Source organism: Pelophylax lessonae (assembly GCF_965119305.1).
Source record: "Pelophylax lessonae genome assembly, chromosome: 1".
NCBI classification, from domain to species: Eukaryota; Metazoa; Chordata; class Amphibia; order Anura; family Ranidae; genus Pelophylax; species Pelophylax lessonae.
In genome coordinates, this window is record NC_138768.1 from 202,464,417 (window position 1) to 202,533,650 (window position 69,234).

A 69,234-nucleotide genomic window follows, 5' to 3' on the forward strand; every position below is an offset into this window, starting at 1 on the left:
CATGGCACAGGTGATGGAATAGGCATGGCACAGATGGTATAGGCATGGCACAGGTGATAGAATAGGCATGGCACAGATGATGGTATAGGCATGGCACAGGTGATGGAATAGGCATGGCACAGATGATACAGGCATGGCACAGGTGATGGTATAGGCAGTACACAGATGGTACAGGCATGGCACAGGTGATGGAATAGGCATGGCACAGGTGGTATAGGCATGGCACAGGTGATGGAATAGGCATGGCACAGATGGTACAGGCATGGCACAGGTGATGGAATAGGCATGGCACAGGTGATGGTAAGGTCATGGCACAGGTGATGGAATAGGCATGGCACAGATGGTACAGGCATGGCACAGGTGATAGAATAGGCATGGCACAGATGATGGTATATGCATGGCACAGATGGTATAGGCATGGCGCAGGTGATGGAATAGGCATGGCGCAGATGATGGTATAGGCATGGCACAGGTGATGGAATAGGCATGGCACAGGTGATGGAATAGGCATGGCACAGGTGATGGAATAGGCATGGCACAGGTGATGGTATAGGCATGGCACAGGTGATGGAATAGGCATGGCACAAGTGATGGAATAGGCATTGCACAGGTGATGGTACAGGCATGGCACAGGTGATGGTATAGGCATGGCACAGATGGTATAGGCATGGCACAGGTGATAGAATAGGCATGGCACAGATGATGGTATATGCATGGCACAGGTGATGGAATAGGCATGGCACAGATGGTACAGGCATGGCACAGGTGATGGAATAGGCATGGCACAGATGGTACAGATACCCTGAAATCCAAGTTTTTGGAAAAAGGGTACAAGGAAGAGGACCTTGAGAGAGCTCTTGTGCAGGCAGATGACCGTAACAGGGAGGATCTGTTGCAACCGAGGGTGCGAGATGCGAATGAGGATTTTCAATATGCCTTTTTTTCCTCCTATTCTATCCAGCACTTCTCGGTCAAAAAGATCATCCGTAGGCATTGGCATGTCTTAAGGAATGACAGTATATTGGGATCTGTATTGCCGGAAGCCCCTAAGATCATTTTTAGGGGTGTTCCCCCTTTACGGTTACAGGTGGCTCCCAACATCATAGATCCGCCCAAAACTGTTTCATTCTTCCAGCAGAGAGGGGGGTTTTACCCCTGCAGACGTTGTGCCGTTTGCAAAATCAATGCCTGTAGGATAAGAAGGGTTGAGTCGTTCTTCTCCAATTCCACCCAATTAGATATTAAAATTGAGCCGTTCATAACTTGCACCACACGACATGTGGTCTACTTGTTGCGCTGCCCATGTGGCCGCGAATATGTGGGCCGTACGATTCGTATGCTGCATGTGCGCCTGCAGGAGCACGTGGCAAATATTATTAAGAAATTCCCAAAGCACAGTGTCTCGCGTCATTATGATCTTTGCCATGGGGGAGACCCTAAAGGCACTGTGTTTTTGGGAATTGACAAATTTTCTGGCAGTTGGAGGGGTGCCAATCGTACAAGAGGCGTTTCCCAGTTGGAAACCAGCTGGATTTATCGATTGAAAACGTATGCCCCCCATGGGTTAAACATCGATTGGGACATCAATGCGTTCATCAATAATGCATAGTTGATGTGTCCTCTCGATATCCCATGGTCAGATCGTTTGTCCTAACTTTAAGAATATTTAATAATTTGGGGTATATTTATTGTCTTAGTAAAAGATGCCTATAGGATTTTTATATTCTTCTTGTTGTTTTTATTGTTTATGTATTTTTATTGTACTTTTGATTTTTGTTTTTATTATTGGCACTGTATTTAGTGTGTAGCCTTTGGGGTCTGTTTCCGTGACCGGTTAATGGCACTGCGCACCCTGGTGGATCCATTATGGTGGCGCTGTTTTTGTGCGTTATAGCACTATTTGGCTACTAAGTATGGGGACCACTGGTATTTTGGAAGCCAAGAGTGAAGCATCTATTCCCATTAGTATCAATGTTGCCCAGAATTGGGGATTTGGCCATGTCGCGTTATCATGTGATTTTATGGCATCCCCATTATTATTAGATTGAGTGCATATATATATCGCAATCCGCAATCCACACATTCTGATCTGTGTTCGGAGTGTTATTAGATTGACATCTGGTATGGATTATTGAGGGTTGTATAACTTCCTGGTTCCGACTGCTGAAGCGCATGTTTCCAGGGAGCTGGAGTGCAAGCGCTGGGCGCCAGGATGTAGAGTTACAGTACTCTGACCCGAAAGTTCCGGTTGTTGGAGCGCATATACCCGACTTCCGGTTTCGGGTGGTTATGCAAAGTTCCGCCTCTTCCGTCCCGTCCGGCGTATAAAAGTGATTGGTTTACCGCAGGCCACACCCCCTGACGACGTCATCTATTGACGAAACGCGTAGGAGGAGCTTGCGGCACGCCACGCTGGGACACACGAGGGACGCGGCGGCCATTTTCTTGGTCGGGAACCGGACCCGAAAGGCGATATATGAGAGAGACATGCTATAATATCTGCTGCTAAATGTGAGTTGCCAATTTTATGCTAGTGCATCTAATAAACACACTTGTTACTGTACTTCACTATGGGAGTTGTCCCTTTTTCTTCACATATGCACCTATACCTGTGTCTGTAACCATTGGAGTTGATGTGGATGTCACTATGAGCCGGGCACTGTCTGATATGGTCATATAGACGTACGAATAGAGCTGGATCTGATCTCTGTAGTGGGGATCCATTCATTGCGGTAAGGGGCCATCTTTTCTCTTGGTGGTGGTCTCTCTGCACAGAATTGCTGGAGTGTGTATTGATTGGCTACACCTTTGGGAGCACGTCTTTCTGATATGGACTTTCCTTCCAATGATTGATATTTTTATATGGACTGTGGAGTTCATTTTAATTTATTTTTTAAGCGCTACACCATTTATTTCTACAATTTTTTATGATCTGTGTTTTCTAATTCATGATCAGGTGTTGGCAGCTTTCACTTAGAGAGGTTGAGCTTTTATTCATTGTTGAGTGTGTAAGCTTATTTAATCATGTTTTAGCGCAGTAATTCCCATATTTTTACAGATGGTACAGGCATGGCACAGGTGATGGAATAGGCATGGCACAGGTGACGAGTCAGCACTTCCCTGGCTGAGACACTTACCTGGCGACGGCTCGGCTCCCGGCGGCGGCTTCTCCCCCTCCTCGCGACTCCGACGTCCGTCCTCTTCTGCTCGGCTCCCGGCGGCGGCTTCTCCCCTCCTCGCGACTCCTCTTCTGCGGCGGCGGGAAGCTGACTGGGTGGTGACGGTGAGTGACTGATGCACGCACCGGCACCGCCCCCAACGAGGTCAGCATGGATGTCCTTAATCATGATTAATCCAGGCTGGAGTCTGGACCAATCATGATACAAGACATCACAAAAGGGGGGTGGTCTAGCGCAGTGCTCTGCGCTACAGTTACGCCCCAGAAGGCTGCCATTTGGCGCCTCTGCGGGTGGAAAACCCCACCCCCCATAGGCACCAATGAGGCGGGCGCCCCTTGTGGGCAAAAATTTTTTTTTTTTTTTTTTTTTTTTAATCTTTTTTTTTTCTTTTCGCCCCTGCCCCCCTATGGGCCGGCCGCCACTGCTACAGCGTCTGCAAGATCCTCCTGCTCAAGAAAGCACATGTACAGGCCCGTCTGAAGTTTGCTAATGAACATCTGAATGATTCAGAGGAGAACTGGGTGAAAGTGTTGTGGTCAGATGAGACCAAAATCAAGCTCTTTGTAATCAACCCAACTTGCCTTGTTTGGAGGAGGAGGAATGCTGCCTATGACCCCAAGAATACCATCCCCACCGTCAAACATGGAGGAGGAAACATTAGGCTTTGAACGTGTCTTTCTGCTAGGGGGACAGGACAACTTCACCGCATCAAAGGAACGATAGGCAGGGCCATGTACCATCAAATATTGGGTGAGAACCTCCTTCCCTCAGTCAGGGCATTGAAAATGGGTCATGGATGGGTATTTCAGCATGGCAATGACCCAAAACATGTGGCCAAGGCAACAAAGGAGTAGCTCAAGAAGAAGCTCATTAAGGTTTTGGAGTGGCCTAGCCAGTCTCCAGACCTTAATCCCATATAAAATATGTGGCGGGAGCTGAAGGTTCGAGTTATCAAACGTCAGCCTCAAAACCTTAATGACTTGGAGAGGATTTGCAAAGAGGAGTGGGACAAAATTCCTCCTGAGATGTGTTCAAACCGGGTGGCCAACTACCAGAAAAGTCTGACCTCTGTGATTGCCAACAAGAGTTTTGCCACCAAGTATTAAGTCATGTTTTGCAAAGGGGTCAAATACTTATTTCACGCATTAACATGCAAATCAATTTTTAACTTTTTTTAAATGCGTTTTTCTGTATTTTCTTGTTGTTATTCTGTCTCCCTCTGTTAAAATAAACCTACCATTAAAATTATAGAGTGATCCTTTCTTTGTCAGTGGGCAAATATACAAAATCAGCAGGGGATTAAATACTTTTTTCCCTCACTGTGTGCTTAGCCCATACCCCTAAGGTCTGGCAAATAGACATGACCACTACAGCAGGTTGCATAGCAAGGCCTCCTAGGAAAAACAAGGACTTGGAAAGAACTTCTAATTGCTTCTCAACCTGATCCTTAAAGCGGAATTCCGGCCTCAAAATCCACTTTGGGCCATCCGCTTGCTCAGTGTCACCTGTAAAAGAAATGGATAGTCCCGATTTTTTTTTTTTGTTTACTTACCTTGTTATTGAAGAAAATATACTTACCTTTCTTCCTCTTCCTCCCTCTGCGGCCGCGGCCCGCGCCGTCACTTCCTGCTTGCATTGATTCCTGGGAGCTGAAAGTCATCGCTCCCAGGAATCAATGCGCCTGCACCGGCCCCGCTCGTCAGTTCCGGTGCAGACACGTCATTTCCTGCTAAACAGCTTCTGGGCATGCCCAGACGCTGTGCAGGGATGACGCTCCTGCCCCAGAAGTGACGGCGGGGCCGGTGCAGTGCATTGTGGGACCAAAGAGGACACGGAAGAGGACGCAGAAGAGGACGCGCTGGCTTCAGCTGCCCACACCTGAGATGGCAGCGCTGGAGAAGAAATTTTCAAGGTAAGTATTTTTACTAAAAGGTAAGTGCAACCTGGGACAGTTCAGAGGCTATCCATTGTGGAATGCACTAGCCCTGACTGTCCCGGGGGTATTTTTAGTGAAAAATCATTTCCGAGGCCAGAACTCCACTTTAAACACTGAAAGATCCTTAACAGGAATAGTAAGTGTTTTGTTAGGCCAAGAAATGGCCAGATCCACAGAGGCCCTCAAATGCATATTGCTCAGCAAAGAATATGGGGGAGAGAACAGTTTGTCAGCAGTCGTCCAGTCTTCATACAGAATAGTTTCTAGGAGGAAAATATCTTCCTAAAAAATAATAAAGGTCTACAGTACTTACACCAGACAGGAAAGACATTCAACCTTTTAGGACACTAGCGAAAACCTGAAGCATGATAAGAGTGGGACAGGTAATAGTTGGTTAGCTAATGGCTTTATTGTTTGCCAGTGTCCATTTCCTTCTGAAGGTAGAAGTATAACCTAATTGTCTATGATTTACTTCTGATCTTTTGTCCCCCCGAACCTTTGTTCAACCTTTTGTTCAAGGACTGAAAAGGTTTGTCATTGATTCTCACTAACCCTCTCTATTGCAAGGTATCTACATTGGATTGCTGGTGAACATTAATGGTGTTCCTGTTACTGAGTGCAGAAGAATGTCAGCTATTTGCGGCTCACATTCCACATTAGAGAGCACTGCATGACTGTCTTTTAACTCAATACACGTCCTGTACTCAAGTATGTTCATTGTTTAATAGTAATACGCTACTATTAACCTATTGATTAGATAATGTATTGCGTTATATGGATTGTAATTACAGTACATTCTATGCCGTAGGTTTTGTCCGATAAATTATATGCATTTACATTCATTGGTAAAGATACGTATGTAAAAAGATTGCAATATTAAAAACATTGCCAGTGTAGCACCCTCCTAGGTAGGTGCTAGAAGAGAGTATAGTTTTTGGGTCTTATCATGAAAATTGCCAAGTAAATTTAGAGTGTTCTCTGCCTATTAGGGAGCAGGATCTATGGATAGGGTCTGCTCATGGTGCTCAGGTGCAGCTCAGCTTGTCTGAATGTTTCACGCTGGTCCAATAGGGAGGCATATTGGACAGTGGGGGGAAACCTGACAAGCGAGGGCACAGGCATTTTTACAGCCCTGGCAATTGGCAGAGGAAAGTGCCTCGTTGCATGCTCGGTGACTGTATAAATGTCTATAAATGCCATGTGCTTGGGGTCTTCGGCTGGAGAGCGAGGTCCTGGTGATTGGCAGAGGAAAGTGCCTTGTTGCATGCTGGGTGACTATATAAATGCCGGGGGCACATCTGCTTGGGGTCTTCAGCTGGAGAGCGGGGTCCCGGAGGGAGGGGGCAGCTGTCCCTCTGTAGAAGTTGCCATGTGGCCTTGGGTAGTAGACCTGAGGAAAGTCAGAGCAAAGCTGAACCCAGAGGTCCTGCAGAGCTGACTGGAAGGGAGACACCAGGAAGGATCTGATTCTGCCTACAGCGAGTACAGATCTGTCAGGGGGCCTGTCCTATGAGGGCCATTCCTTCAACTAAAAAAGTCAGTGGAGGGATGTCATTAAAGGGGATGCTAGAGAGTGTCCTGAAGATAAAGTCTGCTGCTAGCGAAAGGAAGATACTTAATTCTTCCATACAAGTGGCAGTATGGTAAAAGCAGTTTGTCTGCTTCCACAAGTAATCTGTTGTGGCCAAGTGAGAGTTGTCCTTATCTACTGTGAAAAGTTCAGTTGGAGTATCCCACTATTCCCTTCTCCCATCTAAGTTCCACAACAAATACAAAACCAAATACCCTGGACTGTTTATTGAGTAATGAGCAAACGGGAGTAAGGATGGATGTGTGAAATATCCCCCTAGTGACTGTCTGCAAGGTAACCAGAGGGAGGCTCAAGAGTCAAGAAGTCAACACACAGCAAGCCCTACGGGGACAGTGAAGAAGCATTGGAAAGCCTGGTAGCTGTCTATTTACTGCTGCGTAGGGCTCTGTTAGAGAGATTTCCCGTCACTTAACTGGTGCGACTTGTCATGCAATTTGACAGTTCCAAATCGCACGACAAGTCGCACCCCATTGCCGGCAACAGAACTGTTCATATTGCCAGGACTCATGTTGCAGTGATTATGAAAAAGGTTCTTGCACTACTTTTTACTGATTTCATTGCGACTTGCATAGATTTAGATGCCGTAGCAGTGTGAACGGGGGCTTACTGTCCACTCACAATGGTTTCACCAGAGAGGACGTATGGAAAAATCTGCAACAATGACACAGTTAGCAAAACAATTGCTTGCTTTCGGTAGAGTAGAGGAAGCCTAGAATCTCTGTCAGTTTTTATTGCTTCCTGTGTCCCTGTTGTAGATTTCCCTCACTAGCAATCTCTCTAGCAGAACTCTTGACAACAGTAAAAACATGACAAGGGTTCTAATCTTTTCCCATTCTGTCCAAAAATATAATAAAAAGTTTATTCCTAGACTTACACTTTAATAACTGGGCTTTTTCAGTAAGTAAAAAGAGAAATGCGCAAAATAATTTTATCTTACTGCAGTCAATGTTTTTATGTTGGTAGGTTAGGGAAGGGTCAGTCCCTCTGTCAGGCTTTTATTGCTGTCTGTGTTACCACTGGGGAGAGTAACCCCACTATTTGTACTAGTGACCATTGTTAACGAGAAGGAAAAATCGTGGAAAATCCAAACTTCTAGAGCTCTCCCCCGAACAAGTGGTAAAGGGGAATCTTCCAATGGGGGCTCCTGTTTCGGGAACAACTCTCTAAGATGAGTATTCCATGCACTTATGGAGATTTTTAACAAAGAACAATGGTACAAGGATCACAATTTTTCAAAATTCCATTTTTTTTTTAACGCAAAGTGTGCTGAAGATAAGCTTTGTGCTTTTCTATAATCTCTATGTTCTTGTATTGTTACACAGTTGTGCCAGAGCGCACTGTGCAGGAACTACCTATGTCACCAATAGGGCACCATTTGTTATATCCATATTGTGTACTTGTTAACCCCTTCACTGCCCCATTCCCTATTAGTGTAGTTGTTGCTAGGATTGGCTACATTGCTAAAGAATGGATAACTTATACTGTAAGTGTAGTTCCAGCATTTCTCAAACAATGACACATCAATGGGACCTTCATGAAATCATTTCTGAGCCCCTGCAGTACAGAACAATACATGGTTTGCGTCTTTTCCTGTCTGAGTGTTTGTTTTCCCAAATGATTTTGCTTTTGAAAAAAATTATTTCCTAGCATACCGCTGGCATGGCATTTATAAAGTAGCGAGTCTGACATTAAAGCCCAGCTCCATGCAACTAAAAAATGATCCCTTGCATTTGGGCTGTGCCCACGCCACAAGGGTTAATTGCTTGTTTAGGTCTATGGCTGGGGCCAAATGCGGCCCCTTGCTTGTCTTTGTCTGGCCCTTGGGGCAGTATTCCTCCCACTGACACCAACAATGGGGCAATCATTTCTGCACTGACACCAAAAATGGGGCACTATTCCTCCCACTTGCACCAATGCTGGGGCACTATTTCTCCTGCTGACACCAACGATGGGGCACTATTTCACTCACTGACACCAATGTTAGGGCACTATTCTTCTCACTGACATCAATGATGGGGCACTATTCTTCTCACTGACATCAAAGATGGGGCACTATTCCTTCCACTGACATCAATGTTAGGGCACTATTCCTTCCACTGACATCAAAGATGGGGCACTATTCTTCTTACTGACACCAATGTTAGGGCACTATTCCTTCCACTGACATCAACAATGGGGCACTATTCCTTCCACTGACACCAATGTTGAGCAATATTCCTCTTACTGACACCAACGTTAGGGCACTATTTCTTCCACTGACACCAACGATGGGGCACTATTCTTTCCACTGACACCAACAATGGGGCACTATTGTTCCCACTGACACCAACAATGGGGCACTATTCTTCCCACTGACACCAGCAATGGGGCACAATTCCTTCCACTGACACCAACAATGGGGCACAATTCCTTCCACTGACACCAACAATGGGGCACTGTTCTTCCCACTGACACCAACAATGGGGCACAATTCCTTCCACTGACACCAACAATGGGGAACTATTCCTTCCACCGGCATCAACAATGGGGCACTATTCTTCCCACTGACACCAACAATGGGGCACTATTCTTCCCACTGACACCAACAATGGGGCACAATTCCTTCCACTGACACCAACAATGGGGCACAATTCCTTCCACTGACACCAACAATGGGGCACAATTCCTTCCACTGCCACCAACAATGGGGCACTATTCTTCCCACTGACACCAACAATGGGGCACTGTTCTTCCCACTGACACCAACAATGGGGCACTATTCTTCCCGCTGACACCAATAATGGGGCACTATTTTTCCCACTGACACCAACAATGGGGCACTGTTCTTCCCACTGACACCAATAATGGGGCACAATTCCTTCCACTGACACCAACAATGGGGCACAATTCCTTCCACTGACACCAACAATGGAGGACTATTCTTCCCACTGACACCAACAATGGGGCACTATTCTTCCCACTGACACCAACAATGGGGCACTATTCTTCCCACTGACACCAACAATGGGGCACTATTCTTCCCGCTGACACCAACAATGGGGCACTATTCTTCCCGCTGACACCAACAATGGGGCACTATTCTTCCCGCTGACACCAACAATGGGGCACTTTTGTTCCCGCTGACACCAACAATGGGGCACTATTGTTCCCACTGACACCAATGTTGGGGCACTATTTCTCCTGCTGACACCAACGATGGGGCACTATTTCACTCACTGACACCAATGTTAGGGCACTATTCTTCTCACTGACATCAACGATGGGGCACTATTCTTCTTACTGACACCAATGTTAGGGCACTATTCCTTCCACTGACATCAAAGATGGGGCACTATTCTTCTTACTGACACCAATGTTAGGGCACTATTCCTTCCACTGACATCAACAATGGGGCACAATTCCTTCCACTGACACCAACGATGGTGCACTATTCCTTCCACTGACACCAATGTTGAGCAATATTCCTCTTACTGACACCAACTTTAGGGCACTATTTCTTCCACTGACACCAACGATGGGGGACTATTTCTTCCACTGACACCAACGATGGGGCACTATTCTTTCCACTGACACCAACAATGGGGCACTATTGTTCCCACTGACACCAACAATGGGGCACTATTCTTCCCACTGACACCAGCAATGGGGCACAATTCCTTCCACTGACACCAACAATGGGGCACAATTCCTTCCACTGACACCAACAATGGGGCACTGTTCTTCCCACTGACACCAACAATGGGGCACAATTCCTTCCACTGACACCAACAATGGGGAACTATTCCTTCCACTGGCATCAACAATGGGGCACTATTCTTCCCACTGACACCAACAATGGGGCACAATTCCTTCCACTGACACCAACAATGGGGCACTATTCTTCCCACTGACACCAACAATGGGGCACAATTCCTTCCACTGACACCAACAATGGGGCACAATTCCTTCCACTGCCACCAACAATGGGGTACTATTCTTCCCACTGACACCAACAATGGGGCACTGTTCCTCCCACTGCCACCAACAATGGGGCACTATTCTTCCCGCTGACACCAACAATGGGGCACTATTCTTCCCACTGACACCAACAATGGGGCACTGTTCTTCCCACTGACACCAACAATGGGGCACAATTCCTTCCACTGACACCAACAATGGAGCACAATTCCTTCCACTGACACCAACAATGGGGCACTATTCTTCCCACTGACACCAACAATGGGGCACTATTCTTCCCACTGACACCAACAATGGGGCACTATTGTTCCCGCTGACACCAACAATGGGGCACTATTGTTCCCGCTGACACCAACAATGGGGCACTATTGTTCCCACTGACACCAACAATGGGGCACTATTCTTCCCACTGACACCAACAATGGGGCACTTTTCTTCCCCCTGACACTAACAATGGGGCACTATTCTTCCCCCTGACACTAACAATGGGGCACTATTCTTCCCACTGACACCAACAATGGGGCACTATTCTTCCCACTGACACCAACAATGGGGCACTATTCTTCCCGCTGACACCAACAATGGGGCACTATTGTTCCCACTGACACCAACAATGGGGCACTATTCTTCCCCCTGACACTAACAATGGGGCACTATTCTTCCCACTGACACCAACAATGGGGCACTATTCTTCCCACTGACACCAACAATGGAGGACTATTCTTCCCACTGACACCAACAATGGGGCACTATTCTTCCCACTGACACCAACAATGGGGGACTATTCTTCCACTGACACCAACAATGGGGCACTATTCTTCCCCCTGACACTAACAATGGGGCACTATTCTTCCCACTGACACCAACAATGGGGCACTATTCTTCCCACTGACACCAACAATGGGGCACTATTCTTCCCACTGACACCAACAATGGGGCACTATTGTTCCCACTGACACCAACAATGGGGCACTATTCTTCCCACTGACACCAACAATGGGGCACTATTCCGCCCCCTGACACTAACAATGGGGCACTATTCTTCCCACTGACACCAACAATGGGGCACTATTCTTCCCACTGACACCAACAATGGGGCACTATTCTTCCCACTGACACCAACAATGGGGCACTATTCTTCCCACTGACACCAACAATGGGGCACTATTCCGCCCCCTGACACTAACAATGGGGCACTATTCTTCCCACTGACACCAACAATGGGGCACTATTCTTTCCACTGACACCAACAATGGGACATTAATAATTCCCCTAATACCAAAGATGGGACATTGTTTACTCCAGCTGATACCAGAGAGTTTTCTACTCTCACTGGCCATGGTTCACCCCCTCCCTAAAGTCTGAAGCACAGTAAACTTGCCCTTTGTTTGGAAAGTTTGGAGACCCCTGGTTTAGGGGAACAAAAAAGATTCTGCAAATCACATGCAATGTCTGTGCGTTGAGAATTCCGCCATCCAGATTGTATGGCTGAATTTGCATCGCTTTCAGACCAAAGTCGCACAGGAACCTTTTTTGGTCCGCACCAGAATCGGATCGCATGGGTATTTACACCAATGCAATCCGATTAATGTCGGAACTGACAGTTCGCACTGTGAATGTGCGAACTGATCTGGGGGTGTCGTTAACTTTGTATTGACACCCCCAGTGATTCGCATATGGCAATGTGAACTGTCCACGAGTCGAGTGCGATGCGGGAACCCGCAGGGGATTCGCAGGCTTCCCGCATTGCATATGTGTGAACCGGCACTTAAAGGTGCGATCTGCATAGACATCTGTGCATGAAGTAGCATAGATGTCAGGCAAGTCACATCTGGAATCGCCCTGACCTGCGGCTTTGAAATTCTAAGTCTTCAAGTGAATGTTTGGTGAAAATGAATGTGAATGTTTGGCGAAAGTCACATTACTGCCCTGATTATTATTATTTTTAGTTACCTTTACAATAAAAAAAAAAAAAAAACGGGGTCTTTAATAGATTACCCTGAGGATGTTTGCTTCTTTTGCAGTATGGATATATCATCATCTGTAGATTTCAAGGTATCTACAAGTTATAGTTTACAGCTGTGCAAAAGAGTTCTCTTGCAGCAACTTAGTATTCTTTCCCTATCATCTTTTCAGTTTGGAATGCATGTGAAATATGTCATTGGCAAACTGTTCGGTTTCAATCAGCACACACCCTAACAGCCTCTGTAAGGGGGGGACACCTTCTACCTATCTAACCTTCATTTTCTAGTTGTTTTTTTGGCAGATTGGATTATGTTTGGCAAGTACACAATAAACAGATTTAATATGCTCCTGCCAAGTTCTTTACACTTAAAAAACAACTGAAGAAATATGTTGGTGGACTGTAAGGTCTGACATAATATTCAATGGAATTTTGATTAAAAAAAGAAAAAAAAAACAAAAAAGCTCCAATCCAAAACGGTTTTGCAGAGATAGAGTGAGAAAGCATTCAAACCTCTGTCAGCTATCTACGTACACTATACTACCAAAAGTACTGGGACACCTGCCTTTACACGCACATGAACTTTAATGGCATCCCAGCCTTAGTCAGTAGGGTTCAATATTCAGTTGGCCCACCCCGAATATTGAACAGCTTCAACTCTTCTGGGAAGGGTGTCCACATTTTCATTTTAAAACTTGCAGCACAATTGCTTGCTATCTGGGATGCTGACGCCTTAGGAATCCCCTTCACTGGAACTAAGGGGCCAACCTCTGAAAAACAACCCCACACCATAATCCCCCCTCCATCAAATGATTTGGACCAGTGCACAAAGCAAAGTCCATAAAGACATGGATGAGTGAGTTTGGGGTGGAGGAATTTGACTGGCCTGCACCTCAACCCGACAGAACACCTTTGGGATGAATTAGAGCGGAGACTGCAAGACAGGCCTTCTCATCCACATCAGTGCCTGACCTCACCAATGTGCTTCTGGAAGAATGGTCAAACATTCCCATAGACACACTCCTAAACCTTGTGGACAGCCTTCCCAGAATGGTTGGTATAGCTGCAGAGGGTGGACCAACTCATTATTAAACTGTACAGACTAAGACTAAGATGCCATTAAAATTCAAGTGCGTGTATAGGCAGGCGTCCCAATACTTTTGGTAATATAGTGAAAATTTGAGCTCAATGAGGAGAGCTCTGACAGCTGATTGGAGGGAAAGGACACACCCCCTTCACACAGCACACAGGAACAAAGCTGAGGCTGTGAATGTGCTGGAGATCCCTCGCTGTCACCTTTTTTCTCTTGGTGTCAGGAAAACTTGTCAGAAGTAACTCATATGGATAGCAGAGGAAATAAGCAGCAGACAGAAAAGACACTTGTTAGTGCTCTGGATTGAGACAAGTACACACTATAGAGGGATATGCTTTGTTCATATTTCATTTCTGTGGTTTACAACCAGCCCGGCCTGGCCATAGGGCAGATAAGGCATTTGCCCGGTGGGCCGGGGCCACCCAATTCATGGCCTGTTGATGACCAGGCTGCACAGTGGGAGGTAAGCGGCAACCGCAGCCTGGACAGGGATAACACAGGCCGTGGCCGCTGCTTACCTACCGTTGTGTGGCCATAACAGTGTCTCTTCTGGTGGAATTACAAACGAGGTTAATGGCTGCAGGGCTTAGCTGCTGAGCCAGCGCTGACGGTTCGCCCCCCCCCCCACTCCCTCCTCTCTCCGCATGGATGCAAGAGTTGAGAGAGAGCTTTTCTGCTCCTCCTACAGCCCCTCTCCTCCTGGATCTGCCCTGCCCACACTCCCCAGGGATGTGTGGCGGGAAATTTAAACCCAGAAGAGAAAAGCTGCAGACAGCCTGTGCCTGAGCCTCCATCCTGGAATGAGTAAACTCACACTCTCTCCTGCCTCTCAATATTTAAAATGAATTTAAAAGGGGCTCTGTGGACTCTAATGCAAGTGGGGGCTTTGGTGAGAAGAGACCCCCTTACATCAGAGTTCCCCTTTGCACCAGAGTCCACAGCATTCCCCCTTAAATCAGGGTTCCCAGAACACCCCTTACATGAAAGTTCCCCTTAAATCAGGGCTCCCCTTTACAGAAGAGTCCACAGAGCTCCCCCCTTACAGTGTAAGTAGAAATTGTACAGACTCTAAGGGGGGCTCCGTGCGGACATTGATGTAAGGGGGGCTCTGTGCAGACTCTGATGTAAGGGGGGCTCTGTGTGGACTCTGATCTAAGGGGGGCTGTGTGGACTCTGATCTAAGGGGGGCTGTGTGGACTCTGATGTAAGGGGGCTCTGTGCAGACTCTGATGTAAGGGGGGCTCTGTGCAGACTTTGATGTAAAAGGGCTCTGTGTGGATTCTGATGTAACGGGGGCTCAGTGGACTCTGATGTAAGGGGGGCTCTTTGCGGACACTGATGTAAGAGGGGCTCTGTGCGGAATCTGTAATGAGGGCTTTGTGCAGACTCTGATGTAAGGGGGGCTCTGTGGACTGTAATGTAGCAGGGGCTCTGCAGACTCTGTGATGTAAGGGGGGCTCTGTGGACTCTGATGTAAGGGGGGCTCTGTGTGGACTCTGTTGTAAGGGTGGCTCTGTGGACTTTGTTGTAAGAGGGGTCTGTGCACTCTGATGCAAGGAGGACTGTGCGGACTCTGATGTATGGGGGACTGTGCGGTCTCTGATGTAAGGGGGGCTCTGCGGACTTTGATTTAAGGGGGGCTGTGCGGACTTTGATGTAGGGGAGCAGGGGGCAGGAGAAGCTGAAGATCTGCACAGTGAGCAGAGATTAAAAGGGTGAGCATGATTGCAAGGGGCACTGTGATGGGGGGCTGTGATTGCTAGAGGCACTGTAGTAATCATTACAGTTCCCCTTTACAATGCAGCCCCCTTTATATCACAATGTCCTCTGTACATTACAGTGTGAAGGACCAACTCTAAATACCCCGTCACCAGCCGCCCCCAAAGAATTGGCTGCTCAGTCTGAAATGCCCGAGCCTATCATTTGTCCCAGTCTGGGCCTGTTTACAACCACTTTAACAAAACACCCCACCTCTATAATACTGTACAATAATGACCGATTTATCTCACTCAACTACACTCTACAGTGCTTCATCCATCCTTATTACATACAACACCTCATCTGTCTCTATTACACATGGTGCTGCAACTCTTTATTATAATGCAGCGCCTCATCTCTTTCTATTACAATCAGCAACTCATCCCTCTCTGATATGTACAGTGCCTAATGACTCTCTGCCATCCACAATATCTCATCCCTCTCTCTAGAATATTCATTGCATTATGCCTCCCTATTATACATCCTTTCTCAACCCTGGTTCCATGGAACACTATGGTTCCTCCTCCAGAGTTTCCTAGGGGTTCTTTGGGCAAGGAGCAGTTTCTGCCTCTCAGATAAGTTCCAACTGATAGCAATAATCTTTTTTGGCTAACTATAAGGCCCCTTTCACACATTTGGACTGATCGGGTCCGCCTGTCCGTTTTTCAGGCGGATCAGATCAGGCTACCCATTGTCCTCTATGGGGAGGTCTGCTGACACCTGCCTGGCATCCGATCCGACAAAATCTGTTGAAAACAAATTTATGGCAGTACCTTCACCATCCATCCAGTGGGTCGGATTGGATGACAATTGGATGGAAACGGACAATCAGTCCATTTCCATCCGACAGCCCCATAGAGTAGAATGGGCTATGTCCTTGTCCCCTGTGCATAGCAGAGCGGACAGGACCTGTCATCCACCTGCTCAGTAGGGATCAGTGGAGAGATCCCCCGCTGAACAGGTGGATTCTGCTTGGGTGGATTTGCCTCATGAAAGGGGCCTAAAAAGGGGATTCTTCACACTAACCACAAAGGAGCCCTTTTCGTACTTGTCATCACACTAAAGTACAGTAAGCTGTAGATATAGTAATTACTAACGAGGGTTGTGTTGAAAAGGTTGAGAAAATGCCTTGTGCTTGTCCATTAGATGGAGTGCCTTATCCAGTGGTGGCTGGTGCTCGGTAATACGAGGGGGGGGTTGCGAACCAATGCGCGTCCCCCCCCCCAACTCTGTTCGTCCGTCCATCAGTCAGTCAGTCAGTTGGCAGGCTACACGCCCCCCCCCCCAACGCTTCCTTGCCGCCAGCCAGCTCCAGCCAACGCTCTCTAACACTGTAAATATCCTGTAGTACACAGAAGTGCTGAATCCTCGACTATTAGTCCAGAAGATCCAGGACTGAGAACTGTAGAACTCCTGACACTGTTGTGCTGTGGAAGTCACTGAATACTGTCCCCCGCTTTGACTAGCTTGAGGTAGTATGAAGTAGAACTCTGTATAGCTGTACTTGCAACTGACACATTCTGTACAATTCAGGCCCAACCACAGGTTCCCCCTTTAACTTGAACTCTTCAGGGTCCACTGACTATGTACCCCCTCTGTAGCTTCAGGGTCCTCAACCTAGGTACCCCCTTTACAGCTAGCTGACACTGGATCCCCAGAACCTCTTCCGGAGAGGTCCCCTCTAACTTCAGGCAGACCCCCAGGGGTAATCCTCAACGGGTCTGTGGTAGTGAGCCCTTATAGATCCCCAGCTCAGGATTCCCCAGGGCGCGGAGTCTAAGCCCCAGCCTGCTTCTTCACCAGGGCCCCTGATGGTGGGGATGGACTTGCAGCAGACTGGAACCAGGTCGTGGTCCCCAGGTAGGCCCAGCTGAGAATGTGGAGACCGCTGGCGTGTGCAGGGTAAACAGGAGACTATAAGGAGATCCAAGAGACAAGCCGAGGTCAGAACAGGCAGCAGACAAACGTAGACGGAGAAACAAAGCCGGGTTGGTACACAGGAGATCAGATACAATAGCCAAGGGATACACGGATGGGAGCTCAGAGAACAGCGAAGTTGCTCAAGCAAGGAACAGTGCACTGAGCATGTGTATATATAGGGAAGCAAACAGGGAGGTGACCCAGGAAGTGATTGACAGGAACAGGATATAACCCACAGTGGAGCAGGCGACGCCCATAGGAAACAGAGAAGCCCAAACACCACATGTGAAGGGAGCAAAACAGAAGCACTGCAGCAAGGAGATAAGAATATACAGACAAAACTATAGGCTAACTTGTGACACTCACGACCTGTGTAGGCTTTCCTGGGACTGGACCCCTCTCTCTCCGCAGGCTCTCGGCACACCGAATCCCCCTCAGCTCACTCAGCACACTCTGGACACTCAGGTGACACCCTGAGACATCCGCTTCCTCAGACGGGAGGAGAGACAGACGCACTCTCCTTCCTGGGACTCTGCTCCCGCCAAAGACATTGTGTCATGTGCCACCCCCAAACTTATACCCACTCCCAGAATCCTTTGCAGCACAATCTGCCTTCTGGGGTAGTTACAAGCCTGGATGTGTCCCCTGATTGGGTTTCCTTCACTGCCCAATGAGAAGCCTCTCATAGGGCCAGTGAGGAGACTCCCATTTACAGCAGACACACTTGACAACCTACCTCACAAAAGAAAACATGGCTCTGCTGTTAGGCAGACAAAGCCCACTATATTTTACCTAGCACCTACCTGTAGGATGCTACAGAATCATAACCATAGTGTCTTATGGAACCATAACCATAGTGGGGGGCCTGACATCTAACACGGCCGAAAGTGTGTGAAATGCTGAGGAGACTTCATCCAATGTAGCTCTGAAAGTGGAAATTCTGCTGATCCTCCGCCCCCACTTTTTTTTTCAATGAGCCGGTACCTATTTCTGACAGATACCCACTCCCACTTCCGTTCCATGTAGGTGAGAAGAAAGTTCACCCCCCCCCCCCTCGCCCGCCCACAACCTCCTGGGACACGTCACTGGTCCCAGGGATTGCTGGACCATTCTGAAAGTACACTGCCCGTCTCTCCAACATGCGCAGTAGGGAAACAGAAGGAAGTCACAGCTGGCTTCCCACAGTCACGATGGCAGCGCCAGAGACGTGAAGACTGGTGAAGAACTGGCCTAAAGTGATGACAGCACTGGAGCCCTGGGCTGGTAAGTGTCTGCTTACTAAAGGTTAGCAGCTACAGTAATTGTAGCTGCTAACATTTACGGTAATTCTTAAATTCTTATTTTAACAAGACTATAATTCATCTTTAAAGAAAGTGAAGATCCAAGGCACAGTTCATGGGAAAGGTAGGTAGAAATTCCCCTTTATTACAGGGATTTTTGTGAAAATTTTTGTGATAAAGTTGACTTAAAACCACCACTATTGCTAAGATCGGACTTTACAATTAAATTAAAATTCAAAGTAATATTATGACACTGATCAAGAAAATGTTACAAGTATATGTACCATGGTGGATGGTGGTCAGTGGGAGTAAGTAAAGTGGAAGTAATGGAGACCCCTCATTGTCAGTGTGAAGAATAGTGCCCCTTCATTGGTGTTGGTAGGAGGAATTGTACCCTGTTGTTGTGTAACTGAATGGTATACTGAATGGTATACTGACCCAACCTTGGTGTCAATGGAATGGGAAATACCCCATGGGAAATACCCCATTCTTTGTATCAGTAATTGGAGTTCTGCCTTATTGTGGGTGTCAGATGTGGGTTGCATTGGCCTTAAGCCATCCTGCACACACATTCTGCAGCTGGAAGACCTGATTGAGACAACAGCAGCCATGAGAAGGTATGGTATGAGATCCAGCTAAAAGTCCAGCTGCAGACAGCAGTTTGAGGACAGATGTCTATCACTCTTTTACATTGTATATACACTTTATTGTCAAAAGTATTGGGACTCCTGCTTTTACACACACATGAACTTTAATTGCATCCCAGTCTTAGTCCATAAGGTTCAATATTGAGTTGACCTACCCTTTGCAGCTATAACAGCTTCAACTCTTCTGAGAAGGCTGTCCACAAGGTCTATGGTAATGTTTGACCATTCTTCAAGAGGCGCATTTGTGAGATCAGGCACTAATGCTGGACGAGAAGGCCTGACTCGCAGTCTCCGCTCTAAATCATCCCAAAGGTGTTCTGTCAGGTTTAGGTCAGGACTCTGTGCAGGCCAGTCAAGTTCCTCCACCCCAAACTCACTCATCCTTGTCTTTATGGACATTGCTTTGTGCACTGGTCCAAATCATTTGGTGGAGGGGGGATTATGGTGTGGGGTTGTTTTTCAGGTGTTGGGGTTGTCAGCGTTGTAAGGCGTCAGCATTCCAAGACATTTTGGACAATTTCATACTCCCAACTTTGTGGGAACAGTTTGGGAATTACCCCTTCCTGTTCCAACATGACTGTGCACCAGAGTACAAAGCAAGGTCCATAAAATGATGGATGAGCGAGTTTGGGGTGGAGGAACTTGAATGGCCTACACAGAGTCCTGACCTCAACCCGATAGAACACCTTTGAGATGAATTAGAGTGGAGATGGTGAGCCAGGCCTACTCTTCCAACATCAGTGCCTGACCTCACAAATGCACCTCTGAAATAATGGTCACACATTCCTAAACCTTGTAGACAGCCTTCACAGAAGAATTGAAGCTTTTATAGCTGCAAAGGGTGGGCCAACTCAATATTGAACCCTACTGACTAAGGGGGGTCTCCAAACTGCGGCCTATGGGCCATATCCAGCCTGCTACAAGATTTTTCTATTCCGCAGCTAGAGTCAGTGTCCTCAAAGTGCAGAGATTGAGGATTACGGTCCGCAGAGAATACCTATGGTCTCCACTTCAATACCACAACAATTACCACAACCACTAAAGGGCAAATGTTTGAACCCATTAAGTATCCTGGATAGATGTGTTGCCTGATGATAGTGCATAGGGTCTGGAGAGCATGCCAGGGAAGAGGTCAGAGATATTTTCAGGCATGGTGCACTGCTGAGATTGGAATGAAAGAAAGGGGGATAGAAGAGAGGTATTTACAGGCACAAGACACAGCTGAGACAGGGATGGGAGAGATATTTACAGGCACTGTAGACAGCTGAGATTGGAATGAAAGAGGTATATTTACCGGAATATTATATAACTGAGACAGTAAAGACAGAAGGATAGTCACTGGGAAAATATATTGCTATGACAGGGATGGGGAAGGCATATTTACAGGGACCACGTATAGGATGAAGACAGGGATGGGGGAGGAATATACAGGTATATGGCTCAGACAAGAATGGGGAAGGCATATTTATAGAGACCATACAAGGTGGAGACAGGGATGGGGGAGGAATATACAGGTATATGGCTCAGACAAGAATGGGGAAGGCATATTTATAGGGACCATACAAGGTGGAGACAGGGATGGGGGAGGAATATACAGGTATATGGCTCAGACAAGAATGGGGAAGGCATATTTATAGGGACCATACAAGGTGGAGACAGGGATGGGGGAGGAATATACAGGTATATGGCTCAGACAAGAATGGGGAAGGCATATTTATAGGCACCATACAAGGTGGAGACAGGGATGGGGAGGAATCAGGGCAGCCATCAAGGGGGGACAGCCCATACACATGTAGGGGGCCCGGGCATCCTGAGGGGCCCAGCCCCTCAGCAGGGTCAGGAGATGGGAGGAGCACCTGCCCTTGGTGCATTCTTTCCATGTGGGTGCAAGGCACTGCGAGGCCCTGGGGAATGTTGGTGGTCAAGCCTTGGGGGCCCAGGCCTAAAGCTTTGTAAGGGGCCCCGAATTTTCTGATGGCTGCCCTGGGAGGAATATACAGGTATATGGCTCAGACAAGAATGGGGAAGGCATATTTATAGGGACCATACAAGGTGGAGACAGGGATGGGGGAGGAATATACAGGTATATGGCTAAGTCAAGAATGGGGAAGGCATATTTATAGGGACCATACAAGGTGGAGACAGGGATTGGGGAGGAATATAAAGGTACATGGCTAAGACAACAATGGGGAAGGCATATTTATAGGGACCACGTATAAGGTGAAGACAGGGGTGGGGAGGAATATACAGGTATATGGCTAAGACAAGAATGGGAAGGCATATTTATAGGGACCATACAAGGTGTAGACAGGGATGGGGGAGGAATATACAGGTATATGGCTCAGACAAGAATGGAGAAGGCATATTTATAGGCACCATACAAGGTGGAGACAGGGATAGGGGAGGAATATACAGGTATATGGCTAAGACAAGAATGGGAAGGCATATTTATAGGGACCATACAAGGTGTAGACAGGGATGGGGAAGGCATATTTATAGGGACCATACAAGGTGTAGACAGGGATGGGGGAGGAATATACAGGTATATGGCTCAGACAAGAATGGAGAAGGCATATTTATAGGGACCATACAAGGTGGAGACAGGGATAGGGGAGGAATATACAGGTATATGGCTCAGACAAGAATGGAGAAGGCATATTTATAGGGACCATACAAGGTGGAGACAGGGATGGGGGAGGAATATACAGGTATATGGCTAAGAAAAGAATGGGGAAGGCATATTTATAGGGACCATACAAGGTGGAGACAGGGATTGGGGAGGAATATAAAGGTATATGGCTAAGACAACAATGGGGAAGGCATATTTATAGGGACCACGTATAAGGTGAAGACAGGGGTGGGGGAGGAATATACAGGTATATGGCTAAGACAAGAATGGGAAGGCATATTTATAGGGACCATACAAGGTGGAGACAGGGATGGGGGAGGAATATACAGGTATATGGCTAAGACAAGAATGGGAAGGCATATTTATAGGGACCATACAAGGTGTAGACAGGGATGGGGAAGGCATATTTATAGGGACCATACAAGATGTAGACAGGGATGGGGGAGGAATATACAGGTATATGGCTCAGACAAGAATGGAGAAGGCATATTTATAGGGACCATACAAGGTGGAGACAGGGATAGGGGAGGAATATACAGTTATATGGCTCAGACAAGAATGGGGAAGGCATATTTATAGGGACCATACAAGGTGGAGACAGGGATGGGGAGGAATATACAGGTATATGGCTAAGAAAAGAATGGGGAAGGCATATTTATAGGGACCATACAAGGTGGAGACAGGGATGGGGAGGGATATACAGGTATATGGCTAAGAAAAGAATGGGGAAGGCATATTTATAGGGACCATACAAGGTGGAGACAGGGATGGGGGAGGAATATACAGGTATATGGCTCAGACAAGAATGGAGAAGGCATATTTATAGGGACCATACAAGGTGGAGACAGGGATGGGGGAGGAATATACAGGTATATGGCTAAGACAATAATGGAGAAGGCATATTTATAGGGACCATACATGGTGTAGACAGGGATGGGGGAGGAATATACAGGTATATGGCTCAGACAAGAATGGAGAAGGCATATGTATAGGGACCATACAAGGTGTAGACAGGGATGGGGGAGGAATATACAGGTATATGGCTCAGACAAGAATGGGGAAGGCATATTTATAGGGACCATACAAGGTGTAGACAGGGAAGGGGGAGGAATATACAGGTATATCGCTCAGACAAGAATGGGAAGGCATATTTATAGGCACCATACAAGGTGGAGACAGGGATGGGGGAGGAATATACAGGTATATCGCTAAGACAAGAATGTAAGGAAAAAGGGGGTTTGAATAAGCCCCTTTTTACAGATGGGATGGTGACAGGCCAATTTAAAATTTTAACAAGGCAGTTAGAGGACAGGCTATAGTTTTGAACTGTTGCTAGGTCAGATTAAGAATTCAGGTGTTTGTTTGGTCAGATAACCCCCAATCATATTAAGAGATATGTGTAGCTAGGGAGTTTAAGTTTATTTCTGGTTTTAACCTGTTTTTATCCCGCCTTTAGAGCCTGCCTATGGTTATAAAAGGGGGCTCATTCTCACAAGTCTTCAATCACCTCAGAAGAGATCGCCGTGTCAAGTTCAAGTTTTGTCTCCCTCCCCCCCCCCACCCCTGTTTTTCTTAATTTTGTCGCGGTCAGTTTATGCCTGTTTTGGTCACCTGTGTGTAATGCAAAGGTGGACGATGCTTGTGTATGTTTTATTATTGAATTTTGATGTGGATAATTTCTAAAAAGTTAAGTTGGATTTGTTTGACCCGGATTTTGGTAATCAGGTCAATTCTGATTTATGAATTTGTTAATGATAATTTTAACAAGCATTAAACGGCCGCGGCCTTTAAATTCCAAAGCTGTGTAAGATCTCATTATTTAATTAGTATTAAGTTAAGCTAATAACAAGTCCTGTCTACCATCCCATGGGAAGGCATATTTATAGGGACCATACAAGGTGGAGACAGGGATGCAACAAGAATATTTACAGAAATAATATATAGCCAAGATAGGGATAGAAGACAGGTAGTAAGACAATGATGGGGGAGGGATATTTACAGAGACATTTATGGCTCAGACAAGGATAGGAGGGAGATGTTTGCAGGGACAATGTATTGCAGTGCTTGAACCAGTGACTAGTCCCTACTACTGAGACATGAATTAAATTGTGGTATTTCCAGAGACACTCTGCTGCCACGTCCGGTATGGGACTGTGGTATTTCCAAAGATATTATATTACCCAGGTAGACAATCTCAGTGCTGAACCAGAGACTCCTATTTCAAAGATCACCCCTAAGTTAGGAATGGAGGGAGGAAACCAGTGGTATAACTGGGAGTAATACTTCCAGGGACAACACATCACTGAGTCTAGAATGTGAACAGTGTACAGTGTGTTGCTAATCCAAGGGCGGAGGCACAGGCACGTATCTGGTTACACTGGAGTACTGAGAGGAAAGAAAGTTCACCAGGAAGTTGTGTATGCAGGAATGCAGTGTATTATGCCTGCGGGCCTCTGAAATTATGGGTGGTGACAATGTAACAACGCATTTGCATCACACAGTCACTCACAATCCATGTGCAAATGTTGCCATATTACTGGAGTCTACAAATTATTCTCTAGATGGTCGTGTTAAATGTTTTTTTTTACATTTGCAAACATCCCCCAGGTTTGTGTATCACGACTGGGGCCACAGCACATAGCTCAAAGCCTTAAAAACATTAAAACACAGCTGAAACCAACATTTGCATTTCAGAATAATATAACACTAGTTAAGACATATAATACCGAATGACACGTAGGGCCTATTCACACCTGATGCGTTTGAATGCGTTCAGAAACACACTCTAAATGCAATGTCAATAAAAGCTCTGAGGTAGATGCACATGCATCCACCAGCAGTTCTGCACGGAGGATGCGACTATGTCTAGGTTCACATATGTGTGGGTTGGGAACATGTGCATAGTGGTGCACATTCCCAACCAGCAGGCAACGCATGCTATTTTTTTAGGAGACGTGCAGGGATTCCATTCATTTTTAATGGCACCCCCACGCATCGGCAAAACATCTGCATAAAACCGTATGGCAGGGCCGGGACAAGGGGTGGGCAGGAGGGTCGGCTGCCCTGGGCACTGTGGTATCATGTGAGGTTTGGGGGCATCCAGGGCTGGGACAAGGGATGGGCAGGAGGGGCGGTTACCCTGGGTACTGTGGTATCATGTGAGGTTTGGGGGCATCCAGGGCTGGGACAAGGGATGGGCAGGAGGGACGGCTGCCCTGGGCACTGTGGTATCATGTGAGGTTTGGGGGCATCCAGGGCTGGGACAAGGGATGGGCAGGAGGGACGGTTGCCCTTTACGCAATCGTTTATTGCAGGGATGGGGGCACCCTGAACCTAACACTAAGGGAAGGGGGGGCGCAGTTTGGCATCTTTGCCCTGGGCACTGGATGGCCTTGTCCCGGCACTGCCGTATGGTGCCACAGTACCATGCCGTTCCGTGAAACGTGATTTTAAAAAAGGGTCAGGGACTTCTTTCTCACCGGTACAGCTGCCCATTCAAATAAATAGGTTTCTGTACCTGCGACTTGCAGGCACAAATGCGCACGCACAACTGTGAACCTAGTCTAAATTGCTCATGTGAATGAGCCCTAATTATTAATGCCTCTATGAGCCATTGTGGTTGACGAGAATTTTTATTTATACTAATTTCCTTCCAGCTATGATGTAGTAAGCACATAAACAAATGATTCACAGGCTCTACTCTTAGAGTCGGTTCACACTATGGCGACTACTTTGGGGGCGACTTGTGAAGTCCCGTGCACCAAGACTTCGGCGCGACTTGCACGGACTTCATATAATGAATGTCTATGCAAGTCGCTCCAGGTCGCCCCGAAGTAGTACAGGACCCTTTTTCTAAGTCGGAGCGACTTGTGTCGCTCCTATTAGAACGGGTCCTGTAGCAGTCAATGGACCGCGAGTCGCCTGACAAGTCGCGGCAATGTGAATCGAGTCTAAATGTTTCCAAAACAAATTGATCTGTTACATAGTTACATAGTTACATAGTTAGTGAGGTTGAAAAAAGACATAAGTCCATCCAGTTCAACCTATGATGTGTGTGTGTGTTTGCTTTTAACCGTACATTGTGTACCCCTGTATGTTGTGGTCTTTAAGGTGTTCATCCAATAGTTTTTTGAAACTATCAATGCTCCCCGCTGATACGACTGCTTGTGGAAGAGAATTCCACATCCTTACCGCTCTTACAGTGAAGAACCCCTTACGCACTTTAAGGTTAAACCGCCTTTCCTCAAGTTTTAGTGAGTGGCCACGTGTCTTATTGTATCTCCTTTCTCTGAATAGTTTGTTCCTTATGCTAGGGTCGCCAGTACAGTATTTGTACATTGATATCATATCCCCCCTCAATCGTCTCTTCTCCAGAGAGAATAGGTTCAGTGCTTGTAGTCTTTCCTCATAGCTGATGTCCTCCATTCCCCTAATTATTTTTGTTGCCCTTCTCTGGACTTTCTCCAGTTCCAGCACATCCTTCCTGAGGACCGGTGCCCAGAACTGGACAGCATACTCCAGATGTGGCCGGACCAGAGTCTTGTAGAGTGGAAGAATAATCTCTTTATTTCTGGAGTGAATCCCCTTTTTTATACAACCCAGTATTCTGTTGGCTTTGCTTGCGGCGGCTTGGCATTGCATGCCACTGCCAAGCCTGTTGTCTACCAGTACCCCCAGGTCCCTTTCCATCCTAGACTCACCCAGAGGTTACCCCCCTAGTGAGTAGCTTGCTTTCTGGTTTCTGGCCCCCAAGTGCATTACTTTACATTTTTCTACATTAAATCTCATCTGCCATGTAGTTGCCCACCCCGTTATTTTGTTTAGGTCCGCTTGCAAGATTTCCACATCCTGCATAGAAGATATTGGCATGCCTAATTTAGTATCATCTGCAAATACTGAGATTGTAATAGATATCCCCTCCTCTAGATCATTTATGAATAAATTAAACAGGATTGGTCCCAGGACAGAACCCTGGGGGACCCCACTTTCCACACCCGCCCAATCCGAGTACTCCCCATTAATCACCACCCTCTGTACTCTCCCCTGGAGCCAGTTCTCTATCCAGGTACTCACCTTATGGTCCATACCTACCTTCCTTAGTTTGTACAGTGAGCGTTTGTGGGGAACGGTGTCAAAGGCCTTTGCAAAGTCCAGATACACCACATCCACAGGCTTTCCTTTATCTAGGTGGCAGCTCACTTCATCGTAGAAGGTTAATAGATTGGTTTGGCACGAACGATTTTTCATGAATCCATGCTGATTACTACTTATAATACCGTTTTCATTACTAAAGTCTTGTATGTGGTCCCTTATCATCCCCTCCAAAATTCTGCAGACTACTGATGTTAGGCTGACCGGCCTATAGTTACCCGGGATATATCTCGGCCCCTTTTTAAATATTGGTACCACGTTGGCTTTTTTCCAATCAGCTGGCACCATACCCGTCTGTAAACTATCCTTAAAGATCAAGAATAATGGTCTGGCAATCACCTGGCTGAGCTCATTAAGAACCCTTGGGTGCAAGCCATCCGGTCCCGGGGATTTATTTATGTTAAGTTTCTCTAGTTTAGCTCTAAGTCTATCCTCTGTTAGCCATGGCGGCACTTCCTGAGGTGTATTATTTAGTTCGGCCTTACAAGCGGGGTTCGTGTAGCCCCCCGATTCCTTTGTGAAGACTGAAGAGAAGAAATTATTTAACACTTCCGCCTTTTCTCTGTCCTCTGTGGCCATTTTTCCTTTATCTTTTATGGGGCCAATGTGTTCTGGCCTCGCTTTCCTACTGTTTATATACTTAAAGAACTTCTTGGGGTTCTTTTTACTCTCCTCCGCTATATGTCTCTCGTGTTCTATTTTAGCCGCCCTGATTTCGTCTTTACATTTCTTATTACACTCTTTGTAGTGCTTAAATGCTGCCAATGACCCCTCAGTCTTGTATTTTTTGAAGGCCTTTTCTTTAGCTCTAATATACATTTTTATGTTGGAGTTTAGCCACCCAGGGTTTAGTTTTGCTCTTTTAAATTTATTTCCCTGTGGAATGCACTGGCCCACCCCCTTGTTAAGTATGCTCTTGAAGCACTCCCATTTTTCCTCCGTGTTCTTTGTTCCCAGGGTTCTATCCCATTTGATATTTTCTATCAGCGAGCGCAGTTTAGGGAAATTGGCTCTTTTGAAATTCAGTGTCCTTATATTACCCTTGTGTTTCCTATTACTGTAATTAATACTGAAACCAATCGACCTATGGTCACTGTTCCCTAAGTTGTCCCGTATTTCTATATCCGTGAGCAGGTCTGTATTGTTGGTAATCAGTAGGTCAAGTACCGCTTTGTTTCTTGTCGGTGCATTCACCATCTGACCCATGAAATTGTCCTGCAAAACATTTAGGAACTGCCGAGCCTTGGCTGAATGCGCGGTTCCTTCTGACCAGTCTATATCTGGATAATTAAAGTCCCCCATTATAATGACATTTCCCATCCTTGCTGCCAATCCTATCTGTAACATGAGGTCCGCCTCACCCTCCTCCCTCTGGTTGGGGGGCCTATAGCATATGCCCAATATTAACTTCCCCACCGTGCCTTTCCTTTGAAGCTCTACCCATAGGGATTCTGCCTCGTCCATAGCTTCATTATTAATATGATCCCTCATATTTACCTGTATACTGTTCTTAATATACAAACATACCCCTCCCCCTTTTTTACCCTCTCTATCTCTGCGATAAAGGGAATACCCCTGAATGGTCGCCATCCAGTCATGAGAGCTGTCAAACCAAGTCTCAGTTATCCCCACAAAATCTAAGTCCTCCTCAAACATCAGCAGCTCCAGCTCTCCCATCTTGTTGGCCAGGCTTCTGGCATTGGTATACAAGCCTCGTAATTTTGATCGGTTACATTTATCCTCATTTGATGTTTTTAGGCTGCTCTCTTGATTTTTCCCCGTACCCACCCTGGGTATAGGAGCTCTGAACACCCTACCGCTAATGCCCCCATTTCTGCCCTCTGAAACTTGCTTTCCACTGGCTAATTCTACATCTGTACCCTCCCCCCCATTCCCTAGTTTAAAAGCCCCTCTAACTTTTTGGCCATCCTCTCACCCAGTACAGCTGCACCCACCCCATTTAGGTGCAATCCGTCCCTACCAAAGAGCCGGTGACCGACTAAGAAGTCGGCCCAGTTCTCCAGGAACCCGAAACCCTCCTTACTACACCAGCTCCTCAGCCACTCGTTAACTTCCCTAATCTCCCGCTGCCTCTCTGGTGTGGCTCGAGGTACAGGTAGTATTTCGGAAAATACTACCTTGGAGGTCCTAGTCCTCAACTTAGCGCCTAAGTCCCTGAAATCGTTTAGGACTCTCCGTCTTCCTCTGCCTATGTCATTGGTACCCACGTGTACCATGACAGCTGGGTCTTCCCCAGCCCCACCCAATAATCTGTTCACCCGATCCGCGATGTGCCGAACCCGAGCACCGTTATCTTTTTAAAATCTCTGTTACTAAATTGTATGCTTTACTGGTAGTGAGAAATATGAGGAATCCTTTTATGTTTAAAATTTTAAATGAGAAAGTCTCTAAAGCTTTTCATTTCCAGTTAAAACGTTTTTTTTTTTTTTTTTTTTAAGAAGAATGAAAAGAATAATCATTGCATCTAGTAAAATTAAAATGCACAAATGCATCAGTAAATCTCAACCTGAAAAACAGTGTGCTGATTTACTTTACAGAACAGAATTTAAGATAAAGCTCTTTGTAACCAAGATAAAAAATAGTATTATTTATAAATCTTTTTTTTATGGTATTATTATCCTACCTCCCCAGCATTACAGCAAGGTACCCAAGATACTTATTGGCTGGTGTTTGTGATTTCATCATTGGTATGTGTACGGTTGTGCTCAGAAGTTTGCATACCCCTGGAGAATCAGTAAAATACAGTATGTACAATTTTTAAAGAAAACGTGAGTGAGCAGGCAAAATACTTTTAATTTTTATGGGATTTATATTCAGCTGTAGGTCATAACAGAATGGCACAATTATAAAAAAAAAGTTAACAAATGAAATGACCCCTGTTCACTAGTCTGCATACCCATAGTTCTTAATACTGCGTATTGTCCCCTGTGCAATCTCTTGTAATAGTTGTCTATGAGGCCCCGAATTTGTGCAGGTGGTATAGCTGTCCATTCATCTTGGCAAAATGCCTACAGGTCATGCAAAGTCTTTAGTCATCTTGCACAGACCGCAGGTTTGCAATCTCCCCAGAGTGGCTCAATGATATTAAGATCAGGAGAATGTGATAGCCACTTCAGAACCTTTACCTTTTTCTGCAGTAAAAACTGGGGAGTCAACTTGGCTTTGTGCTTAGGGTCATTGTTGGGGTGGAAAGTCCAAGAGTGTCCCACGCGCAGCTTTCGTGCAGAAGGATGCAAATTGTCAGCCAGTATTTTCTGATAACACACTGCATTCATCTTGCCATCAATTTTCACACGATTCCCCGTGCCTTTAGAGCTCACACACCCCCAAAACATCAGTGAGGCCTCACCATGCTTCACAGTGGGGATTGTATTCTTGTCGCTATAGGGCTTGTTGACCCCTCTCCAAACATAGCATGTCTGGTTGTGACCATAAAGCTCTATTCTGGTCTCGTTACTACAGATTACAGTGTGCCAGAAGCTGTGAGGCATGTCAAGGTGTTGTCGGGCATATTGTAACTGGGCTTTTTTGTGGAATTAGCGCAGTAAAGGCTTCTATCTGAGAACTCGATCAAGCAGCTCATTTTTGTTTAAGTATCGTTGTATTGCGCTACATGAAACAAGCACACGTCTTTTTCCAGGGCAGTCTGTATTTCTCCTGAGGTTACCTGTGGGTTTTTCTTGGTATCCCGAACAATTCTCCTGGCATTTGTGGCCGCAATCTTTCTTGATCTACCTGACCTTGGCTTGGTATCAAGAGAACCCAGAATTTTCCACATCTTATTAAGTGATTGAACACTACTGACTGGCATATTTAAGGCTTTGGATATCTTTTTATATAATTTTCCATCTTTATAAAGCTCCATTATCTTGTTACACAGGTTTTTTGACAGTTCTTTTCTGCTCGCTCCCCATGGATCAGTATCTAGCCTGCTCGGCGCATCCACATGAGAGCTAACAAACTCATTGAGTCTTTATACACAAACATTAATTGCAATTAAAAGAACACAGATATAGGAAATTAACCTTTAATTGCCATATTAACCTGTGTGTGTCACCTTGTGTGTCTGTACCAAAGCCAAACATTCCAGGGTATGTAAACTTTTGATCAGGGCCATTTGGGTGATTTCTGTTATCATTATGATTTAAAAAGGAGCCAAACAATTATGTGATAATACATGGCTTCATATGATCAATATCCTTAAATAAAAGACAGCTTTTTTGGCATGATTTTATATCCATGCCTAAATTTCATAATTTCATGCCAGGGTATGCAAACATTTTGAGCACAACTATATAGCAATAGTCATAATCTTCAGGATGCTGCTCCAGCGGCTTCACCTCTACTCACTAACCACAGAGGATCACTTGCTCGGCACTGCCACTGTTCAGAGTACTCCTTGTTTTTGTTTTCAATGAATACAAGGCATTCAAAGATTGGGCCAGATAGAGAGCGTAGAGGCGGATGACATTATCCATCTCGTCCAATCAAAGAATGTTATATTCTTGTGTTTTACCTTAAGGGTTTTAATACACATCTTTCTGTTTTAATCTGCAACCAGCTTGCTTTTCTACTAGAAAAAAATGTCAAATGTTTTGTTCTTTGTAACTAAGGCAACATTCAGAAAGGTCATTTCCTGTTCATATGATTGGCTCATAACTTTTTATCGCAGTTTTTGTCTTAATACAACAATGGGGCTAATCATATGATTACAGCAGGCAGACCTTCCAACTTTTCAAAATATGGAAAATCTGCAATGCAATTTAATAAAAGGGGAGGAGGGAGAATTATTTGTAACCAAAAGTGAAGCTACTCCTGAAACCTAAATCAACAAAAAAATACATTTTGGATTGACTTGGAAACTGTTTTACAGTTTCCTTCTTTGAGATTGAGCAAGACTGCCGACTCATGGAGGACCCATTATTCTATTTTCAGTTGTGATCTATTTGTTAATTTGATACAATAAAGGGCCATACACACTTGACGAAAATCGGACGAAATATCCTCTGATTTTTCTCTGTCTTCTCAGCGTTCATTACCGTTTTTAGTCGACAGTGCATAAATGTTCATGAAATTTCTTGTCCGATTTTTCTTTTTTTTTTGGCACATTTGTTCCTAGACTTCCGGGTTGTCAGCAACTTCAGATCATGCACGGTCTTTCTTATCCGATTTTTCGCAGACGTACTGCATACACATTAAACGAAAATCGGTCGTCTGGGGATGGACGAAAAAAAATTTGGTGCTTGTCCCTCCATTTTTTCGTTGAAAATGTCAGCATCGGCTGCTGAAAGTTGTGTACACACTAGGCGAAAATCGGACGATTTCACATCGGGCGGGAATGTTCAGCAGATTTTCTACTAGTGTGTACCCCACTTTAGTGTCTTTCACTCTGTGGGAGAAATCTGAGGGAGGTTTATTTCATTTTATTGTATTTGGTCCTGTTTTTACCTGAATGGTTTTACATGCTGGAACAATAAAATATAATGATTGTATATCTGTGTGTTCTTATTGGCACCTTAAAAGTCCATCTTGTTCTTCTCACATTTTGATTGTATTTATAGGATGTTGGTGCCTTAAACCACTAATTTATCTACATTCCGTTTTTTTTCTTTCAGGTTATTCTTTGTGTTGGACACCATAGGGGAGATTTTCCCTTACTTCCTATCCCTGTGATGTCTATACAAGAAATATAGCTGGTGTTGGCATTAGTGGGATATGAAAGGACAGCAATACAAACTTTGTCTGAAGTTCTACCTCTTATTAAATTTTTCTCAATACTGTATATATATATCAAAAGAGCTCAAACCCATTCCTTCCCTATTCAAAAATACATTTTTTTTGGTTGGATTTGGGCTTTTCAATATCAACCATGCCTGTTATTTCCTACAGGCTCCAGGTCATGCTTTGCTGTATATTTCTGAGCAATAGCTATTGTTCCCCAAAGCCTGGCTGCTGGGGTATAGTGCAAACTATAATATATGAGTGGAAATGTCAAGCAACCCCAGAAGACAAACAGGTGGAGATTTACTAAAACTGGTGCGCACAGAATCTGGTACAGCTGTGCGTAGTAACCAAGCAACCATAGTAACCTAGAAGCGGTTTTAGGCTTTAGGCCTCGTTCACACTGAACGCGGCTTTGAAATCATGCGACTTTATCTGAACGCGCTCGATTTCAAAGCCACATTTCAGTCTGACTTCGGGGGCGACTTGAAAGATCTGTGCGGGTTCATGCACAGATGTCAATTGAAGTCGTCCCAGAAGGCGCCAAAAGTAGTGCAGGAACTACTTTTGGAAATCGGTGCGGCGCCACAAAGTTGGCTTTGCGCCGATTGGGAAGGTGCCATTGCTGGCAACAGGCTGAGATTTGACATGCGATTTGACCTGTCAAATCTTAATTGAACAAGCTGAAGTTAGAATCTGATTGGTTTCTATGCACAGCTGCAGCAGATACTGTGTGCACCAGCTTTAATAAATCTCCCCTACAGTGAAAGATGGTGATCACTACAGACTATGTAACAAAGGGATTGCATAATGTTTTTTTTATTCAGTCTACAGGAAGGGGAGTTCTCTGAGTCACTCTGCGGTAAGAGATAGGGTCCTATTGTCACTAATACTGCGGTCCCAGCATTCTGCTTCTCTGGTTGATCCTGTAGCTCTGGTATTTGGACAGGGAGGAGTGCAGTGGTAAATCTGTGTGCTGCATCTGTGATGGGATTTTCATCTTCTCCATGATGAAGTGGCGATCTTCTCCATGACACAACCTTTCTTTGTTCTCCAGAAACAGACTCTCGTCCTGGGGTCCTGTGTGCACCCCAGATTGACCTGCATGCTTCACAATAAAACACAGTTATTAAAAAGGAGTAAGAATTCTCATAAACTGCTAGGTTGGCATGGCAACATTCAATCTTGCCATGCACCACACTATAAACCATTCTAAGCATTAACAGCTAGGCGTGGTAAAGGTCATCGGAAGCTATCATTATCACATAATGATGGTTTTTTAACATTTGGCAGCAAACTGTGTATTTCTCCCTTTTCTATGACAAAAGGATACAAAGATTTCAGCATAGAGTATGGTAGGCCCCCAACTGCAGACAATTTGCTACTCTTGGTGAGACATCTGCCTGTTTGTGGCCACCTTATTATAACTAGCTTAGATTATTGAGCTGGGGATCCCTTTTTATCAAAGGTAATGTAATTTTAATGAGCCTGTTCTGAGAGACTAGAAAGGGGAAAAGTAATTACCAAGCTGGCAAGACTGATAACCATGCTGTCACAGGGTGCAGTCAATAAGCATCATATGTTACTGACGGGGTCTTTTCAGTTCTAAGCACAGTCATTGTCTGCACAGCACGTGATGGGCTACAGAGCTGCTTGTCTTTGTTAGGTGGTACGTCTGGGATTAGAGGTGGAACAAAATCGACTGATAAAATACCATGCGTATGACATACATGTTCAGCCAGTGCCTTTATTGTCAGTCGTTCTCTAAAAATTGAATTCGCACATCTCTGTGCAGCTACTAATACTATGGCTCAAAGGGAGAATATACCATAAACCCACAAAAAAAAACAACCCTTGCTCAATCAAAAGGAATTTTCTATCGCCGGAGAAATATACATTTACTGATTAAAACGATATACTGTAATATATATATATATATATATATATATATATATATATATATCGCCAGAGAAATATACATTAACTGATTAAAACTATATGCTGTAATATATATATATATATATATATATATATATATATATATATATATATAGTATACAGGAATTTTCTATTGCCGGAGAAATATACATTTACTGATTAAAACTATATGCTGTAATATATATATATATATATATATATATATATATATATACAGTATACAGGAATTTTATATCGCCGGAAAAATATACATTTACTGATTAAAACGATATACTGTAATATATATATATATATATATATATATATATATATATATATATATCGCCAGAGAAATATACATTAACTGATTAAAACTATATGCTGTAATATATATATATATATATATATATATATATATATATATATATAGTATACAGGAATTTTCTATTGCCGGAGAAATATACATTTACTGATTAAAACTATATGCTGTAATATATATATATATATATATATATATATATATATATATATATACAGTATACAGGAATTTTATATCGCCGGAAAAATATACATTTACTGATTAAAACGATATACTGTAATATATATATATATATATATATATATATATATATATATATATATATATATATATATATACATACAGTATATATATATATACACACACACAATCTAAAAGTTCTACAATAATTTCTAAAAAACATATAATGAGATTCCATTCCACAATATCATATTTAATCTGTATATTCATATGTTTTTTAGTAAATACATAAAAACTTCTTGAACACAAGTATATACTGAATAACAAATCTGCTAGAACACAAGAATATATTGAATACACAAAACATATAGTAGTTTGACTCCAAAACGTTTTAGCACATCCACTTTAATGTCCTCTATATTAGAGTTCTTCCTTCTCTAGTATAAAGGCATACCTCCCAACTGTCTGATTTCGATGGACTGTCCCTGATTTGGAACAATGTCTCTCTTTCCTCTTTATTTGTCCCTCATTTTGGTCTGATCTACAGTATCTCACAAAAGTGAGTACACCCCTCACATTTTTGTAAATATTTAATTATATCTTTTCATGTGAAAACACTGAAGAAAATACATACGCTACAATGTAAAGTAGTGAGTGTAAGTGCCGGTTCACACTGCAGCGGCACGACTTCGGGGGCGACCTGGGAAGTCGCGTGCACCGTGACTTCGGCACGACCTGCACGGACTTCATAAAATGAATGTCTATGCAAGTCGCTCCAGGTCGCCCCGAAGTAGTACAGGACCCTTTTTCTAAGTCGGAGCGACTTGTGTCGCTCCTATTAGAACGGTTCCTGTACCAGTCAATGGACCGCGACAGTGCGTGACTTGTCAGGCCGACCAAGTCGCCTGACAAGTCGTACTAGTGTGAATGGACACAAAAGCTTGTATAACAGTGTAAATTTGCTGTCCCCTCAAAATAACTCAACACACAGCCATCAATGTCTAAACCTCTGGCAACAAAAGTAAGTACACCCCTATGTCAAAATGTCCAAATTGGGCCCAAAGTGTCAATATTTTGTGTGGCCACCATTATTTTCCAGCACTGCCTTAACCCTCTTGGTTATGGAGTTCACCAGAGCTTCACAGGTTGCCACTGGAGTCTTTTTCCACTCCTCCATGACAACATCACAGAGCTGGAGGATGTTAGAGACCTTGCGCTCCTCCACCTTCCGCTTGAGGATGTCCCACAGATGCTCAATAGGGTTTAAGTCTGGAAACATGCTTGGCCAGTCCATCACCTTTACCTTCAGCTTCTTTAGCAAGGCAGTGGTCATCTTGGCGGTGTGTTTGGGGTCATTATCATGTTGGAATACTGCCCTGCAGTCCAGTCTCCGAAGGGAGGGGATCATGCTCTGCTTCAGTATGTCACAGTAAATGTTGGCATTCATGGTTCCCTCAATGAACTGTAGCTTCCAAGTGCTAGCAGCTTCAGCCCCAGACCATGACATTCCCACCACAATGCTTGACTGTAGGCAAGACACACTTGTCTTTGTACTCCTCACCCGGTTGCCGCCACACACGCTTGACACCATCTGAACCAAATATATTTATCTTGGTCTCATCAAACCGCAGGACATGGTTCCAGTAATCCATGTCCTTAGTCTGCTTGTCTTCAGCAAACTATTTGCAGGCTTTCTTCATCATCATTTTTAGAATAGGCTTCCTTCTGGGATGACAGCCATGCAGACCAATTTGATGCAGTGTGCGGCATATGGTCTGAGCACTGACAGGCTGACCCCCCCCCCCCCACCCCTTCAACCTCTGCAGCATTGCTGGCGGCACTCATACCTCTATTTTCCAAAGACATCCTCTGGATATGACGCTGAACACGTGCACTCAACTTCTTTGATCGACCATGGCGAGGCCTGTTCTGAGTGGAACCTGTCCTGTTAAACCGCTGTATGGTCTCGGCCACCATGCTGCAGCTCAGTTTCAGGGTCTTGGCAATCCTCTTATAGCCTAGGCCATCTTTATTTAGAGCAACAATTCTTTTTTTCAGATCCTCAGAGAGTTCTTTGCCATGAGGTGCCATGTTGTACTTCCAGTGACCAGTATGAGAGAGTGAGAGTGATAACACCAAATTTAACACACCTGCTCCCCATTCACACCTGAGACCTTGTAACACTAACTAGTCACTAGACACCAAGGAGGGAAAATGGCTAATTGGGGCTAATTTGGACATTTTCACTTAGGGGTTTACTCAATTTTGTTGCCAGTCGTATAGACATAAATGGCCGAGTGTTGAGTTATTTTGAGGGGACAGCGAATTTACACTGTTATACAAGCTGTACACTCACTACTTTACATTGTAGCAAAGTGTCATTTCTTCAGTGTTGTCACATGAAAAGGTATAATAAAATTTAAAAAAAAAAATGTGAGGGGTGTACTCACTTTTGTGAGATACTGTATATAGCTGTATATAAAATGCACTTTTTATCTTTCAAAAAGTGTTTCCCAGTGACCTTTCATTCTGTTCCTAAGTTACTGCATTTTTAAATTTCAAAGGCAGTTTAAAGGAATAGTAGTGTTAAAAAAAAACACTTGTGGGTTTAATTAATCGTTTTTTTTTATATATCTTTATCCTTTAAGGGGATGTAGCAGGGTGCGTGTCCTATGCCTACATACTTTTGCTAATAGGTGGCCCTCGTTCCCATCTCAAAAAGTTGGGAGGTTTTGCGAAAAGACTAAACAAAGATAAATGGATTGTTCATGCTTTACAGCATATGTACTATGCTTATAACATATAAACTATGAAACATTACCTTTCAATAGCAATCTTATTCTTTTTCCAAAAAGTTCCCAATCTTTGTGATTTATATACTGTATGGACTGAATAGATATTTCAATGTTACATATTCATTTATCTATATATGGTAGACACATCCATATAGTAGAGCAAGATAATACTCTCCTTAACCACTTGCCGACCGCCGCAAGTACATATACTGCGGCGGTCAGCCCCTCACAGGCAAAGTGACGTATCGGTACGTCACTAGCCTGTGAGGCTCTGGGGAGCGAGCGCGCGCCACCGGATGCGCGCTCTAGCTCGGTCACGGACCCCTCCGCGCGTGTGGCCGGCGGACCCGATGTCTGCCGGGCACTCGCGATCGTCCATTACACCGGGAGAAAAGCAGGCGGCTGATGTAAACAAGCCGCCTGTCATTCTCCCCTGTGTAAGAATAGTGATCATACGGTTCTACTATGTAGGACCGTTGATCACTGTTCTTACACCTCAAGCCACAGCCAATCAGAGTTAGAATCACGCCCCTAGGGACACATTTAACCCCTCCCTCTAAAAAAAAGTTAACCCCTTCACTGCCAGTGTCATTTTACAGTAACAGTGGATATGTATAGCACTGATTACTGCAGTAATGTCACTGGTAACCCCAAAAGTGTCAAAAATGTCAGTCAAGGGTCCAATCTGTCCGCTGCATTGTCGCAGTCCCGCAAAAAGAATCGCAGATCGCCGCCATTACGTGTTAAAAAAAAAACCAACAAAAATTACAAAAATCTTTCCCTTAGTTAGTAAATGCAATAACTTTTGCGCAAACCAATCAAAATACGCTTTTGCGATTTTTTTTACCAAACATATGTAGCAGAAAACAAATTGGCCTAAAATGTTAAAAAATTTAGATTTTTACATTTTTTTGGGGGGGGGGGGGGAATTTCATATAAAAAATTTGAAAAATATTGTTATTTTTGCAAAATTGACACTCTTTTTCTGTTTATAGCGCATGATCAAAAAATCGCACAGGTGATCAAATACCACCAAAAGAAAGCTTTGTTTGTGGGAAAAAAAGGATGTCAAATTTGTTTAGGTACAGCGTCGCAGGACCGCGCAATTGTCTGTTAAAGTCACGCAGTGCTGAATCGCAAAAAAGGCCCTGGTCAGGAAGGGGGTAAAATCTTCCGGGGCTTAAGCGGTTAAATGCTTTTGCTGGCTCTTACTACTACTGTATATCTCTGTTCATGTGCAGACAAGAGACCTTTTGTCTTTAGGATTATAATTCACAAGCTGCACAGCAGGCCAGACCTCTAACATGAAACCAGGTCAGCGTGAATCCCACATGCATAGTTCAGTCTAAAATCTCACAACTTCCATTTTTATCTCCAGCACAGCTGCAGGTTTGATACAAATCGTAGTCTGAAATAAAGGGGGCAAGAAAGGTATACTATACTGGTACAAATTTTGTGTATTTTGTAAAGGTGATGTTAAAGGAAACCTATGATGAAAGAAAAATAAAAGATGGCCCCTGCTGCTGAAAATGCTAGTTGTCTAGCTGTCCTGTTGATTCTATGACTAAAACTTTCCCCGTAGGTGACCAGGAAAAGGTACATAGATTTCTGATTTTGCTCTGGGCACATAGCTTTTGGGCAGGCTGAGCATAGTGATGATGACTTATCAATGTGCAGCAGCATCATTGTCCATTCTGCAGTCAGGGGTGTGTTTTTTACTAGTGTTCTTGACCAAGCTATTCTGCTGCAGTTGAGGTCAAGGTCCTGATGATGCCACATGGCAGGAGTTCCTGAATCACAAAGCTGGCTGAACACAATTATAAATTCTTTGGCAGCTAATACAGTTCATGTATGTGTATTTTAACCACTTAAGCCCCGGAGGATTTGGCTGCTAAAAGACCAGGGGTTTTTTTTGCGATTTTTTACTGCGTGACTTTAACGGACAATTGCGCGGTCGTGCAGCGCTGTACCTAAACTAATTTGATGTCCTTTTTTTCCCACAAACAGAGCTTTGGTGGTATTTGATCACCTGTGCGATTTTTTGATCATGCGCTATAAACAAAAAAAGAGCTTCAATTTTGCAAAAATAACAATATTTTTCACATTTTTTTTATATGAAATTCCCCCAAAAAAAATGTAAAAATCAAAATTTTTTTACATTTTCGGCCAATTTGTTTTATGCTACATATGTTTGGTAAAAAAAAATCACAAAAAGCGTATTTTGATTGGTTTGCGCAAAAGTTATCGCGTTTACTAACTACTAAAGGGAAAGATTTTTGTCATTTTTGGTGGGTTTTTTTTAACTCGTAATGGCGGCGATCTGCGATTTGTTTTCAGTACTGCGACATTGCGGCGGACAGATCGGACCCTTGACTGACATTTTTGACACTTTTGGGGTTACCAGTGACATTACTGCAGTAATCAGTGCTATACATATGCACTGTTACTGCAAAAATGACACTGGCAGGGAAGGGGTTAACTGTATTGGAGGGAGGGGTTAAGTGTGTCCTAGGGGCGTGTTTCTAACTGTAGTGGGACATGGCTATTGGTGTAAAAACAAAGATCAACGGTCCTACATAGTAGAACCGTCTGATCTTCATTTTTACACCAGGGAGAATGACAGGCGGCTTGTTTACATAAGCCGCTCCGCCTTTCTCCCTTCACAGGAGCGATCGTGAGTGACCAGCGGACATCGGGTCAGTGTCAGTCTTGTCTTGTCAGTGAACGAGCCGGGGCGGGCGCGCCCGCCTGCAATTGGCTCGCAAGTCAGTGACAGGCGAGTGACGTACCCATACCTCACTCTGCCTGGCCCGGGGCTGACCGCCGCAGTATATAGTCGTGCGGCGGTCGGCAACCGGTTAAATGTGAATTTACCTACATCTCTGGAGCTGTAAGACTTTCCTCCTGTAAGTCAAAAGTTGAACTCCAGGCGCAAAAACTGTCACTGAAAAATATTCCCTAATAGCCACAAATAAACTATGTTACCAAAAGTATTGGGGTGCCATGCCACCCACATGAACTTTAATGGCATCCTAGTCTTAGTCCGTAGGGTTCAATTTTGAGTTGGCCCCCCTTTGCAGGTATAACAGCTTCAACTCTTCTGGGAAGGCTGTCCACAAGGTTTAGGAGTGTGTCTATGGGAATGCTTGACCATTCTTCCAGAAGCACATTTGTGAGGTCAGGCACTGACGTTGGCGAGAAGGCCTGGCTCACAGCCTCTGCTCTAATTCATCCCAAAGGGGTTTTCAGGCTGAGGTCAGGAATCTGTGCAGGCCAGTCAAGTTCCTCCACCTCAAACTCACTCATCCATGTCTTTATGGACCTTGCTTTGTGCACTGGTCAAAATCATTTGGTGGAGATGGGATTATGGTATGTGGTTGTTTCCAGGGATTGGACTTGGCCCCTTAGTTCCAGTGAAGGGAACTCTTAAGGCGTCAGCATACCAAGGCATGTTGGGCAATTTCATGCTCCCAACTTTGTGGGTACAGTTTGGGGATGGCCCCTTCCTGTTCCAACATGACTGCGCACCAGTGTACAAAGCAAGGTCCATAAAGACATGGATGAGTGAGTTTTGGGTGGAGGAACTTGACTGGGGTGCAGAGAATCCTGACCTCAACCCGATAGAACAACTTTGGGATAAATTAGAATGGAGACTGCGAGCCAGGTCTTCTCAACCTTCCTGAAAATTAAAGTTCATGTGCGTGTAAAGGCAGGCGTCCCAATACTTTTGGTAATATAGTGTATATGAATCCACTTTATGTGCACTAAATGCCTTGGCCATTACCCAGATATCCCCTGGTAAAAGTAGAAGTGACATCATAATTTTTCTGTACATAGCTACGCCTGGGCAGAAAGCAGAGCTTTGGGAAGAACCCAGCAGACTCCCCGCACTACAGGCTGCCTGCAGATAACTACAGGAGGGGGTGGAGACAAGACCAGTCACCCTGCCCAAGGAGAGGGAGCAGCAGTGACTGGTCTTTTTTATAGGAAAGATCTGCACAGAGGCAAAATTTCACTCTGGAATACTGTACAGATCTCAAAGAAATACACAAAACACATTCAAGTAAGAATAAACATGGCTCTTGTATATCAGCTTATCCCAGAGTTCTTTTGTGTAGACATGGTACCTTATGCTGATTCAATTGTAGAATGCTGGGCATCTCTATTAGTGATGTTCTAAGATGCTGACTTACATGTACATGGGCAGTGCTTCTTCAAACATGTGCGTAGACCTGCCTTTTTCTACACCTGGTCAACTCAGGTCTCCACAAAAGGTTTAAAGTGTTACTAAACTCACAACAGTTTAATCAACCTGTACAGTATATGCAGTAAAGCATGCTTGTTATGCTCACTGTGGAACCTAAGGGGTTAATGCTCCGCATTGTGTAAAAAGGCTGTTTGATCTTGTATGCACAGATCCTCCTCTTTATCCACTGACTCCAGAACAGGTCCAAGTAGAACAGTGCCTTTAGAGTCAGGCTGCATATGCTCAGTGTGATGTGTATTGCTAGAGAGTTTATTTTTTTGTTGGCAGAGTGCATGTGATCAGCACAGGGCCAATCAGCACTGTCCAGACAGAGGGTCAGGGGCCCTGTATCCTGATAGGACAGCTCAGTGCAGTATGAAAACTCCTCCTACAAGCTATAACCAGGAACTGATAGAAATCACAAGACTGCTCTATACTGCTGATTAGAAAAGGTATTTAGCAGTTTATATTTACTAAAATGATTGCATTTCCATGTTCTGTGTACTGTGGGATACCAAATATAGTGAATGCAGGGTCCTGGGTTTAGTAACATCTTAAGTAAACACATTTTTTTTGTGCCTCATTCACACCACAACAAAGCGGAGAGGTGTATAATTATGCCGCATGGAACTCACCCGAAGCCTCCATCCATCTCCACACTGCAGCGCACAGAAACAAATAAATTGGTGCTTTGTGACATTTTAATGAAGTTCAAAATATAGACAGCAGCCTGCAGGCTCAAATGGATCATATATCATCAATCTAGTTTTAACGGGCCCTTAGACCCAGAGATTGTAAAAAAAAAAAAAAAAACTGTATGCTTTTAGGTATTTCTAAGTAGATTTGGTTTGTGTTTGATTTGCATTTCAGTTGTTTAAAGAATTGTTTTAGGCTGCTTTCTATATTTGGAAGAAAGAAGCTCAGGCTGACAAACCCATGTACATGAGCCCTTAGGGGCTGGCAAAAAGTAGAAACCCTAAAGCTGACCATAGATGGATAGAAATTCAAATGATAATTCTTAGGAAAAGTCTTAGGGAAATTGGTACGCAAATTCTCAGAACATTCGTTTGTTGATTTCATTTGCTTTTAACATTTGATTTTGGAATGAATAGGCCAAATAAAAGCACATATGCTGTTAAAAACAAATTTGTTTGAGAAAATTTTTCCATCCTGCTCCTTCAATTTTTCTCATTACTGCGTTTGAAAACAAGGATTGCTTTGACCCACCGATGATTAGAAAAAACTTTCTTAGAACCTTCTTTTCCCAAGAATATTTGTTCAAATTCTACCCATCTATGGCCGGTGCAGCTTGAGATTAGATTGAGTTTAAAAGTTTTATGTTTAATGTGAGCACAGACAATCTTCAGTACTATGGTCTTTCCAATACAGTGTAAAAAGAATCATAATTCATAATCATTGGCAGATTCCTATAGATGCAAAAAAACATGAATTTGACTATAAACCATTAGCATCTTCTCGAATTCCAGTCTTGATTTTTTTTACTATTACTTACCCTTAGAATAAGCTTCCTGTTGACCATGTCTTGTTTCCAGGGCATCACATAACGTCTGGGAATCATTGGATGTCTTCTGGTGAACTCAGGAATGTGTGAATGAACTAGTCTGCAGAATAAAGTAGCAATAACTGAGATATATATCTATATATACTGTATATATATATATATATATATATATATATATATACACACACACAATAAATATAATGAGTTTATAAAGTATAATGAAAAAGCAATTGACTCATGTTCCATCTGGAGCTATCCTGGTATACAGTATCTCACAAAAAGTAAGCACACCCCTCACATGTTTGTAAATATTTTATTATATCTTTTCATGTGACAACACTGAAGAAATGACACTTTGCTACAATGTAAAGTAGTGAGTGTACAGCTTGTATAACAGTGTAAATTTGCTGTCTCCTCAAAATAACTCAACACACAGCCATTAATGTCTAAACCGCTGGCAACAAAAGTGAGTACACCCCTAAGTGAAAAAGTCCAAATTGGGCCCAAAGTGACAATATTTTGTGTGGCCGCCATTATTTTCCAGCACTGCCTTAACCTTCTTGGGCATGGAGTTCATCAGAGCTTCACAGGTTACCACTGGAGTCCTCTTCCACTCCTCCATGACGACATCACGGATTGGTGGATGTTAGAGGCCTTGCACTCCTCAACCTTCCATTTGAGGATGCCCCACAGATGCTCAATAGGGTTTAGGTCTGGAGACATGCTTGGCCAATCCATCACCTTTACTCTCAGCTTCTTTAGCAAGGCAGTGGTTGTCATGGAGGTGTGTTTGGGGTCATTATCATGTTGGAATGCTTCCCTGCGGCCCAGTCTCTGAAGGGAGGGGATCATGCTCTGCTTCAGTATGTCACAGTACATGTTGGCATTCATGGTTCCCTCAATGAATTGTAGCTCCCCAGTGCGGCAGCACTCATGCAGCCCCAGACCATGACACTCCCACCACCATGCTTGACTGTAGGCAAGACACACTTGTCTTTGTACTCCTCAACTGGTTGCTGCCACATACGCTTGACACCATCTGAACTAAATACATTTATCTTGGTCTCATCAAACCACAGGACATGGTTCCAGTAATCCATGTCCTTAGTCTGCTTTTCTGCAGCAAACTGTTGGCGGGGTTTCTTGTGCATCATCTTTAGAAGAGGCTTCCTTCTGGGACGACAGCCACGCAGACCATTTTGATGCAGTGTGCGGTGTATGGTCTGAGCAATGACAGGCTGACCCCCCACCCCTTCAACCTCTGCAACAATGCTGGCAGCACTCATATGTCTATTTCCCAAAGACATCCTCTGGATATGACGCTGAGCACGTGCACTCAACTTCTTTGGTCAACCATGGCAAGGACTGTTCTGAGTGGAACCCGTCCTGGTAAACCGCTGTATGGTCTTTGCCATCATGCTGCAGCTCAGTTTCAGGGTCTTGGCAATCTTATTATAGCTTAGGCCATCTTTATGTAGAGCAACAATTCTTTTTTTTCAGATCCTCAGAGAGTTCTTTGCCATTAGGTGCCTTGTTGAACTTCCAGTGACCAGTATGTCACTGGGCCCAATTTGGACATTTTAACTTAGGGGTGTACTCACTTTTGTTGCCAGTGGTTTAGACATTAATGCTGTGTGTTGAGTTATTTTGAGGGGACAGAAAATGTACACTGTTATACATTTTTACATTGTTATTTACACTGTTATTACTGTTTTACATTGTAGCAAAGTGTAATTTCTTCAGTGTTGTCACATTAAAATATAATAAAATATTTACAAAAATTTGAGGGATGTATATAATTTTGTGAAATACTGTATATAATGTACTGCACAGTATAATGAGAATGGAGCAGCTCAGGCAGAACAGTGTATACAGTAGGGTGGTCTGGATTATATCACGTACTGCACAATATACAGAGTGGGGAAAACTAAGGTATGTAATGTACAGTACAGTGAACAGAGTGAGATAGCTTGAAGAATGTCATGTACACTCAGCACACCCTACCATGCAGCCCAACACACTCACCACACCTATCCAAAAGAGACAACAGCAGGAGGTAAGAGCATTCACACTTTGTGTTCCAGCACCCGGAAGAGACTCCAAGTCCTTACCCAGCACTGCAGATTGGAGAGATGGAGAGAAAGAAATGGGGATGAGGAGGTGGGTGGAACTTTTCACCAAGGAGAAGCCTTTACTAAATGAAGTCTACTGGCATTTATCACATATCATACTTACCTCATTGTTCAGAGCATTCAAGCAGAAGGCTGTTACTTGTATGGCTGTAGGCAGATCTCCAGCTCCAAGTCAACAGTCATGATATTGTCTTGGCTTCTCTCTGAAGAGAAGGTCTGTCCATATCCTCCACTCCCTCTCCACTTTGCTGGTAGTACTTTGTAAGGACCATGTGTGGGGTGCTGGAACACCAAGAGTTCTTTCATATGGGCAGACCAATCGGGTCCGCCTGTCTGTTTATTAGGCGGACCCAATCGGACCATCCATTGCCCTCAATGGAGTGGCGGATGTAAATGGACATGTGTTGAGGTGGAAACTACATCCCATGCTCACGTCCTGGGTTTCCTGGCTATGTGTTATGCACTGGAGGACAAACACCAGGAGAAGTCCAAGTGTCAGCTTTAATACAGTGCATCCAGAAAGTATTTACAGTGCTTTACCTTTTCCACATTTTATGTTACAGCCTTATTCCAAAATGGATTAAAATCATTATTTTCCTCAAAATTCCACAAACAATACCCCTTAATTTCAATGTAAAAGAAGATTGTTTGAAATCTTTGCAAGTTTATTAAAAATAAAAAATGAAAAAAATCCCATGTACATAAGTTTTTGCAGCCTTTGCTCAAAACATTGTTGAAGCACCTTTGGCACCAATTAGAGCCTCAAGTCTTTTGAGTACAGTGCTACAAGCTTGACACACCTATTTTTGGGCACTTTCTCCCATTCTTCTTTGCAGAACCTCTCAAGTTCCATCAGGTTGGATGGGAAGCATCGGTGAACAGCCATTTTCAGATCTCTCCAGAGATGTTCAATCGGGTTCAAGTCTGGGCTCTGGCTGGGCCACTCAAGGACATTCACAGAGTTGTCCCATAGCCACTCCTTTGTAATCTCTGCTGCGTGGTTAGGGTTGTTGTCCTGTTGGAAGAGTAGCCTTTGCCCCAGTCTGAGGTTCTGAGTGCTCTTCAGCAGGTTTTTATCAAGAATGTCTCTGTACATTGCTACATTCATCTTTCCTTTGATCCTGACTAGTCTCCCAGTTCCTGCCATTAAAAAATATCCCCACCGCATAATGCTGCCACCACCAAGCTTCACTGTAGGGATGGTTTTGGCCAGGTGATGAGCAGTGCCTGGTTTCCTCCAGACATGACGATCACCATTCAGGCCAAAGAGTTTAATCTTTGTTTCATCAGACCAGAGAATTTTGTTTATTATGGTGTGAGAGTCCTTCAGGTGCCTTTTGGCAAACTCCAGGTGGGCTGTCATGTGCCTTTTACTGAGGAGTGGCTTCCGTCTGGCCACTCTGTCACTCAGGCCTGATTGGTGCTGCAGAGATGGTTGTTCTTCTGGAAGAAACCTCTCTCCCCACAGAGAAACACCGGAGCTCTGTCAGAGAGACCAAGGGGTTCTTGGTCACCTCCCTGACTAAGGCCCCTCTCCCCTGATAGCTCAGTTTGGCTGGGTGGCCGCTACATAAAGAGTCCTGATGGTTCCAAACATCTTCCATTTACGGATGATGGAGGCCACTGTGCTCATTGGGACCTTCAATCCTGCAGACATTTTTATGTACCCTTCCCCATATCTGTGCCTCAATACAATCCTGTCTACAGACAATTCTTCAGACTCCTTGGCTGGGTTTGTGCTCTGACATGCACTGTTACCTGTGGGACCCTATATAGACAGGTGTGGGTCTTTCCAAATCATGTCCAAATCAACTGAACTTACCACAGGTGGACTCCAATCAAGTTGTAGAAACATCTCAAGGATGATCAGTGGAAACAGGATGCACCTGAGCTCAATTTTGAGTGTCATGGCAAAGGCTGTAAATACTTATGCACATGTGATTTTTTTTTATTTTTAATAAATTTGCAAAGATTTCAAACAAACTTCTTTCACACTGTCATTATGGGGCATTGCTTGTAGAAGTTTGAGGAAAATAATGAATTCAATCCATTTTGGAATAAGGTTGTAACATAACAAAATGTGGAAAAAGTGAAGCGCTGTGAATACTTTCCAGATTTTTTAGGGGAACAGTACAACCATTTTTAAATATTTAAAATATTAGTCTTGACTTTTGTAAATACTTGAAACAAAATGTACTAAAAGTCATTAGAATTTCCCTGTAAGTGAAAACATCCAGTGATGGACAGCTTTAAAAGGGGAGCATAGACCATGTATTCAAGTCATGCCAATGTGCTCTAAATTATGTTTTGAAAAAAAAAAAGTTAATGTATATCTGCTTGCTAACCGTCTTACGTAGGAGAATGGTGGCGAAACGGCTCTCCTGCACTGGATCCCATAGTAGATACAGGATACAGCACTTCCAGGTAGGTGCCATACACATGTGTGGGCATTGCGCCGCCTATGCTGTGATTAGTCACAGCACAAGTAAATTAAGTCCCAGCCAATGATTGACCGCCGACACCTGCTGATCGGCAAAGAGGGTGACAGGAAACAGGAATGAGCTCTGTGAACATAAACAATACAGGGCTCTGTCCTGTCAATGGGCATGTGCTGGTTTTATGCTTCCTTGCACATACTCTTGGCCAAGGTGATTATTGTCTCAATAGTTGATGGTTGTTAAGTAGTCACTAACTATTTTATTAAAGTTTTTGAAAACTATAGTTCAGCTTTACCAAAAAACTGCCTATGCAGACAGAGGGTGTCTGTAGATAAAAAAAAACTGTGCGGCTTGGACCAAAGTTGAATAATGCTCTTTGCTATAGGTAATGGGTCTAGGTATACTAATTTGGCCAGCCCTCTTTTTATGGATTTACAATGGCAGCAGCGTGGGAGCCTATATAAACTGCATTAGACGTCACTGGTGTTTGTTCATGTTCCCCTGATAAAGCTCTTTCACAGTGAAACATGTTGGGCAGGACTTAACTGGTGAGGTCAGCACTTTCACTGTGTGGCCAGTGGAGAGGCATCAGTATCAGTGCTGTAACATGCTGTATTTTCTTTTACCTCTAACTACGTACCTGTCTATTGTTTCAAATAAATAGTTTGGTGGTTTAATACTATGGGTGACCTCTGTTCTCCTTCATGAGTGTGGATGCGGCCTGATCCGGCATGCTGATTCTTGGAATTACTGAAACCGTAAGTTGGTGTCCCGCTTTCGCCATTGATAAATGTCTGGAGGACTGTTAATTAAATGCCCGGATAATGTCTGTGGTTGGGGATCTTTCATATTTGATAAGAGGCCAACCACATTTGTGGTGAAGGGCACAAGTGTCATGGTCGTCTCTATTTTTCACTTGATGTTTGTGGACTTCTATTTGTTTGGACGCACACTCATTGTATGTGTATATATAGATTCTGACATCCAATATTCCGATGTCTAGTGGGTGCTGCTCTGTGTACGCTTTTTCACACTAAGTGCAAAATAACATTTTTGTATTTTTATAGATGTAGGCCATTTACATACCCCATGTGCCATACTGATAAACTCCTGAAGATGACATCCCCCCCCGTTCTGCGTTGTTGCTAGGATGTTGCTAAGAGACTCCAAGCTGTTACTGCTCACCTCTACCATCACAGGAATGAGCTTTTTCTCTGATTCAAATCCCCTCACATGCACTTTCTCTCCCCTGATGCAGTAGCTCTGACTTCAGCATTTGAGACTTCGCACCTGTGATAAGTGGAGTGAACAGTAACACCTTGGATTATCTTAGCACAGGGCTGGAGCTGCTTCTAGGCAAAATAGGCAGCTGCCTAGGGCGCACTGCCATCTAGGGGACATCCACAGCCTCTGTCCCGGTGAAGCTCAGGCATGGGTGAGCTTGGCTCCCCTTTCCTGGTCACTGTGATCCCCATTCAGTGCCAGCTGGCCTGGGAACACATTCGCTGCAGGTGCCACCAATCCAATGTGACCCGCTGAGCTCCCTGCTGTCACATCTCCACAACATACTACCTGAACAGCGCCGGCCCCAGGACTCCTTTGCCCCAGCCCTTTCCTCTGGTGCGGCCTGTGAGTACAGCGGAGGGAGTAAAGTTGGGGGGGGGGGTTGCTCGGTGGAGATCATGGGAGCACTGGGAGAGTAGCTGTTAGCTGACCTCCCAGCCAGCGGGGGACACCAAAGAGCGGCTGGCAGGGACTCCGAGTCCTAAACAACACTGCCCGCCCACAGCTGAGGAGATAAGAGCCCTGATGAGATGGACGCTGAAGCCAGAAAGGGGTAGGGAGAAGGATGGGGGATGGGGGGGGAGGAAGGGAGTGTGAATTGTGCAGGAAGTAGGAATCAGGTAGGTCAGTGTATGTGTCAGGTAGGTCAGTGTGTGTGTCAGATAGGTCAGTGTAGTAGTCGGGTAGGTCAGTGTAGTGGTCAGATAGGACAGTGTAGGGGTCAGGAAGGTCAGTGTAGGGGTCAGGAAGGTCAGTGTAGGAGTCAGGTAGGTTAGTGTATGTGTCAGGTAGGTCAGTGTGTGTGTCAGGTAGGTCAGTGTAGTAGTCAGGTAGGTCAGTGTAGTGGTCAGATAGGACAGTGTAGGGGTCAGGAAGGTCAGTGTAGGAGTCAGGTAGGTCAGTGTATGTGTCAGGTAGATTAGTGTAGTGGTCAGGTAGGTCAGGTTATTCCCCTATTTATTCACTTCCCTCACGTACCAATGACGTCCTGACGAAGCGTGCGTCACGCACGCGAAACGCGTTGACGTCACACGCCAGCATCACACCACCCGGAAGAGCCACCGCTGCGTTCCAGCTCCCGCCCACAGCGTTGTTCACTTGCCAATACCGGAACACGCCATCTCCTCGTGGTTTACCGGAGCGGAACCTTCAGCATCGGGCCTTCATTTTTTGAATACCCCAAGGAGATGAATAGAGGTCTATTTCCTTAAAGACTTCCAACGAACGGTGAGCATAAGCAATCGTTGATAAGGGGATAGAGAAACAGGCTGTGACCACCAGGCTGACCCAGTCATATAGTGTGTATACACCTCACGGCCATTGCCAAGGCCAATGGGAAAATTGACCAATATGGCGTGCAGCCTTTATATGGTGTGAGCCTGCGCAGTCCTTCCATTATACTGCGTCTCTCCCTTGCTCCCGCATCCATATCCATTACCACAGTATGAGACTTTCTACCACATGGGGTTTTATGTTGGCCTGATTGTGCAAACCATAATTCTGGAGGATCTGAACTTCATTCCTTCAAGACTATCAGCTATTATCCATTTCCAGGATTGGCTTTCCAAACAACCCATTATACTTGGTGTGCAGACATTCCTTTAGATGCTTCTCCCTTTATGGTGAAATCATGATGAAAATGTGGAGCTCACAGACTTATTAATCACAGTAGAAGTGTATAGGCTTAAACCTGCATTCCAGTAGATTATTGGTGCTTTTCTGACAGTCTGTGTATAGACTCCAGTATCACCATTCAATCAGCAATTTTGAAGTATAGGGTTGATATGTTATTGGTTCAATTATGCAGTCCATGACCCTCTGAATCATTGGTATAGCAGTTATTGGTTATTTTATACCAGGTTTTTTTTTTTTTTTTTTTTTTTTAAAGCCCGTAGCGTGTGCAACACACTCAAAAGACTCCACCCGGTGCATAAAAAAGTGCACACACACAAAGTGAGAACACAAAAAAGCACAGGGTGTGCGACAACGTATGGTCTTCCCTCCGAAGAGGTAGGACCCGAAACCTCAATCCCCCGGGGCGCAAGACTCCTGACAGGGACATAAGGTACTCATGGTCTGCCTGGCCGAAACCAGACCGACCCCGTTCTTCAGGGGGACTGCCGAAACAGCCCCCACCGAGTACTAAGTAGGGCTCCCCCGAAGGGAGACCCCATGGAAGAGGGCGAACTAAGCCAAAAGGCCATATCCACCCCCTCCCAAGACTTAAGGCTGGGCCCGAGGACCCACACACTCCAGTCTGTGCAAATAAAGAAAACAAAGGTGACAGTGCAGGTGACGGACTCCAAAGAAAAAGACAAACAAAACATAGAAGTGGGGAAGGGGAAGTGGGGAAAGTGCAATGGTGCCATGTGAGGAACCAAGGCAGGCCTTCCAGCCGGAATAAAAAATTCCTCTGGTGCAAGCCAAAAGGCCTGTCCCAAGAGGCAGGTGTGCGAAAAAGGTGTGCATAGTGCAGTGACCAAGGTGCCAAAAGAACTCACAGCGAGCTGCCCCTCACCAGTGAGAAATTAAGGCACCCCTGGGCTGCCACCCCAGGGGCACTTACACTACGGGCTTTTTCAATCTCAGCCCCCGGCCAGACCGAGTGTAGCCTATCCCCACCAGCAGACATCAGAACCTGGACAGCTTAGAGAGAGCTTACCTACAACTGGGGACAGGCTCGCCACAAAAGCCAGATCAAAACCCAGGAGAGAAAGCCCTCCCCTCGCCATCCTGTTCCTCAGCCCATTACATCCAGGAGCAGTTCCACCGGGCTCACCCTCCAGACCGGCTTTCCTGCTCCCTTCAAACTGGTTAGGACAGTTCAACCCATTCAAATCAGAAGGCGGCGGGCCCCACATGCTTTCCCAGATGACCTACTCCCCATACCTCAATACTCAGAGCGCTCCAGGTTTCGGTCATACTGGTACTAGCTAAGGCCCATACCAACTGATAAGAACAGATACTACACTTGATCTTAGCCAAAAGGCCGATATACCAGGTATAATACATCATTGTGGCATGCCGACCAGCAGACCAATGAGATAGCAGCATCCTGACATTCCCGGTGGGAATACTTGCAGCTTACTCTGGTCGTTGCTGGTCTGATCTTCCAGTGTGTGTGTGTGGCCGGCCTTGTATGTGTGAAGTTTTTTGGTTTTATATGTCTTGTATGTTGTCATTTACATTTCATATCTGTTGATATTTGTACATTGTTCCCCTATATTGGGGGTATTTTTCAAACCGTGTGTCATTTTGATCTTCAATAAAGAATTTTTTTGATTATTTACATAAAGTTGGTCTGAGCATCCCTTAATGCAGCCGTTCCCCAGAGGCTCCTTCTAGCCCCTACCAGTTTTTTCTCTCCAGTTAATTCAGGCTGCGGTGGCTCCCTACTTACCATTTGAGACCCTTTTGGATCACCATTGGGTCCCTTGACGGGTCTGTGCCCAGGTACACAGGACACAGCAGTCTCTATTTTGGGTGCCCCCTTTTTTGTAGGTCAGTGTGTGTGTTAGTGTAGTGGTCAGGTAGGTCAGTGTATGAGTCAGGTAGGTCAGTGTATGTGTCAGGTTGGTCAGTGTAGTGGTCAGGTAGGTCAGTGTGTGTGTCAGGTAGGTCAGTGTAGTGGTCAGGTAGGTCAGTGTATGTGTCAGTGTAGTGATCAGGTAGGTCAGTGTATGAGTCAGGTAGGTCAGTGTATGTGTCAGGTTGGTCAGTGTAGTGGTCAGGTAGGTCAGTGTAGTAGTCAGGTAGGTCAGTGTAGTTGTCAGATAGGACAGTGTAGGGGTCAGGAAGGTCAGTGTAGTAGTCAGGTAGGTCAGTGTATGTGTCAGGTAGATTAGTGTAGTGGTCAGGTAGGTCAGTGTATGTGTCAGTGTAGTGATCAGGTAGGTCAGTGTATGAGTCAGGTAGGTCAGTGTATGTGTCAGGTTGGTCAGTGTAGTGGTCAGGTAGGTCAGTGTAAGTGTCAGGTTGGTCAGTGTAGTGGTCAGGTAGGTCAGTGTGTGTGTCAGGTAGGTCAGTGTAGTAGTCAGGTAGGTCAGTGTAGTGGTCAGATAGGACAGTGTAGGGGTCAGGAAGGTCAGTGTATGTATCAGGTAGGTCAGTGTATGAGTCAGGTAGGTCAGTGTATGTGTCAGGTTGGTCAGTGTAGTGGTCAGGTAGGTCAGTGTAGTAGTCAGGTAGGTCAGTGTAGTTGTCAGATAGGACAGTGTAGGGGTCAGGAAGGTCAGTGTAGTAGTCAGGTAGGTCAGTGTATGTGTCAGGTAGATTAGTGTAGTGGTCAGGTAGGTCAGTGTATGTGTCAGTGTAGTGATCAGGTAGGTCAGTGTATGAGTCAGGTAGGTCAGTGTATGTGTCAGGTTGGTCAGTGTAGTGGTCAGGTAGGTCAGTGTAAGTGTCAGGTTGGTCAGTGTAGTGGTCAGGTAGGTCAGTGTATTCATCAGGTAGGTCAGTGTAGTGGTCAGGTAGGTCACTGTAAGTGTCAGAATGGTCAGGTAGGTCAGTGTATGTGTCAGGTTGGTCAGTGTAGTGGTCAGGTAGGTCAGTGTATTCATCAGGTAGGTCAGTTTAGTGGTCAGGTAGGTCAGTGTAAGTGTCAGAATGGTCAGGTAGGTCAGTGTATGTGTCAGGTAGGCCAGTGTAGGGGTCAGGTAGGTCAGCATAGGGGTCAGGTAGGTTAGTGTAGAGGTCAGTTAGGTCGGTGTAATGGTCGGGTAGGTTAGTTTAGGTAGGTCAGTGTAATAATCAGGTAGGTCAGTTTAGGTAGGTCAGTGTAATGGTCAGGTAGGTCCCATGTGTTACATGGGCAGGGGAAAGGGGGTGGATTCAAGGGCGGATCAAGGGGGTGGCAAAATGAGGTTTCGCCTAGGGTGTCAAAAATCCTTGCACCAGCCCTATTTTAGCAACATCCTAGCAGGCATGGGATGCTGTCATCTCTAGGAGTTTTTCATTCAGGCTTCATAAGGTATGTAAATGGCCTATACCTTCAGCAAGGGCATTATTCAGCTTTGGTCAAAGCCACAAAGTTTGTTTTTTATCTACAGATACTCCTTACCTGCATAGGCAGTTTTTGTTTTGTTTTTTTGTAAAAGTGAACTACTATGCTTTTAAGGTAGACTCAGATAAAGTGGGAGCTCTCTGTCTATATTCTCCATGCAGAAAATCCTATATAACGGAAAGAATTTTACATTTTTAAATTGATTGTTGTGAATATATGTACCTGTTATGTTTTTTGCTTGTGGTACAGTAATCAAAGCATATTTTGTGGGTACAAGGAATGTGTCATGTGTATGACATGTATACAGTAAATAGGCTCAGATTTAATTTAAAACTGAACTATACCCACCTTGGCTCCATCTATGCGGAGTCCTGGAGCTCTCCGCTGTTCGCTGACATCTTCAAGTGGCTGGCAACTGATACCCACTTTCATTGGCGGGGCTAATATGACGTCACTCCCGGGCATACAGAGGAGTTCAGGTGGCTTTCTACAGTGAGCTGCACATGCTCACTGTACAGGGGCGGACAGGCAGGTAGAGAACTTCACTCAGAAGAGACAAATGTATTTTCTGCATTAAAAATCCCACCTATTCACTCTTTATAAGTTTTTACTAAGTTCCACTTTAACCGCTTGCTGACCGCCCGCCGCATATATTCTGCAGCAGGCTGGCCTGTTGTTCTCTCTGGAATGAACACAGAGCGCCTTTAATCCTCCTATTTAGGATCACAGGTCTCTGTGTTGATTACACAAGCACATCCCTCTCACAGTTAGAAATTACCCCCTAGGCATACATTTAACACTTTGATCGCCCCTGCGTTAACCCCTTCCCTACCAGTGTCATTGTTACAGTAACAGTGCATATTTTTAGCACTGATTACTGTAGTAATGTCACTGGTCCAATCTGTCTGCTGCAATGTCGCAGTCCTGCTTAAACTCGCTAATCCCTGCCATTACTAGTAAAAAAAAAAAAAAATTATATAAATCTTTCCCCTAGTTTGTAGACACGCAAACCAATCAAAATACACTTATTGGGATTTTTTTTAAAATATGTAGCAGAATACAAAGTGGGCTAAAATGATAAACAAATTAGATTTTTTCTTTTGGTAATGTTATATAACAGAAAGTAAATAATATTGTTTATTTTTTTCCGAATTTTTTTTTTTACAGCGCAAAAAATAAAAACGCACAGGTGATCAAATACCACCAAAAGAAAGCTCTATTTGTGGGAAAAAAGGACATCAATTTTTTTTTTTGGTACAGCGTCGCACAACCACGCAATTGTCAGTTAAAATAACGTGTTGCGGGTTCGCAAAAAGGAGCCTGGTCATTAAGGGGGTAAATCCTTCCGGTCCAGAATTGGTTAACTATGCCCCTATAAGCCCCTCCCACTGTCAGTGCAGCTTGGCCACACCCACCATTCTTAATGGATTTATATTTTATGACATTAATAATATAGTTTTCGGGTGGTGTTTATTGTTTGTTTGTTTATTTGCAATTTAGTGCTTGTAAGCATAGTGTCGGTTCACACTGATCCGACTTGGACCGCGACTTGTCAGCCTGTCCGTCACGCTCCCATTGTGTAGTACAGAAGCCGTTCTAATAGGAGCGACAGAAGTTGCTCCGACTTAGAAAAAGGGTCCTGTACTACTTCAGGGCGACCTGGAGGCGACTTGCATAGACATTAATTTTATGAAGTCCGTGCAAGTCGCGCCGAAGTCGCGCTGCACGCGACTTCACAGGTTTCCCCCTAAGTTGGAGCGACCTAGTGTGAACCGGCACTTAGTGTGTATCACATGCATAACACTTATAAACAACTTTATAAAGCAAGTCAAATATGAAAAGTCTAAATAATTCAAAATTTAGAGAGTTACCCTTTAATGTCGGTGATGGTTGCTACAGAGTTCATGGCTTCGGGTGGCTGGTTGTTTTCCGATACTTCTCTCTCACTTCTTTGGTCTTCTGCCTTTTGCTGAATCAGAACATCCATTAATACAGGCTGACTTTGTATACTAGGTACTATATACCACTATATAAATACACATTAGTTCTTCATTTCTGCCCTTTCTGAATGACAGCCTGCTCTCCTCTGTGTTGTACTTGTTGTCATAGAGATCCTTTGTGGCCAGGTCTTGCCTCCTTCAGTTACCTTGTACTGCTATAGTAATAGTTTAGTTTACTGTCTTCAGATTAGAATGAGTTTTTTTCATCCACCTGGATAATAAAAGTTCATATTTTGGGTGATCTTATTTGTTTACCAGTGGGATCCCTCATTACCCCTCTGTCCAAGTCTCACCCTGTCTGACAAGGTCTTCCCACCTCCACATAGTTACTGTTGCTGTGATCATGCGGTTTGTTTCCAGTGAACGTGTGCTTACCTGCATAGTGAGACCCGGGACACTATTTATGATCACACCCACTGCTGAAATCTTCTAATCATTTATTTATTCTACTCAAACATATTCAGCACTCCTTGTAAAGCCTCATGCACACTGGACGTTTTTACAGCTGCTGTTTTTGGCTTTAGACGTTTTTTGTTCTGCTCCCAATAAACTCCCCAGCATGTTATCCTATGTGTCCATGCACACATAGACTTTTATTTTTGCAAGGGGCATTTTCTGGCTGGAAAAAAAAAACAGAACTAGTGGCTTTTGAGAGTTTTTCAGCTGTAAAAACGCTCTAACTCTGAAAAAAAGCTTGAAAATGCTAAAAAAAAACGCTGAAAAACGCAGCTATTCGGCATTTATCTGTGTTTTTGAGCCATAAGCTTTTGTGGGAGTATCATTTTGTTAAAAAAAGCTAAAAACGCTACTGCAAAAATGCTGAAAAACTCTACAGCTACAGCTTTCTAGAGCTGGCATTTTTATAAGGTCCGGTAAAGGTCACAAAGGCATTACTTTTCCATCTTCTGCAAGTAAAATGACACTGACATAAATAATACAAATATTATTTGCTTTCAATTTTTGATGTTTGAAAAAATTAATAGGAACTTCCCCAAAAAATTTGAGGCTTGGCAGCCATGGACAGCTTGGTGGAGGTGTTTTTCCTCCTATGTTAATATTGACTGATTGTTGTTGGCTGCAGTGTCTATTATATATATTCTGTGTGGTGGATAGCTTGCACAATGTTATTTTGTTAAGCTTGTTTATAATATATATATATATATATATATATATATATATATATATATATATAATTAGTGCTGTCAAAATTAGCGCGTTAATAACGCATTAACTCAGATTCATTTTAACGGCGATAATTTTTTTAACGCGCGATTAATGCAGCGCGCATCACCTGTTTGACCCGTGGCCTACGACGTCCAGACGAAGCTACGCAAGTTAGCCTGGCGGCACACCCCCTCATCGCTCCAAGCAAGCATCGGACGCCAGGAACCACGAGGAAGAGCGGAGACTGATGACAGCACGAGAGCAACAGCGGTAAAGGACAGCGGAAGCAGACGCACTGACCTACAGATCGGCAGAAAGGTACATAAAGCATTCACCACACAGGGGTGAAGAAATGGCTTTTAGCCATCGGAGCACTGTTTCCACTTATATGCGGTACTGAACCGACGTTTATATAATAACGACAATACAGCCATATTCTGCTGTCCCAACCAAGGAAATCTTGAGCGGTAGTTCTTACAGCCCTGCTTTCAATACTTAGATAAAACCACCCCTAAACGATTTCCTCGGAGCAACTCAATAAGAACAACTGCCCATACACAGTCACCAATTAAAATCGACGACCGATTGCCCAAAAGGAGCCCCTTCAAGAACATTTACGGCTATTAAAGCATGTTGTGATTAATATATGTATATCACTTGAAGTAATTTAATATATGCCGGCCGGTTATCTGTCACTTTATGTTATGTCTGTCTTGTTTCCTATTAATGCACTGATTGTATTCACTAACAACCTTATCTTGCACGGGTGTTACTAAACCCCAATATATTTAATTTATCAATAAACTGTCTATGTTACACACTAATAGCCTCAAACATTACTGCTGACTAAATTGACCCTCTTTCTTCTGTGGTCTATACAGAAAGAAACACTTCATGAAGTTCATATATATTGACCCGTGGCCTAGCCCGTAGTTGGAGAGATAGAGATGCAGCAGCAAACAGAAATGGAAAAAGAAAGGGGTCTTCTGAACGGAAAATTTATATACAAAACGAGGTCTGATGGTTCTGTCGACAAGACAAAAGTTATCTGCAGTTATTGTCGATGTGAATTAAGTTATCACCGCAGCACGTCGAGTTTAAAATATCACTTGATGGCGAAGCATACAACTGACACGGAGAGCCCCCCTCCCCCTCGTCAAAGGCAGACCACAATGGATCAAAGTTTGCAGCGGAGATCGATGGATAAGTCCACAACTAATAGACTCACCTCAACTATAGCTAAATGGGTGGCTACAGCATGTAGACCAGTTAATGTGGTCGAGGACGAGGGTCTACTTGAAATTATTCGCATCGCATCTAACGATTCTACATACGAACTACCTTCAAGAGCCACCATTACAACCAAGATTCACAACTTATATGAAGAGGAGAAAGCTAAAGTTCAGGAGGCATTGAGACAGACAAACACGGTTGCGCTCACCGGAGATTATTGGACTTCCCTCAGTAACCATAGCTACCTAGGCGTCACAGCACATTATTTTGACGCGCACTGGAAACTTCAGTCTCACGCTTTGACCGTTATGAGGACAGAAGATAGACACTATGCTGACGTTTGCGCTGAGCACTTTCTTCAAGTAGCCAGACAGTGGAACATTGAACTCAAAATTAAAATAGTGACCACTGATAGTGCACGCAACATGATTGCAGCGGCCAGGCAGCTCCCGTTCGAGCATATGCCTTGCATTGCACACAGCCTCCACCGAGCCATCACAGTTTCTCTCCAAAACAGCCCGTTTGATGGCGCCTTGGCAAAATGCAGGAAGTTAGTGGGTCATTTCAAGCATAGCCCTGCTAACGCAGCCGAGCTTGAACAGCAGCAAGTCAAACATCTTCAAAAGAAAGAGTCACTCGTACAGGAGGTGTCTACTAGGTGGAACAGCACCCTAGAAATGATAAAGCGTGTTGAGAGAAATCAAGAACCATTGAGAGATGCACTGGGCCTACATGCAGGCAACATCAACATGCCAACTGCAGCTGAATTTGATAAACTGAAGAGGTTGGAGACTGTGCTGGAACACTGCAGGTAATTTATTGATACTCTTATTATTATATTTGTGTGTGTGTGTGTGTGTGTGTGTGTGTGTGCGCGTGCGTGTGTTAAGAGTGAGAGATTGAAAGTGAGTGAGAGATTCATTATGTCTAACTAAAGTGCTTTTCTCTATTATTCCAGGTATGTGAGTGAACTTTTAGGAGGAGAGAAATTTGTTTCTTGCTCAGTTGTGCTGCCCGCGTTGTGTCATCTATCACGTGTGATGGAGGTCTCAGAAGATGACCCAGCCTACATGATTAAGTTTAAGGAAACTTTCACAACTGACATGGACAAACGGAAGGAAAAAACCAACACCACATGGCTGAGGGTTGCATCAGCACTGGACCCTAGGTTTAAGGACCTCAAATGTCTGAGCAGGGCTGACAGAGCTGAGGTGTGGAGTTCAGTCTGTGCCTTGCTCAAGAGGGAGGGGCTTGCACAGCCAGATAAACCAGTGACACTGACAACTGAACCACCTAAGAAGATAACATGTCTCATGTCTGTGCCAGAATCTTCATCTGATGATGATGAAGAGGACTGTATTGAGAAATGTGTTGGAGCGCTACAAGGCAGAGCCCTCTATTGGCATAGAGGACTGTCCCCTGCAGTGGTGGTCCAATCATGAAGGGGCACACAGTGAGATGGCCTACCTTGCACGCATATACTTATCAACACCTGCCACATCCGTACCTTGTGAAAGATTGTTTTCACTCTCAGGACATGTTGTTCAGAAAAAGCGAGCTGCCCTGTCATCTGAAAATGTAAACAGGCTCGTCTGTTTGAGCAACTGGCTCAGTGCAAAGAAAGAGAAATAATCTGTGAGGAACCTGTGGGTTTTTTATATTCTTTTTCCCACCTGTTTGATAGACATGAACACGTTCTTTGTAAAACATGTCAATGTTCTTTTATGCTCTGTTTAGGGTGATTTCAGTAATAATAAATGTACATTTAGGTTAGCATGTTTACAAGAAGTGAGCTGCCCTATCGTGCAAAAATGTAAATAGGTTTGTGTAAGTAAATTGAGTAAAGAAAGAGAAGTAATGGGAACCGTTTATTTCTATGTTGTTGTTTTTTCATGTGTATAATAGACATGAATAAGTTCTTTGATAAACATATGACTTTTGATACTATGGTCCCTTTGATAGATGTCCAGTCTTCATCCTATGTTAAGTATGGTTTCACTAATAATAAACATGCATTTGCATAAAGCGTCTATTTGTCCACTCCCATGTTGATTAATGTATTCAAAACTTGAAAAGTATTAATTTAAGGTACATTTAGAACTGATACAAATGTGCGATTAATCGCGAGTTAACTCATGACAATCATGCGATTAATCGCGATTAAATATTTTAATCGATTGACAGCCCTAATATATATATATACCCAAGTCTGATAATGACCCCCCACTGCTTGGAGTCACAATGTGCATTGCACTTGCTTGATTTATTCCATGTTGTTATAACTGTCACATGTCATGGTTTCAATAAAGGAACATTCTGTTTGTTTAAAAAAAAATATCCATGGGCTACATTTTAAAAAATTTTTCAGATTACCAGCTTAGAGATACAGAGGACGTCTTGTGCTAGAAATATTGCTCTCGCTCTAACGTTTGCAGCGATACCTACATTTGCGTTAGCTTCTGCATGCGAGTACAAGGGGATGTGGGTGCTTTTAAATATTTTTTTTTTTTTTATTGTTTGTTTTAATTTTACACTTTCCCTTTAATTTTGTCCCCTCCCGCCGCCTGTAAAAGCAATCAAGCGGCTAAACAGCCACTATGATGGCTTTTACATTGCAGGGAATTGCCAGCTGTAGCTTCAGGCATCATCCAGATATCTCTACTTCAAGTCCCTTACGTCATTTGACATCAACCCTGGGGAAGTGGTTAAGATGCTGACACCTGGAACTGAAACCAATTGAATAATCAGCTTGGGTGGGGTCAGCGCTGGATCATTGGACAGATAAGTGTCCTTATATTTAAAGTCAGCAGCTACAGCTATTGTAGCTGCTTCCTTTTAATTTTTGTGGGGGGAGACTGAAGCTCCTCTTTAAGCAGGTCATCTTATGCAAATTTCTTTCCTTTAACCACATGGGTTGAAAGAAAGAAAATAGCTTGATTCCCCCACCAACACATTGTTGATGAGGGAATCCCTCCCCTGGAGCTATTATGTTCTGCTGGTAGGGAGCATGGGGAGCTTTCTCCACCAGCAGAATACAATGATCACTGCTAGCAGCTATAGCAGTGATCTGGTAAAAAAACTCAACATGCTGGTTGTACTGAAGCTGATTGTGGGTCAGCTTCAGTACAACCAGCCTGCCCATAGAGGACCGAAATTCAAATTTCGATCCATCTATGGCTGGCTTTAGGCCTCTTGTACACTGCTGCCTGAAAACACTCAGTTTTCAGATATATATAGGCGTTTATTTTTATTTTTTTACTGATCTAAATGAAGCCCACATTTTCCAGTGTGTCTGTACACAAGGCGTGTAAACATGCTCTGTGTATTGATCAGTAAAAAAAAAAGGAAATACAGAAATCTGAGTTTCCAATCAGTATTTTTGTATGTATACTCACAAATACGCACACATGCCATGTTTCTAGTAGAGATGTCGCGAACATAAAATTTTCCATTTGCGAACGGCGAACGCGAATTTCAGCAAATGTTTGCGAACGGGTGAACCGGGCGAACCGCCATAGACTTCAATAGGCAGGAGGATTTTAAAACCCACAGGGACTCTTTCTGGCCACAATAGTGATGGAAAAGTTGTTTCAAGGGGACTAACACCTGGACTGTGGCATGCCGGAGGGGGATCCATGGCAAAACTCCCATGGAAAATTACGTAGTTGACGCAGAGTTGGGTTTTAATCCATAAAGGGCATATATCACCTAACATTCCTAAATTGTTTGGAATAACGTGCTTTAAAACATCCAGTGTGTGTATACGATCAGGTATGATGTTGTATCGATCAGGTAGTGTAAGGGTTATGCCCGCTTCACAGTGACAGACCAAACTCTGACAGACCAAACTCCCCGTTTAACGCACCGCAAACAACCGCAAACAGTCCATTTGCACAACCGCAAACTCCCCATTTGTACAAGGTTGGATACCAAGCTAGCCATGTCCCGTTCCTTGTCCTCACTGACGTCATTGAAGGTCTCTTCCTCCACCCAGCCACGTAAAACACCAAGGGTCCCCGAAAGGTGACAACAAGCCCCCTGGGACGCCTGCTGTGGTTGGTCTTCCACCTCCTCAAAGCCCCCTTCCTCCTCTGACTCCTCTTCTTCAGACTCCTCAGGCTGCCGCAGGTCCAGCAATCGACGACGACAAGGCTGCTTCTGGTGGTGATGGTGACCACAACTCTTCCTCTTCATGCTCATCTACAGCCTGATCCCACACTCTTCAAAAGGGCTTTTTGGGGTGCTGTCAGGACGCTGTCCTTACAGCAGATGGGTCTTTGAGGACTGGAGTGGACACAGAACACTGGCCTAGCTATTAATTCAGCAGCAGCAGCACTCTCCCTGCTCTAACTAACACTGCAGCTTCAGAATGAATCTAAGATGGATGCTGTCCTTGCTTTTTTATAGGAGGTGGGAGGGTCTGGGAGGGAGGGTATGCTGATTGGCTGGAATGTGTCTGCTGACTGTTGGGTACAGGGTCAAAGTTTGCTCAATGATGATGTAGAGGGGGCGGACCGAATATCGCATATGTTCGCCGGCAAATAGTTCAGGACATCTCTAGTTTCTAGCTTGTGTGTGCATAAAGCGTGATAAACAGACTTTCCTCACGTTTTTTCTTCCAGGAATTTTTGATACTCAGACATCAGTACAATGTGCAAGAGGCCTTACAAAAAAGAAATGCACTCCATGCAGTAACATTTAGGCCTCTTGCACATGGTACTAACACTTGACCATCAGTGTTTCTGGGCGCATTTTTAGCTGTTTGTTTTGCATGTAATTGCGTGTACAGGCAGTCCCCGGGTTACAAACAAGATTGGGTCTGTAGATTTGTTCTTAAGTCAAATGTGTTTGTAAGTCAGAACAGGTACATTTTTTAAGTGTAGCTCCAGCCAAAATAAACATTTTTACGTTTTTTAGATAGCATAGGGAAGGGGTAACACCCCTGTACCATTTGTTTTCCTGTTTGTGCCCCTGTTCAGAAAATTTTTCCTCACTTTCAGTCCATATCACAACTGGATTTTGAAAATGTTGGGATGTGTGTAGCACCCTCTATGTAGGTTCTAGGACAAACTATAAAGGGGGCCCTGCCTGCTGATCAGGGGGGGGGGGGTCTGATTGTTCAGCTAGGCTGTCATGTGTTTCCAGGTGTGCCTTAACACTGTATACTTGACTCTTCAGGGAAACGCGTCGGCTTGCTGGGGACCTTCCGTGACCGTGCTCCATCTGAGACCCTTACGTCACCTTTTTACACAGGTGCTCCATCTGAGACCCTTATGTCACCTTTTTACACAGGCTGCCAGCTCTCCCTTGTTGGGAAGTATTTCTACGTTGTGACTTGATTTATTTATTTTAATTATGTCTAACATGGGCATTAATGCTCATGTATAGTTTTAAAGATGTACAATAAAATTATCTTTTTTATTATTATATTTGTGGTGTGGTTGTGATCCTTCTCCTCCCATTGGCCCGCAAAGCCCCATCTTTTATCTACCTATTTTTTGGATACTTTCAGGGTCCTCTCACTAGGCACCCCCTCTGACACTTCAGGGTCCTCTCACTAGGCACCCCCTCTGACACTTTAGGGTCCTCTCACTAGGCACCCCCTTGACACTAGCTGGCTCCTGGATCCCTGGGACCTTCACCGGAGTGGTCCCCTCTACACTTTCAGGCAAACCCTCAGGGGCAATTCACAGTACTCACGAACTTGGCATGCTTTCCTAGAACTGAACCCCTCTATCTCCACTGGTCCTCAGCACACCGGATCCTCTCTGCAACTCAGCTCAGCTCTCTCTCTGGATTCTCAGGCAGCCACCCGAGACACCCAATCCTTCTGACAGGAGGAGAGACAGCCGTACCCTCCCTCCTGGGACTCTGCTTCCCGTCAAAGACGACTAAGCGGACGTTTTCCGTGAAACGCGTCAACCGCTGTGCATCTTTCCCGTGTCTTTGGCTATATGGATATACCTTTAAATGTTTTTATTACTTTTTGGATACAAATAAACAGATTTTATTTACCTTTCATCTTCAACTTGGAGTGCGGCTTTTTCTCCCTACATATCTATCCCATCAAAGACGCTGCGTCATGAGTTCCCCTCAGACTTATACCCACTCCCAGAATCCTGTGCAGAAGAGTCTGCCTTTCTGGGGTAGATACAGGCCTGAATGTGCCACTGATTGGGTTTCCTCCACTGCCCAATGAGAACCCTTCTCATGGAGCCAGTGGGGAGACTCTCCAGCCTCAATAGCAACACCTGAGAGACATGACAGCCCAGCTGAAAATCATGGCCCTGCTGTTAGGCAGCCAAGGCCCACTATACTTTGCCTAGCACCTACCTGGTAGGGTGCTACAGCATGACAACTCTTACAGGAGTGAATTTCCCTTCCTAGGGGTAGATTTCCCCTTACTTCCTGTTGTCTCCCTGTGTTTGTAAGTAGGAGACGTTTGTAAGTCGGATGTTTGTAACCCAGGGACCGCCTGTATATGCAATACTTTCCTAGGCAAAATTCATTCATATTTATGCCCATATGCTCATATTTGTACGCTTTTGCATGTACCGGCACAAAATACTGACCAGGAATGCACTTTTTTTTTTTTTTTTTGTTTCACTCAAGAATATGCAGCGCTTGTTTATGCGCCTGTTTGTACAGTCTAATTGTAAACAATGAGCTGCAACTTTAGGGCTCTTTCACACGGTCCGCCTCCGTAGGCGGATCCGTGTTGCTCAGCAGGGATCGATCCGCGATCCCCGCTGAGCCGGCGGATGATAGCTCCATCTCCGCTTACAGAGCGGAGAGGGAGGTGTCTCAGCACCCGCTGCCCTCTATGGGGGATCGGATGAGAGCGGACCGCTTGTCCGCTCTCATCAGATCCGCTCCGCTCCGATTACTGAACGGATGGAAAATAGGGTTTCCATCCGTCCAGATTTCAGCACAGGATCGGATGCGGATGGCAGCGGGTGTCAGCGGAGGTGTCTCCGCTGACACCCGCTGCCCCATAGAGCTGCATGGAGGATCCGATCAGATCCGCCTAAAAAACTGACAGGCGGATCTGATCGGACCGCCCGTGTGAAAGAGCCCTAGATCTGTAAACAAAATGACTGTACTGAGCTTTTTCAAACTGCGGTATGCAAGAGGCCTTGAACACACAGAACATTTTTACAGCAACAGACCTTGGTACATTCCACCATTCAGTGAATGTGCAGACGTTTTCTAGTCTTGTATATTTTATAAAACGTCTGGTTTTAGGTATCCAAAAGTGGCAACCGTAACTGCCACAAGTATTATCCCCTCTATAAAAGTAATTTAGGAGTCCTTAGTTAAAGTGTAACTACTTTTGTTGAGAAAAAAATATTCCCCTCTGGGTGATCTATGTACATTACAAAGATTTTGACAAACTTTGTTGCAGATTCCTATCTTGTTATTCTGAAGAAATTCCTGTGTGTTTTTCTGTGTCCATATGCTCAAGTGTAATGGGAATGGTTTCTTAATTATCAACCAGCTGCTGCACCTAATGAGGAAAATTGCTGGGCCTGCATCTCTAGACCAAAAATGACATTTTTGTTGGAGGGGATGCCTGATATATGACTTGTACCTTCAAACTTCTGAGAAAATCAGTGAGCTAATCACACAAGCAGGAAATGACATATCTGGGGGGCGTTCTGTACACATTCTGTGTACAGAACACCTCCAAGTAGCCATATTGCATTTTACAGAAAATTACAGCGCTGCAGATTAAAAAGGAAATGTAATTTTTAATAACATTCAATTACAATATGACTTGTGTCGCAATTGTATTTGCTTTATTATTTATTTATAATTTAATTTGCTATTTTTTTTCCCACGTAAGGGGAGTTACCTTTTAGAGAGCCACACGTCATCTCTCAATTTTCTGAAAGTGCAATATTTTAAAGCCCAATTGAACTTTAGAATAGTAAATTGTATCTATGGTCAAAATATAAAATCATATATTAAAGTAGAACTATAGGCAAAACTTTTTTACTGGTGCCTCCATGGCAGCGAACGTGTGATAGTAGCCCCGCCTACTTCCGCACACAGGACCAGCGCATAGCTGTAAAAAGTTAACACCCATACAACAGCCCATTTCCTTTCTTGTCCTCATGGAACTCACAGCCAGTGTGAAGAGAAGAAACCCTTACCTGCCACCTTTGGTGGTTTTCCGCACAGGTTAAGTCTCTCCTGTAGCACAGTCCCTGACCTTGGGACGCCTAATGCTCTAAAAAGGTAGGAAACTCCTTCTGTGGATCTTTGGGGTGAAAATGGGGTGCTACCTAGCCCCACATACAGCAGTGCAGCCAGGGCTATGTTCCTCAGAAGAGCTGTCCTCGTCTGGAGCCTGCCTCCCAGAAGTGAGTGGATCCATTGAACTGTGACATTGCATTTCCAACATAAGTATGTTTTCTCATTTTTTGGAATTTATCTGTGAATGGCCTCATAAGTTGTGTGTTACATCTCCTCTCGGATGGGCTAAAACTGCACCGTGTTTCAGTATGCATTCTAGTAGCAATAGTGCAAGAGAAAGCTAATTGTCTACATTCAAGGGAATGATGCATTATGCTGAACAGGTCAAGTGGATAGAGCTCACATGGGGGGCCATCTTTGGTTTGGGCAAGTACTCCCACAGTGGCAATCTTGGAGTTGGCCAAGACTACCTGGAAGCTGTCTTGGAAGTGGGCAAGGTGAGAAGTTTGCCAGGAGTGGGAGACAGGCAGAAGAGTTAGGGAACATGGGGTTAAAGACCCAGTGGCTTCCAGATAGGGCATTCACAAAATAGGACCCATAACCGCAAACCCTGCTTCAAGGGCCATTTCCTGCTGCCAAGTAAATAGATATTCTGAACTTCTGTTTCTGTCTGGCATTATTATTATACCTGACTAAATGTCAGTGTTTCAGCTGCCCTGCACTATGAGCTCACTGCATAACAAAGATCCACACGGTTCCTCTAGGTTAGGGTCATCAGACCAGGCAGGTATTTTGCTGCTAAAAGAGTGCATTCGGGTGCTAACTGACCTCTCTCTTGGCAAAGGAGCCCAGTCTGTCCCACTGACAAGAATATGCATGAGAGGAGCACCAGAAATCCAGTCCAAGGAAGAGAAAATCCTCTTCCATACTGCAAACGCTAACACTATGGCCTAAAGGGTGCCTTAAAAAGGCAGACAGAAGCTTCAGCCCATTATGCTTAGCCGTGAGGAATTGCTGTAAAGTTGCAGTTACAAAATAAATAATGTGCCGAGATTGCCCTAAAGAGGGTGACAGAAGGTCTTCCACCTCACTATTCATAGCCCCAAAGGATTGCTATGAGCCTGGATGAAATTGCCTTATGAAGATAAAAATTGTGTTAAGATTGCCTTAAAGGGGTAGACAGAATCTCTCCTGCCCACTATTTATAGTAGTAAAAGATTGCTGTGGGCCTGGGTGAAGTTACCATATCCAAGTTATTGAGAATACCTCAAGCTGCATTCCGATACTGTTGCTACCAACTGCATAAAGCCTTCCTCTGCAAAGAGCAGGCCAACTGCTGGGGAGGAAGAACAGAGAGGATAAGCTGGTACTTTATGTTCAGCCTAGGGCTTTGCTCCTGCTGGCCATTCTCTTTAAGCCATATAAGAAACCACAGCAGGCTCTACATAAGAAAGTTGCCACAGCATTTCCTCAGTCGGAAGAAGTAGCCTGCATGGCCTTCCAGGGACAGGTTCTCTTTGAGACAGTTCAGGTCAACAGCATTAGAGATGTGGCTGAAGTTGAACACTTGTCATTACTAGTGGAAGAAGGCTAGAGTATAGATTGCAAGGTCTTTTTCTCCTTCTACTTGTTAAGAAACGTCTTTTCTCCATTTGTGGTCTCTGCATATCCTCTGAAGGACCCATGCACTACCATTCTGGGATTCTGCCCCTTGTCAGATCCTCATGTATTAGGATGCTGGACCCAGAACTAGCCTAATTGCCTTCCTGAAATATTCTCATAGAGAGATCCTTAGATGGGAAATTATTGGTGCAGGCTCTATCAAGCAACCTGACATGGTCCTCCAGATATTCCAGTAATTTGAATAGGTTCATACACACTCTAGTCTCATATTTAAGCTGTCTGTATCAGGAGCGATCTGGATCTCCATTTTTGTATGAGAGGCCTAGAACTGAGG

At 44.4% G+C, this 69,234-nt stretch overlaps 1 protein-coding gene and 1 pseudogene across 2 annotated transcripts; one reads left to right on the forward strand and one right to left on the reverse strand.

Moving 5' to 3' along the window:
- Positions 1 to 33,510: 33,510 nt before the first annotated feature.
- SPMIP10 (sperm microtubule inner protein 10) lies at positions 33,511 to 56,845 on the reverse strand. Its single transcript, XM_082243375.1, has 3 exons — positions 56,553 to 56,845; positions 43,817 to 43,925; positions 33,511 to 33,954 (listed from the first exon to the last, which is right to left on the reverse strand). Exons 1-3 carry the CDS (start codon positions 56,666 to 56,668, stop codon positions 33,733 to 33,735), a joined length of 447 nt encoding a protein of 148 aa, XP_082099501.1. The 5' UTR covers positions 56,669 to 56,845; the 3' UTR covers positions 33,511 to 33,732.
- Positions 56,846 to 58,792: 1,947 nt separating this feature from the next.
- LOC309544620 (E3 SUMO-protein ligase ZBED1-like) lies at positions 58,793 to 60,710 on the forward strand (annotated as a pseudogene). The gene is made up of 2 exons: positions 58,793 to 59,889; positions 60,037 to 60,710. The product of its transcript is annotated as an E3 SUMO-protein ligase ZBED1-like (transcript).
- Positions 60,711 to 69,234: the final 8,524 nt, after the last annotated feature.

Excerpts from the sequence above, each read along its gene's own strand:
- SPMIP10 (XM_082243375.1), bottom strand. The coding sequence starts at position 56,668 with ATGGATGTTCTGATTCAGCAAAAGGCAGAAGACCAAAGAAGTGAGAGA. Across the intron at positions 43,926-56,552 it reads ACCATCACCGACATTAAAGG|ACTAGTTCATTCACACATTC; the intron begins GTAACTCTCTAA and ends TTTATTCTGCAG. Across the intron at positions 33,955-43,816 it reads ACAGGAAGCTTATTCTAAGG|CATGCAGGTCAATCTGGGGT; the intron begins GTAAGTAATAGT and ends TTTATTGTGAAG.